We start from the raw sequence: 70,136 nt of genomic DNA on the forward strand, positions 1-70,136 counted from the left end.
GTGGATGAACCAGTGTTGTGCATACACATAACAGTAAGCAAATAATCCATTTGAAAATGTATCTTTGGGTAATTTGTTACCAACAACCTGTCAACAAAACATAATTGGTTCCCATTTCTTGCCAAAGATAAAACAGTTTGAAAAAAAAAAAAATACTATTTTCTGACCATCAAGGCGATTCCCAAAAAACTATTAGCTAAAAATGTCACATCTTGGCAGGGTGTGTGTTATGTTCTTTTAAAAAAAAATTGGAAACTGGACAAGTAGAGGACAAAAGAAGTGTCAGGCCTAAAAAGCAAACTACAGCAGATTGCACATGGTCCTTCATTTGATCCATCTACTGTTCGCTGAATCTTCATCACAAATGGTCTTGGTGGAAGGGTGACTGATGTGAATTCCTTCTTAAGAAAGGAAAATAGGGAGAAAAGACTGAGGTATGCCAAAGTAGAAAAGAACTTGACCAGACACACCAGGAAAAAATAAATAAAAAATAAAAATCAGGAAAAAAATAAATCATTGCCCCCATTTGAGATTTTTCTAGCAAAACATTAGGAAATATGAGGTGGCTCAACATTTTTGCACAAATTTAAAATCTAAAAAGCAACATGCACATCCTCTAAATGTTATGCATCTTTGACCTCATTACTCAACTGTTGTAAATTACTAACTTCCAAACATTTCTACCCAAAACCATAAGAGAGCCTCTTTAGGCTGTTTATCTCTCTAGAAACTGGATTCGCTTTGACTGCAGTACTAAGGATTACTATACCTTTAAAAGCAAATTTAAAGAACTTTATTTTTATGGTAGACTTGTTACAAATCCACCCACAAATTATCTTTTATACTGATTTATACTGATTTATTTAACCATGAAAGACATACGAGCTGTAGAAGTATTCAGCAAATTGCATCTCTGTTTATAAAATGAATGGAGATTTTTCCTTTTAGAACCAGGGGTGCCTGAAATAACTCCTTCTCCTTTGAACCTCTGCGCTTGGTTGCATTTCATTGTTATTCACTCATTTGTACATGACAGAGCCCTTTTGGCCAAAGGGTAAAGCAACATCCCAAGTACGTGTCCAGCTGGAGACCTTTGTGGCAAGTCATTCCCAATCTATTTCTGTCACTGGACTAAAAGCATAAAATGCCCTCCAAAAATGATAGTTGCTTGTACATGAAAACGAATGCACTAAGACGGGAAGAGAAGATAAAGATATCGTATATGCATCTGGCTCTGGTGAATGGCGCTTCAAGTCAGGACAAGACTGTGACACTATACGACTACAAAATGTGCTTTTATTTCATGACCAGTTGTACTAAAAAATAAAAACAAATGAAAGTGTTCACCTCAGTGATTTAAAGGAGATCTGTGAAAATATGAAAGAAAGAAAAAAAAGAAAAACTGAAATGACTGTGCTTATCACATTTTCACAGGAAATGGACATGTTTTCACTGTCAGAACCCAATAACACTTGAGTAGCATCCCACTTCCAGTTAGTCATACTGTGTTTGACTCTTATGTATTAGTTTTCCCTCTCTGTGAGCTCTCGGTGAGAGAATTATTACATATTTCTACATGGCTGGCAGTGCAAATTATTAGCATAAGCACCACTGGTAGATGACTTTCTGTAACAAAGCAAATACCAGTCTGAGTGTGTAGAACAAACACTTGGGGCAAACAATAACTTCAGAGAAGCACTGCATTGGGCTCTTGAGGGATATCAAACTGATTCTTGCATAGGTTTACATATTACTGATTCACTGCTGCTGTGTTAAGTTTGCAGGGCTTAAAAGCCAGCATCACAGTGTTTAATGTGTTTGCTTCTGTGCCTGGAGCAGTCAGCCTTACCGATGCCTCAACAGTGCCATCTTTTGATGACAGCCACTAAGAGAGCCCCTTCGTCATGCTCAGACTGAACGGAGCACACACTCCATAATTAAACATCACTTTATTGGCCTTCTGTACATTCTAGCAAGGAAATATCGTTCAGCTGAGTCTTTTCTGCTGGAATCTGGCTTTAAAGTCCGAACACTACTGAACACACTTGAGAGCGTTTCCTGCAGTTTATGAGCAAGGATCCCGTCCCAGTATTTACAAAGAAGAGAACCCTGGGGCTGTAAAATTTTCTCAGCCAAGTCTATCAAAGACAAACACATTGTGATGAGTTTCTCGTGGTCCATCTCTCTGAAACCGCTGGCATTGGGTGCCATGTCGCTCAGGATGACATGAGCCTTGCCGTGGGGAAGAAGCTCCAACAGCTTGGCATGTGTGGCAGGGTCTGTGACATCGCAATTGGACAGGAAGTGAGCACCATCCAGAGGCGGTATGTTCAGCAAATCAATGCCAACAACCATACCACGAGGCAACTCTGGATCTAAGGTAATAGGAAAGATAGTGACTTTAATTTACAAGCTTATTTTTTCTGTTATTTAAGGCTGAGCTACAAGAAAGACAAGTCTGGATATAAAAGCCAGTCTATTTCCTTGCACGATCAACTAGAGAAGCAAGACAACTCATTTGATAATTATAATAACACATAATTATATCAAATTATAATAGCACATGTTCTATATTATCATCAATACACGTTTCTTTTGTGAATTTTCTGCTTTTATTAATGCATCTGCCATAGGCTTCAATAACTTTCAGCTTGGTAATACATCACAGTCTATCACATCTGCTTCTGTTTTTTGCAGAGCACTGCTTTTTGTTTGTGTGGTAAATGTAGTGCAGACTCTTCCCATCAATCTGCATCACTAGGAATAAACGCCGACATGATGGATATTAAGAGCAGCTTCGGTTTCTGAATGCTAATATTCAAACCACACTGCAGATATTTAAAAACGAAATCAATCAATATGACATTTTATGATGCCTATATAATCTTATTAGGAAAATTAGGCATGAGCCACAATACTTTACGCTTGGAAAACTACAGAACCGCTACGCAATAGGGAAAAATCGGACAAAATATTGTAAGGTTGGGCTCAAAGTCGTCCCTGACATACAGTCTTAGCAAAAGCACAAACTCTAGGTTAAACGTCGTAACAATCATATCATGGCGCCCCTCCCACAAACCTGTGTGATCTCACCTGTCCTCTCACCTGTCACACCTGAATTGACCCTCTGGACTGCCACCTGGCTCCAGGCTCCAGGAGCAGCTCCGCAGTCCACCACAGTGTATCCAGGTTGTAAGAGCCTGAACTTGTCATCTATCTCTAGAAGCTTGAAGGCGCTCCTGCATCGAAAGTTTTGGACCTGGGAAGCTTTGACATACGGGTCTTTAAGCTGCCGTCGGAGCCAGCGCTGCTCCGCTGGCGTCTTACCCTTCAGTTTCTTCATCAAACACAACGAGAAGTGCAGATATCTCCTCTGCAAGGAAAACATCCACATTGTTATTACATTGCGCAGTCACGTGTACCGCATGCTGAACTGCGCTTGCGTCGAAATACACGAGCCCCCCCTCCTCATTGGTTAAGGGCAAAATCGTTAGGTGCGTGCCTATATACGTCCCCTTACTGCAAAACATGTACACAACAAGTGTTCCTATCTGGGACAGATTGAAGCTAATGTGCCTAATTTATTTTTCCATTTGTTTTAAGTTTATACAATACTGAGAAATCCTAGGTCACATTTCTTTATTTATTTTTTTACTGTGTACAAAATCTTTTAATGTGTGGAAAACAGGCAGGCTATATTAAGCCAGACTCTTATTACAGTGCTGTAATATGTGCAGAAGGTGTGACACTGTCAAAGACAGACGAGGCCTCCCCTAATGGAATAGATTGCAGCATATGTAAAGCACAAATGCTTTCCAAAACGCTTTGGAGAGTTTGATTGGCGAATAACACATTGGCTCACCAAGGTCACCAATTCGATTCCACTCTCTTTGGGGGTTCTGTCAGGAAGAGCATCTGATGTAAAACTTTACCAAATCAAAACATATGGAGCTACCAGCTGAGGCAAGTACCATGACATCCAAGTACTCCAAGTACAGGAGACGAAGTGGCATTTCTTCATTTCCCCTGCAGTGATTTCACATTATGGAATGTTGTATGCTGTTAAATGTAGATTCAGTTGAGGGCCGGGAGACTGTCAGTAATGATCTTTACATGCAGATAGTTCTCCAGATTCTCTATAGTTCAGCCATTCATCCATTTTCCTTTATTTATTCAGTTGTTTATCTGGTTGGGTTTCTCTATAAACTTGTAATAATAATATGGGCCACAAAGATGATTTGTTGCAATTTTAGATTGGAAAATGTTCTTCAGTTTTTGAATGGTAAACTGAACCTTAAATTTTACAGATTTCAGATGGAATCTTTTTTTGTAAGGCATGACTAAAGTGCATTTAAGTATTATTGCTTTTCTTATTATTACTAATAGTCTATAGACTATTAGTAATAATAAGAAATGAAAGCAAGTAAATACGCTTCTAAGGCCTGGATGACTGAGAACCATCAGAGACATAACGAAGCTTTTAGAAGCAGTTTTTGTTATATTAACAAAATAAAAATAATCAATCAATAAATTACTGATAACCTCCATTTGTTGTTGGGTTATCGTGAGATAACACGTGCTGTAACTGCAGCATTAACCAGCTGCAGTTTCTAGTCGAACACATTTCATGGTAACCACGGTTAACCGATCTAGCAAGAAAGCGATGGACCCGGTGAGCTGAGTTTACGTCAATCGTACTCATCCACGCTCTTACGTATCAGCACATCACGTGACAACCGATCTGCAGCTGCACGCGGGAGTTGTTGAACTCAAAGTATACTGTTTTTATAAGCAGTTTTTCGTCTTTTTTCTTTCGGCCACCGCTGAGAAAAAAATTCCTTTTTTCAATACGCTAGCACAGTTTTACTTAGCAGGTAACCATGTTAGCACACAGCGGAGTGTGCAGCTGATTACGCTTACTGTGCAGCACAGTGGAGATGCATTGCGTTAGTTTAACATCAGATTTCTTTACCTCCACACTCAGGCGAGATGTTGAGCTCCAAGCTGCTGACCCTTGTGCTCATTGTCCAGCCGGGCAGAGTGCTACTGGGTATGAAGAAGAGGGGCTTTGGTGCTGGAAAGTGGAACGGGTTTGGGGGCAAAGTTCAGCCTGGAGAAACCATTGAGGACGCTGCTAGGAGGCAAGTTTAGTTGCGTTCGACATTTTTTATATTAAAAAAATAATAATTATAATAAAAATAGACTCACGATTTAAATGATTTTGAAATGAAGTGGTCTTAAGTGTGACGAAACTAATTGGGAAGCTACGATTCTCATGGGGACCAAAATTGGACAATAGAAGACTGGAAAAATGTCAAATGGTCTGAGTCTCAATTTTGACTGTGACACTCAGATCATGGGGTCAGAATTTGTTGTAAACTACAGGAAAGCATGGACCCATTCTGCCTTGTATCAGGGCAGTATTGGTTTAATGTGTGGGGATATTTTTTTGGCACCTTAGTACCAGCTGAACATCATCTAAATCATAGGTGTCAAACTCTGGCCCGCGGGCCAAATTTGGCCCGCAGCCTAATTACATTTGGCCCGCGAAGCCATACCAAATTACTATTAGAGCTGGCCTACTGGTATTATACAGCTAATATATATATTGGTTAGTATTAAGCTTTGCTTGTTCCACATTCAGTTTTTCAGCAAAACTTGTTTGAGTCCATAAGAAAAGATTCATTCTTATATCTGGAGGAATAAATATATTTCAATAAATATTAACGTTAGCCCGCGACTTTTTTCCAGTTTTGAATTTTGGCCCACTGTGTATTTGAGTTTGACACCCCTGATCTAAATTCTAATCATCTAAATGCTACCAGCCTACCTGAATATTGTTGATGACCATGTCCATCCATTTATGCACCACGGTGTGCTCATGTTCTAATGACTCCGTCCATCAGGATAATATGCTTCATCCCAAAGCTTAAATCATCTCAAACTATTTTCTTGAATCCCCACCACAGCACGTTTGGATGTGCAACTATGTTTTTTGTTTGTTTGTTTGTTTTTCTAGTTGGGTTTTTGTTTTTTTGGGGGGGGGCACAAATTTCTGCAAACACAAAGCATCTTTCAGGGTTTTACAGGTGTAATTTTTATAGCCCTTGTGGTTTTATCTAAAGTAGTTCTAAATCTAGTTTAATCAGTTTCGCAGTCCATATTATCACATCAATATCCACTTTGATATCTGCCAGGGTATCAATACACTTATAGCTTTAACATGAACCATTAAAAACATATGACAAAACATAACACTGGGTTTGGGATTTTAAGACGAAACTCTGTTTGTATGCAACAGCAAAGTACCAATGTTGTGCAAGGGTTAAGAAAACGACTGAAAAAGAGGGAGTTTGATATGTTTTGAGTACTCTGTAAGTGTGTGGGGGGAAACACATTAATGTGAAGTCTGGACAATCTGTGATCAATCATCTGCAGGAAATTTGTTTCAAAGCAAAGGAAGGAAACCCCCAAAAAGCTATCGGGCGAGTTCTCAAGCCGTTTTTCCTTAAACACGTAGTGAGACCAGCTTTGTGTTTAGGATATTTGGATGCAATGGGTAACAAGACTGAGTTAGAAACACTTAGTTCTTCATGTAATGGTCAGGTAAGGGCAATACTGAAAATCATCTTAACCCACTTCTCAATCCTAGCTTCACTCCTTCCATTTAATAAGTCCTGGTCAGTGAATAGGCCAACACCAATCAAAACATTTCTTTTAGTGAAGGGAACTTAAGGTTGTGTTTGGCTTGAGTACTGGGGACTAAAAAGCTAAAATGAGGACCCTTAGATAACGTGCTGTGACTGAGAATATTGCTAGACAAAAGAGCTTCTTTTAAAAAGTGTGATTGATTAAAGAAAAAGAAAAAGAGGAAAACTGCAGTTTGTAATTAATAGTCCTAATCATATAAATTAGTGTCTGTTAATATGTTGAGTGTAATGTATAATATTCTGTGAAAGGAACGTTAAAATTCACTTGCTGCTCTCATCTACCAGCAGCTTTTAATGTGGAGTGTTTTCTTGGATGCTGCTAATGCATAATTTTTGCAGTTGTTGGTTTTTTTTTTTTATGATTGGGATGAATCCCCTGAAAATAAAACAAAAAGAGCTACTGCATCGTTCCAGAAAATCTGAATTTTTTTTCAGTCTTTTAAAAGTCGTCATCCCTGCCCCTAACAGTTCTTATCTCTGAAGCTCTTGTGATGAGTAAGATATGTATCAAGTGTACCTTTACCAAGATTTAACATTCTGTAAATGAATGATGACACACACGGCTGCAGCTTTCCAGCCACCAGCCAAGCACATCATCAAAACAGGAACTGACAGGACCCAGTACAAACTCTTTATGCCGGCGAGGCGTGATTGCGGATGCCGCTCAGGTGCGTCCGCCTCCTCTGCAGCGGCACCGCAGACCACGCCCTGCCACACCTTCATAGAAAGCGACAAAGCTCTTATATTAATTTCTTCTCTGACGACACATTTTTATTAGAAAGCACGTCACATATTAGTGTATTAATGGTAAGTTCATGGTTAGTTACTTTTTAAATAAATATGGGAGAGAATAAAAGTACTACAAATTTGACATTCAGTCAACCTGAACATGCTATTTTGGCATATTTTACTACCCTCTGCAGTTTGCAACAACACTTTGACCCCGATCTCAATGTTCAGCCCACAAGCTCTTATCCAGACCTTTCACTCTCATACTAATTTTTTTTAATAATCTTAAAATGTTTTGTGTAGAGGGTAAAGCAAATGCCACAAATAGATTGTGTCCTAGAACCACCGATATCATTACTTTGCCATTTTTAGTTGCTTTTAGTGCCCGTGTGACGTCTACGGTGAGCTTATTTTTAAGACCCACGTAATTAATCATTTATTTGATGTTTTTTTCCTTTCAGAGAGCTGGAAGAAGAAAGTGGTCTCACGGTGGATGCACTCGACAAGATCGGAAATATCAAATTTGAATTTGTGGGAGAAACGCAGCTACTTGATGTCCATGTTTTCAGAGCCGACACATATAATGGAGAACCGACAGAATCCGATGGTATCACATCCGCTGCACCACACTGAAAAATGAAGAAATCCAGTGGTATCATAGTTTGAAAGTGGTTGAAATGAGAGGAAGGAGAGAGCTTGGGGTGGTGAATTTTAGTTCACTGTTGCCTATACGTTTCAGATAATGGTGTCCTATGAGAGGAGATGCAAAGATTGTTTGTTGCACAGTGCCTAACAGTTTGGCACGAAAATATTTTATATTTTAATATATTTATAATAAATATAATTGAGTCCTAATAACGTGATATAAACCATTTTTTGTAACTTACTGTTAAAGTGATGTTTGACCCAAACTTATATCAACAGTTCGTTTTTCATATCTGTCACATTTCTTATTGAAAATAATATTTTAAAGGTTTTATAAAATCAAATTTGTTGAATATGCAAATCCATCCACTTTGGTGACCCCTTAATAATAAGTGAGCAGCCGAAAGAAGCTTTTTAAATGGAGTTGAGTAGAAATGTTAAGTAGCAAGGAAAACTATAATATAGCTAATAATTGCGCAGTACTGGAGCAGATGTTCATAGTTAAGAGTTCTATGAAGTCTGTGAAAAGCATTTGACCTCCTCCTGACATCTTCAGGGGGCTTTGTTTTGCAGGCTCTTCTAGTTTTATATTTTTCCAGCAAAATTAAAAGTGAAACAAGCAGTCTGAGCAAAGCAATTGAAGCCAAATTCTTCTAATAACTAGAGTCAGGCGTCACTGGGGGGGTTTCATGGCGTTTGCGTTCCATGCAAGGTTTATGATAGCAAGAATAGGAATAGGCGTGATGTGCAAGCACTTTGTGGTTTTTGATTTGCACTACTCGGTCCTCCCTGAGTAGTGCAAATCAAAGGTAAGGTACAATAACTTACAGCAGACAGAAGATTGGAGTGTGTGTTCAAAGCAGAAGGTTACAATAAAGGTTTGATTTTAGTGATGTTTCTTATTTGAAAGAAATGAGTACATGAGGCTAGAGAGCTGAGGTTCAAAATTCAAATGCTGGTCAAAATAACTGCAAAACTCCTCACAGATTATTTGATGTTGCAGGGCTAATGACCGATCTCCTTAAAGAAGCTGTCAGGCCTGAACACATGGGCCTCAGTTTTGAGATACTTAAAGACACTCAGTCGGTAATGACAGTGAAAACTGGTTGATAGGTGTAATAGGAAAGTATAGCTACATATTATCAGATGAGCAGCAGTAAGAAATATGAGATCTCTAAAACATGAAATATGTAATGAAAGCAGAAATGGTACAAGGGTGGAGCTTTGAGAGATGTCACATGGGAAAAGAGAAGATAAAGACAAAGTTATTATGAATTTTGAAGTCTCTGTCAAATAACTATTATTAAATTTGAGAGCAGTGCCAGAAATACCAGATCAATAATATGTTTGTTGGTTTGGTCTGGTCACTGGTATACTTTTTTTAAGTACAATGTCCCTCAACCAGCTGAAAAAGCTGGTAAGCTGGTAAGCAGTAGTTTTGCGAGTTATTTTAGAAATTAGTAGAAGTCTGGAAACGGGTCTGCAATTGTCTAAACCAGTCGTATCCTGTGTTGGATTTTGTTTGACTATTTGACTGTTTTGTGTGAGATACACAGAAGTAGGAGCGTGTGTAGTATATTTGTGAAGTGGAAAGAAAAATCTATAATTGTGCTCTCAGTGGTAAAGATTGTAAATAAACAAAGAAGAGTTGATGCCCTTAGCAGGAAGAACTTGCAAGGATGTCTTTCCAGGCAATTTAGCCAAGGTCAGCAAGGTGAAGTCTGGAGGCGCTCGGCAAACCTCAGCTCCTCGAGCGTTCAGGCATTAGCAGTGAACCAAAGAGTCTGGAGGGTAAAAGAAGTCAAACAGTCAGGAGGTGAAGTAATAAGTAGAGGGAAAAAAGCTTAACTGAAATGTGGTGAAGTTAAGGGAAATTGTGTAATGTGGTTTTAACACTGATTTAACAAGACAGAAATTAAAGTTGGAAAATACTAATAACCAATTGGGGGATTAATTAAGTATGAGGTTTGTTTAGTCAAGAATAGTCTAGTCAAGCCATTAAATTAAAAAAAAAATAAAGATCCAACCATTTCTATCATCTTCTTAAGGTTAAGAAAGAATGAATGAATATGGTGGAGTTTTTTCTCTCTAATCTTTGACTAGAAAAATTCTAAAAAGAGTAATTTTAGTGACAATAATTATTTCAGCACACTTATGAGCATTTTAAGGCACATCAAATAACATTAAGTGTTTGATTTTAACAGCTTATCATATAAAAGTTTTGTTTTGTATAAAACAGATAAGATAAGGCAGGAAATGAGTGCAAGTGTTATCTGCACTACTGTAATACAGATGTCTGTTGTCTACTTAGGATTGAGGTCCTAAAACAACTTGAATTGATTTAATAATAATTCTCTCCATTCTCTGGACAGTAACTAAGAAATGACAGTGAAAAGGCAGATGATATCTGAAGGCAGATGATAAAATGCTATTTCATTCTCCGGAGGTCTAATTATTTTTTCTTTTGTTTTCTAGAAATGAGGCCCCAGTGGTTCGAACGTGACAAAATTCCTTTCAGTCAGATGTGGGCCGATGATATACTGTGGTTCCCTCTGATGCTGCAGAAGAAGAAATTTGTTGGATACTTCAAGTTTCAGGGTCACGATGTGATTCTCAGCCACACGCTGGAAGAAGTGGAGGAGCTCTGAAGGGAAATAATCGAGCTGTTACTGGTGGCATTTACATCAGGGACCAATATAAAACCTGTGAGAAATACCAGGAATAATCCAACGGCTGTTTTGTGTCATTATGCGGAGGAAACGAAGATATCCTGTGGAGGGTTTACATGTTACGCAGCTGTAACACAATTAGAAACCTTTTTATTTCTTTACAGGGATTTTTCCCCATGAAAATCAAAGCAGCACTACACTGAAAGAAAACATCCATACTCTCATTTTATTTTTAGAGTATCTGATTCAACACAATTCAGGAAGCACCTCTTTAGTGGAATATTTACAGTATATACAGTTCTGAATTCATTAGGTTTCATATTCTGTGCAGCACGTTTCCAAAATTAAGGCGATTACTAAAATAATTGTTTCATACTGTATGGGAGTTTCTTCATAAAATACATGTTTAAACCAGTTCATTTGCAATTTGGAACATAGCTTCTTTAACATGAACCCCAAATTGCACCTTTGTTACATATATTTGAGTAAAGTATATTCTCTGTTATATGTGTGTACAAAAAACCAAAAATGTACATAATTTTAGAAAAGTACAAAGTCAGACAGTGAATGAGAAGAAAATCCAGCAAAATTCAGACATTTTTGTCCGGATAATAATACATCTGTTGGCTGATGTGCGCAAAAATCTTCTTAAAAAAATTAAAAGTGATGATTGTTAAATTGGGGTGATGCAGGAGTCCTGCTTTTATGTACAGCAAAGGAGTGTATTTAGGCAGCTTTGTCTTTGGTAGTAAATCAATAGCTTATAGTGTTATTATTGACATTATGTCACTAGTGCCAGACATTATCCTTTCATAGATCTCACCTCTGCCCTTCATATTATCCTACAGTTTAAGGTCAGATGTTTGAAATAGCTTATAAAATAAAAACTGGGACGCTTGCAAATACTTCAGGCAGCGAAAACTCTTGTTGTAAAAAAAACAAAAAGCAGGAAAAGTATGCCAATACACATCCCTACGAACTAACATTTATAAAATAAAATAATATACTGGTTCAATGTTATTAAGCAAGAACATTAAGGTTTTTAATAGTCCCACCCTTTAATAAAGTCAGCCTTTCTGTCCTTTACTACTTATTTCATCTTAGTGTGGAAAATTTAAATATCACATACAGGTGCTTTAACTAAAGCAGAAATTAATGCACCAGCCTTGTATCCGTTGTAAAATAACACTTCATAGGATTTTCCTGACATGTTCAAATAATTATAAAAAGTTAATGGTGAACTGGACTTTACGCAGAAGCAGAGCATAAAGTGTTTTACGAGCCAGCTGTTCCATGCAGGTGATATGGCCAATGATCAGACAAAACAAAACTGAATGAAAAAGCTCTGCTCCCCCCCTTTAGCATTATTTTGTAGTTTGTAATCCTCAGTGGCTGTGTTTTTCCTTTTTCATCTCATGTACATTTAGGTTTCAGATGGAGTGTTTCAGTCCATTGTTACCGCTGAAGAGACACCCAAGCTTTGGCTGCAATTCACTCCACACCTCCCCCATCTAAAAAGAAAGGGAAAACAATAGTGTATTTTACTGCACAGAATATATTGCTCAATAGTTTCCAGCTTTAAAAAAAAAAAGAAGCATTCAAGTACTTGAACCACAGAAACTGAAAACCAGCGATCAGAAGGAAGTATATAACCATTACTGCTTTGCTTGGTTTCTAATCCCAGATGAAAAAGTTCGGTCTGTTCAGCTGTACCATCCATCAGTTTCAGTAGCCAATTTAAAACTTATTTGACCTTCCTGGAGTGGTGTCGCCATAAAGGCGGATCTGTAGAAAAGTTATTTTCAAAAAACTGTCTCACCTCTCGGTGTCCTTGGACCTGGGAGTTAACAAAAGATCCGAGAATGTGCGAGGTAATCGGAAGGTAAGTGAAGATAAGCTGTGTTTCTTGATGAAGGCAGAATAGGGAGAAGTAGTTACGCAGCTCCATGGTCTGGATGGCATTTTCTTGCTGTTATTAGAATAAACATACAGTAAGATGTCTTTACCGTTTATTAAAGGATGGGAATGATTAGAAATAAAACACTTTATATAGAGTAAGCATTGTCTATTTTCATATGTACAAGTGTTGGTACTAAATAAGGAAAAAAAATAAAACATGATGAAGCTCTACTCTCATTGCCAAAACAAGAAGCACACAAATTATTCAATTACATTTAAAAGATTCTATAGGATTTAAAATTTTCCATTTTGTGTTGTCACGTCAACACTGCAATTACCTTTCATCATTCATTTATGACTGTTGTACATAATACATATCTCACATATCAGTCAACTAATAATCTCTGTTTTTAGAGAGCATTATATGCATTGATGGGACACTTTATGTATATTTTGTCTGCATAACCATCTCCAGGGTTTACAGAGAATGGCTTGAAAATGCTTTGTTAATGACAGAGGTCAGAGTGGAATGGCCAGGCTGCTTCGATCTGATAGGAAAGCAACAGAAAAATAAATAAAAAGTAGCAAAAGAGCGTCTCTGAATGCACAACACATCTAACCTTGAAGCAGAAGGGCTACAACAGTCAAAGACCACACTAGATACCATTTCTGTCAGCTAAGAACAAGAAGCCGAGTCTACAAATTCACACAGATTCACCAAAACTGGACAACTGGAAACTGATGAGTCTTGATGTCTGCTGTGAGATTCAGATTGTAAGGTCAGAATTTGGTGTAAACATCATGAAGGCATGGATCCACCCTGTTTCGTTCAGGCTGGTGATAGTGATGTAGAAACACGGGGATATTTTCTTTGCATACTTCAGGTGCTTTAGTACCAGTTAAGTGTTTAAACAGTCTATTGAGGAGTATGCCTGTCCCTTTATGACCACATTGTCCCCATCTTCTGATGGCCATTTTCAGCAGGTTAACATGACAATGTGTTCACTGTACTCGAATGGCCTTCATAGTCAATACATCTCAATCTAATAGAGCACCATTGGGATGTCGTGGAACAGGATAATGTGCAGCTGACAAATTTCTCTCATCCCAACATTTATTTTATTTTTTTTTTAATGGCTCACAAGGCTATAGCTCCATTCATATGCAAACCCACACAATTATACGGTCAGTGTGTGTGTTTTCAGGGCACATGTTACTTTTATATGAACTTCAGTCACTGTAGAATTTTACTTTTAAAGCAATAAAGAAGTTCACACTCTAAAGGCTCACAAAAAGAGAAGATGAAATGATCACCTGAACAATTCGCGATTCCAGCTGCTCCACAGATGCCTGCTCTTTGTGCTGCACAGTGGCACTCATCATCTGCCTCTTCATCACACTGTACTTGTGCAATGCTTTCTGGTGCTCATGGAGGACGCCCTTCTCATGCCGCTCACAGAGATCCTTGAGAAACAAAGTACTTCTTTATTTGACTACAAATTGTAGGGAAACACGCTGTGCTGCACATAGCAACCAGGGGTAATGGAAGAACTTTATGCATGTTGTTTTTTGGTTAATAGATTTGATAGACGCTGTGGAAAATGATTTCTTGTTAACCCACCAGCTGCTTTGCAAAATCAAAAAAATTCCACCCACGAATAAAAACAGCAATTTCAATGGAGTGAGGTTAAAACAGTCCATTACATAATAGTCTGACTTTGGTTACTAAATGCACTTCAATTTAAATTTACAAATATTTATTGTGCTTCTATCAGAAAACAGCAGGCAGAACAAAAGTAACTGCCACACAAAAGGTTGAGGATCCCCTGGAGGTGGAGTGAAAGGCGAGAACCAAAAGTGAAACTCACTCACCCTGTACGACTGCAGCAAATCCAGGAAAAGATTCAATTTTTCCACAACATCATCTTCTTCTCGCTGGCCCTGAGGACATTAACAAAACAACATTTATTACCCAGTGCCAGTTTTGGACAAACACAGCAGAGCAGGTGGTGAAGATGAAAGACTGAGGGCTGTACCTGCTGAGCAGCTTTGTCAGACAGCACAGCAAACTCCACAGAAAGGCTCTTCAGCGACTGGCGCAGGGTCCCCCAGGTGCTTTGTGAAGAGGCCAAGGAGGGAAGAGGCGAGGCATCTGAGCCCAGTGTACTGCAGAAAATACAATATTACAGAGGGAGAAAGTAATATTGTGGTGTGCTAGCTGCCAAACTCATTTCAAGTTAACAACCAGGAACAGAATCACAGATAACACTGAGGATTTGAACCTTATTACCAAAAACTCCAATACCTGCGGATACTACAGAAAGATTAAGTTTATACCCCTAATAATAAAATACCTGAGCTCTTTGCCAAACATGAGGAGATCAGATGCATTGTCCTTAGAGCGCTCCACCATTTTCTCAGCTCTGTCCCGCAGCCTCTGGAAGCTGTTGTGGATATTTCTAATCATCTCTCTGCTTGTCGAAAACTGAGCCTGAATGTCAGCTGGGAGATATTCCTGTAACGCAAGCGAGGCAAAGCTCTTTTGTGCCGTCTGAATCTTTAAAAGCAGGCGATTCTTTATGAGAAAAGTACAACTGGAGTCATCAGCCATGTGCAAACCTTTGCCTGAGTTGCGATTCTGTTAATCATGAACTCGTCACCCGTTTTCTTACAAGTGTCACGCAGCCTAGACTGAACATCCTGTGTGGGAAGAGGAGGGTGAGGAGGTCAGAGTTTTGGGGGGGGGGGGGGACACAGATTAGCTAAAACAGGATGCATTGCACTGTCAGTCATCATGACCATAATGCTTACTGTGCAACAGCCAGCACAAAAGAAACAGGGAGTAAGTTAAAGAAACGACATACAGAGCCACTGAAAGTGAGGAAGGTCTTGACCAGCTCATCCTCTGAGAAGAAAGGATGTCGAGCCACCAAGTTAAGAAATCTGCCGAGGCCACGTCTCCTCCCCTCAATGAACTCCCGCTCGGAGAGCGAGGTCAGGACTGTGGACAGACGCAGCAGAGAGCAAACATGATGAGCAGTTTGACCAGGAGTGTTAGCACTGACAGAGAGGGGTGTTCGGGGTATAAAAGGGGGCAAACTTTAGCTTAAACTTGAAGTCCATGTCAATTTACTCAAAAACCATAAATGGAGAACTCTTCCGATGTTATGCATCAAAAAGCACCAATGGTGGAAAGGTTGATTTGCATATGATGATGCATTTTTTTAAAATATTCTACAGTTGATTAAGACGTAAGGGAGTCTGTGTCTAACCAAGCGTGTTTGTGAGGATTCATCAGTGCATAAGAATCTACATAAAGAGGAAACAGCTGGATTTTTACACATCACTAGTTTCTTTATTCTTATTATTTATTCTTTACCCGCCAAACTGCTTGGCTACGTGTTTGTCAACCATTCTGTCGAGAGTATACACCCAAATAATCTCCAAACAAATCTGAAGTAACAGACATGTTCAGCTAAAAAAAATAAACTGTAAAATGATTCGATGCAGAAACAAAGACCCTGACCTACCTCCTTTTAACATCCTTTTAGGTGGCAAAGCTGGCACGACTCTGTAGGCAAATCTCTGAAGCAAAACCTCGTGGAAGACATCAAAGTCGCTATAACGCCGGTAAACTGATATCTTATAACGCTGAATAAAACAAAAAGACAAGAAAATTTAAGAGAAAGAGTAATAGTGTAGTAGTTCACATAGTGTTCTAGACCATTGTAACACACATATTTAATGTATCAGGTTTTACCTGGCTGGTGACCTGGTACTCCACATGTTTGAGGAACAGGCCTTTCTTCTCAGGAATGAGCTCCACCTGGACCGTGTCTTTCCCCAGAAGCTCGTCCAGCGTCTGCGACAATGTCAGCACGTCGTCCTGAGCCGGCTGCATCCTCAGCGTGCTCAGGTCCCTCGGCTCCCCGAGCTGAGGTTTCGGTAACTCTGACAACCACACAGCAACAACCAAGATCCAATATTTGTTTTCCGTGATTGAATCAATGAATCTAGAGAGAAGTGAATTTCCCAACTGCGAGGAATGCCGATGTTAAAACCAAGACTACGTGTTTCCCTCTGTTTGTCTCCTGCTAGCCCAGTATTGTGTGTAGCATTCATGTGATCTGCTTTTCATTTCTTCTAGGACATTCCAGGAAGAACGTGAATTGAATGTAATGTACTCCCACAAATGCATAAGACTCATTCTGGAGCTGACAAGGAAGTGGCATGCAGCAAGCTGCCACACTGGCCACACCTGAAATAACAGAGAGAGCCTTAAATAATCACAGAAGGTCGGGGATGGATCTAACTCAAGCCAGCATAATGGCTACCTCAATGAAAACCATAAAAACCTCTCCCCCTGTCATCTTCCCTCTGTGGGGCTAGTGAAAGAATGCAACACTTAAATATAGCAAAGTCTTCCCTACCAAAATAAAATAAAACTAAATGAAGCCACGTGAGGCAAGTGAAATGAATATTTTATGCAGTTGGTACTTTTCAGTTTAGAGCTGTCATTTTAAAAAAAAAAACTTCTATTTAAAAGTGAAACCTTACATCTACATGGTCAATAAAAAGAGCGACATTTGTATCTTTGCAAATGATTTATCCTGACAGCAGAGGAAATGCTGGCGTTGCCGTTTTACACACTGAAGACTTTCCAAACTACTCATTAAGTAAAACATTTACTACACTGCTGTCACTGTCCCCTACCTAGTATGCAGTTCTCCAAGAGTTTGGGACTCGGTTGCTTGCCCTGCTGAGCGAGAGCAATCAAAGCGAGTGCTTTATAGAGTGATAATTTGCTCAGGAATCCATCGGAGGAGTCAAGATGCTCAGCAATCTGAAGAGAACAAAAAAAAATTTGGCCTCAGGGTCACAATCTTACAGTCTGACAACCAAATTCAAATGTGGTTTGCATTCCTTTTGCGAAAAGTGCGCAGTATACACAAAGGCAATGATATGCAATGAGGTCAGGGAAGGGGAAATGGGAAACCTGCAGACATTGTAACTTCAGAGGAATTTCATATTGTGGATGTGTTGTACATCTCAGCATTAATGCAAACAAAAACCACGGGGCTACACCGCTATGTATTCAATGCCTACAAGCCAACAATACTTCCTGCTGATAAGATATTCATCCCACTATCATTTGTCTCAACCACTCCTCCAACTCAGGGTGACAGGGGCACTGGAGCCTATCTCACAGTGGCGACCTGATAAAATATTATGTCTTTATCTACTCTGTCTGCATTTGCTAACACTAACTCACAAAGCATCCCTTATCAAAATTAAAGTGAACAGTTGAGCAAAAATGTGGCATAGCAGCCCATTTAATTTATTAAATTGTCTCTTTGACTAAAGGCTTCAATTCACCAGTCTGTAATCCTTTTCTATGCCAGCCTCATGTCACTATAAAACTGTGAGTGCATGTGTCACATTGGTAATATGCAAAAAATAGGGATGAGTCAATGGGATATTCCTCTATTATTTCGGTTCAGTGTGGGCTGTATAGTCCATTACAGTAGGCTGCTTTGGGCCAGTGCCGGTTAATAAGTAAAAGTTACAGTTTTAGATAACAATGCAGTCTCTACCTGTCGCAGCATGAATGCTTTAAATGTGGACCCCGCACCTGGTTTAAGACCACCTTGGAGAGATCGGTCCTTTGGAGCAGCCGCTGAAAAACCTCAACCTGCACTCTCTCATCTGTCCTACAGCGGATGGCCTCATGCACTTCCCTGTAATAGGCAGGAACTGAGCCTAAAAGAGGAACAACACCTACATAGCATCACAACTGCCCAAATATGAGAAATATGCCATCATTATAATGAAGTGGTAACCAGTGCAGGGGTCACGAGAAACTAATTTTATGAAACTACAGGATTTATTTCCTACCTCGTGGTTTTATATTACCCCTCATAGAAATTACAGGCTACTGTGTTGCCTTGAATCTTTTAAGGCATCCAAAAAACAGACAAAAAAACAAACAAACAAGAAAGAAAGAAAAAACATCGGGAATTATTATATTAACAACTTCAGTTTTAGAGCAGTGCGGACTAGATAAGATTAATACAGCTCAGATAAGATCACTACGGGGTTTTTAGGTATTTCAGTGGACAAGGGAAAGTTTTCCAAATGGAAGTAAAACAGCTCCCAAACTAAGTAGCACTGTTCACCGCTTACATAACCTTTACCGGGAAAAATCACCAAGACTGTAGCTTTACTGGTATCAAGAAAGCATCAACTGGTGAGATAAAACGCGCACATGAGGGCTTTTCAAAAGAAGATTGATTCCGATCGTAATGTTGCCTACTCAGAAATTCTCATAGCGATTTTAGTTCGCAGGAATATTCACACTTTAAACTTTTCCGACATCGCAACGTCGAGAAAAATAAATAAATCCAATGTGGAAATCATTTGGCGATACTGTCATAAAAAGGACTTTTAAGAAGTTTTGGCACTCTACCTTCACTGATCTCTCCTGCCATGGTTCAGTCTGTCATGTGAGCACGGGAGCACCTCCATGTGATTTCCTGAAGAAAAGAAAAAAAACATGCAATTTATTTCTTAAAGTTGTAGCGATCGCTGGCGCAAGTCCGAGCCCAGAGATGAATAATCCACATGAATTAAGTGCAGTAATTTACTTACAGCCACAGTTAATCACCAATTGTGCCTTTAAACTGCATTAATCCGAACCAAGAAACGGATCTGGGGTGTGAAGAAGCGATTTATGAAGCTCCCAACTCTGTGAGACCGAGGTTTATCAGACTTGCAATGGGGGAAAATGTCTCGAAGGGGGATATTTATTTCATGGTTTCACTTGGGAGGTTTAATTTTAGTTTATTCTCTGTTCCTCATTCTTTAAACTTGTCTGCATGAGCAATGGTGCCTTCACGTGCTCCTTCTATATTTTAGCTTGAGGGATAACAAGATCCACAGGCAGAGAGTTTAATTGACGTGATCGTTGTTGCTGTACACATAACCGCACTGTTTTTAGCTGTATTATCTTTACGTGTTGTTGTTGTTTTGTCGTAGATATCAACAATAAAGCAGAAAGAGAATAGAAACATGAAACAAAATAAACAGAAAACACTCTCAGATTATCAATACACATTATTTTCAGGAATAATGTGCAAAAGGCTTGAGCCACACTTATTTCATTATATTTTGTTAGAAATATGAAATACAAATTGTAACCGTGCTTGCCGAATACTATAAGCTTGAAAGTCAGTGTTTTTGGCACGACTACCTTCATTATTTAATACAGCCTGAAGTCTCTTATGGTTAGACTTTACTGTAATTTTTTATTGTAAAAGCATTTTTCAAGAATACTTCTCCAGGCTTCTTAAAGGATATTCAAAGCTCTTCTCTGGATGTTGGCTGCCTGTTGTTTCTTTCTTTGTCAGTAATGTTGGATCCAAGCTCTGGGGAGGCTAATCCATGACTAATAGTGTCCCACTGTGGGTTTGGGAGTCTTTTTTCTGTCCAAGTATGCTTTTACTCCCGTGGCATCATGTTTGGGTTCATCGGCATCATGACAATTGAAGCTGTTATCAGTCAGATGATTTTTTTAGATAGCACCACATGCAATCTGGTGGGTGTTGGAGGTTGTTCTGATTTCATAATTCCATCAAGGTTCTGGTGTAATTTTGTGTAATTTGGCATTTTCCCTCTGTTCTCCTTCCTTAATATTTTTTAGATAAGTTTATTGCATTACTTTTACAAGACTTTTAATTTTTCTTCCCGCTGTTCAAAAAAAATAATTAACTATCTTAAACCCCTTAGTGGAGACAATTTTCTTAGCTATGACTCAATAGACAGCTAGTCATACTTTTTCCGACATTACCTGAACCTCCCAATAGCCCTACGCTGCGGCTCCTCTGGGTGGCGCTGTTGGGTCATGTTTTATTTTTTAAAACATATCGACGGTGTTGGGCTACTTTTTGCGGGCCGGGGCTGGGTTGGCTGCCAGCTGGGTGAATGTCGTGAACAGTCGCCGAGTTGGGTTGGCTCCAGCCTCCCGCACGAACGATAACTGGTTGGAGATCTCGCTCGGTAGTTTGAGTCGTTGCGGTGGGATAAGACTGCGAGAGATGAAATGAGGAACTATCAAATGAGCAAGGCAGGATGCAATAAACCGCAGAGGAGAATGCCAAGTGAAACAAAAGAGACTGGTTCTTCTGATTCCTCCTCGACTCTCAGCGGACTCAACTAACTAGCAGCTAAACCGGCTAACGTTAGCAGACTTAACGCTGGCTAACCTACTTTACGGGTATAAGTAGCTCTTAAAAAACGAAGATTTTATGTGATTTTAAATGGACTTCTGTGCTTGAGAGATTACAGCTAACATTAGAGCAAAGTTCCAACTGTCACACAACGCCAGAGATAGTTAAGTTGACAGAAAGTAACTAGCATGACTGAGGTTTACATCGAGTAGTTAAGGTTAGCTAAGTGCTAGCTGCATCAGTGTTTGTGAAGTTAGCGAGCTGTTGTTTTGTCCGGGCTCGTATTAATATGTAATGAAAGCATTTAGGATTTTATATGTAGGTAAAAAATAAATGAATGCAATGTTTATGATTGTCAGAGTGAAGAAAACACTTAAACATTACTGCATGTGTTTTTGTCATCCACCCCGGCTACAGATTGACTGTATGAGGTGGATTCCCCTCCGTGTTTACACTTTGAAGCGTCCCCTCTCTCCAGCCCGTTGTCCGTGGATCTCATTGACATTTGCTCCCCATGGCAGCGGTGGTTAGCTACACTCCACCATGGTGGGTGAACCTGCTGCACAGACTTCCACATTTCAACTTAAGGTTCGAGCAAACGAGCAGTGACTTCAGACCAGAAGACTGGACGTATCAACAGGTAAAATAATACCCTACAAGTTCCTAGACTCACACTTGGGGCTGTGATATTATCAAGTGCTTGTTTCGGTATCAGTTTGATAAAATCCCAAACCTCCATTTCGCAATTGTAGCATGTTTGGGCATGCTGGGCTACAGTCTGTTTTTTTTTTTTTCTTTCCTGTAAGGTTGTCATTTAATATTATTAGTTGTATTGGTGGCAGCTGATCGTTCTCTCCACCTTTTGATCCCTGACACCATCTGTGTGTGTAGCTTTCCAGACACTAACCAGCTGGCAATGTATAGTGTAATCCAGGCCACATAAGATGACCTAAGCAACCACTTCCTTATGTCTTATTTTCCCTGTAATCTTATCATGGTCAGTATTTGTTACACCACATGGGGGGCATTAAGACTCTGGAGTACCCAAAGGAAAAATATATTTATTCCAACAGACTCACATCGGGGAGGTTAAACTGAGAGCAGGGGTTAAGGAGGATTCTGCACAGTCTAATGAGTAGTTTAGACTCTGGGGGGAAGGGAAAGCAGGGTGTTTGTTCATGTGATTAATATTAAATAGAATCTTCTAAATTTAGGTCACATAAAGTGAGTTTTGGAGAGTCTCTGCAACTTGTTATGTTCATTATAGGTACCCAGCTCTAGGTGGTTATTCCCTTCTTCAGACCCATTAGTTCTATTGTCCTTTAATCAATAAATACCTTTGAATTGCCATGAACAATGCATTACTTTCTTTTTGAATTTATGTTCAACAAAGATGGTGTTTATCATCTGTGAAAGCCATGTTGTTAGATCCAGGTAACACTTTGCAGTCCTTAATTGTGTGGAAACTGGTACAGCTAGTCTGATAAGTAATTGTTTTTATTTAGGTTTTAATAAAGAGAGATCTGCAAAAAGGTTTGATAATAATTATAATTATGACGACAGACTTAAATTCCTCTTTTTATCTATGTTCTTTATGCTGTTGGTGTTAGAAAGTGCGTCATTACCAAATCCTGAGTACTTTTGTGGTTTTTAATAAAGCTCTGGGTCCGTGATTACTAAGAGCAGGCAGACTAATGTAGAGGAGCATTTTGAAAACAAGTGTAAAAATCTACAGACATGAGTTAACTTTAAGAGATGCATCAAGATCTAACCCCGTTTCCCTTTTACCAAGGAAGAAGATTCAGAAAATCGAGAAGTGAATCACGATTCCTCTGAAACGAGGAAGGCGTGTTCCAGACATGCGTCTGCAATTCACGGTCATGGTCCAGATCTTATACAGTTAAAAGGATGTTTACACTTTCACTTCTGATTATTTCCCTGTTCGAACTAACATGTTACCTGCTGTCAAATTCCTTTAGTTAAACATTGATTTTAATGGTGCGATTAGATTTTAGTTTGGAGCAAGTGAGCATTTTAAGGAGTATAAAGTTCACAGCTTTTCACAGCAGCTATCCTGGTAGGATATGATGGATATAACAAAAGAATAACAGCTCTCAAAAACCATATTTCACTTCATGCCACAACTTGAGAAAAAAAGAATTCCTTTGGTCCCAGTTTGCGAAATGTTACACCCCTACTGGATAACAGCTGTTCAGGAAGTTCAGTGTGAACAATATCTCTTTAAAAGCAACAGATCCCTGTTGCTTTTAACAAGACTATTAAAAGGGTAATCCAGCTGTTATCTGCTATATGTTCCTTTTCTCAGTTTTCTCATGACAAGTGCTGCACATAAAAGGTGTTATCATTGGGACAGCTTACAAACCATAATTATTGACTGACTTTAATTACAGCCTGCTAATTATTGCCAGTGCAATGCTCCCTCTCAAGCTTCAGGGACATTCTTGACTCATCCAGATGGCTGAGACATTAATGGGGCTCAGGCTGCATCTAGGTGATTCAACTTTTGAGTATGTCATTCTTACATCTTGCCCAGATGGTAAAGATGTGATGCACCAAAATTAATCCTCATTATGATCACAGTCTTTCCTCCTGGTTGAAGTATGCAGAGCAGCATGGATGAGGCATGGCATTATTTGTGTATGTCACTGGGAACACGGGGAGTAGTCAAATGCTGGCTGTGTTCACTCGCTGCTTTGCACAGGTCACTAGGGCGTGTCATTCACTGCGATGCTTTGTTGGGGAAACTGAACGAGTAGAACAACACTGGGTTTTTCACAAAAACAAAAGTGGATGGAAATCTGCCCCAGCAATGAATCCTCAGGAGCATGCAGTGAACACATAGGCCCTCTGTCTGACCTACATACGAAGAGCTACAGTTAGTAGAGAGAGGTTTGACTATCACATTGTACATCATTATACATTCTTGTGGTTTTTGCTGCTCTTTGCAGTTGTGTCTGAGATCAAGTTCTCAGTTAAGTCTTTCAGTTTGCAAATCAGTCAACAGACTATTTTGTCTTCATGTTTCTGTTTAACATTGAAGCACACACCACTGTTTAGACTGGGTGTAAAATAGCACTCAGATAAGATAGCAACATACTTGAAGTCGTGTGCATTTCCATTGTGGGACACTTTAAAAGCATTTTATCCCAGTTGTTGTTGTTGTTGAGGAGAAACCAGTAACAGCTATGACATTTTCCATAACTCCATTCTTCTTTTTACCAGTCAATCCTGTTACTGGGAGGTGTGGCGCTTGCCTGTCTGGCTCTGGACCTCCTCTTCCTGCTCTTCTATTCCATTTGGCTGTGCTGCCGGCGGAAAAAAAACGAGGAGCAGCCCAACGCCGACTGTTGCTGCACAGCTTGGTGTGTCATTATTGCAACGCTTGTCTGTAGGTGAGTATTAACATGGGACTGCAGTGGTGATAAACAGTGTTGGTGATAACATATTACTCTTGAACAATACAGACAGCCTAAACACTGGCAATGGTTCAGTCCATGATGTCAGATCCCCAAACACAGAAGTTGGCAAAGGATGCATCTATTGAAATGACTCCAAAAAAATCCAGAAATGTTTTGGTTTTTCTGATTATGTTATAATGAAATGGATGTTTGATCATTTTGGTGTTTATGAATTTCCTTCTTTGTTTCTAAAGCTTGGAAAACATGGCAAGTGTGACTGTTTATTTAGCGCTTGTAACTCATGGCGCTACTCTTGTTCTTCTTGTTTTGTAATAGTGTTTTGTAAACCAATTTTGGTTGAACAAATTGTTATACGGAGTTATGAGGAGCCCAATGATAAAATGAAATAATTCAGTCAATGATAGCGTTTTCAGATAACACATGGTTTATGATTTGATTTTGTTTTAGAGTATGATTAACAGTATGAAGTGTTATAGAAGTTTGCTTGGAGCAAATCATAATGGAGGTACTGCACTCGGCATTAAGATTTGTCTTTTTGTTGTTTTGGTTTTTTTTGGTACTGGTTGCTTTGCATTTGCATAGCCAGAGATAAAGCCTTTGAAGCATTGGTAAAGGGCAGTAAACCAATCTAAAGCCATTATTAGCTGAATATGCAAATAATGTGGTCAGCTGCTACAGATTCAGAGTGGGTTGAGCCGTGCTGAAACAAGCAGTCCTTTGTGACATAGTTCATAGGGATGAATTCAATAAATACCTAAATTTGTGCAGTTTTATAGTTTATTGGTTCACTGTGGTATTATCATATTAAGTTTGCAAAATTGGATGAAAGTGCTTACGATGTTGGAAAATAACCACATCGAAATAAAGCCCAGACTTTGTATCTGATGGTTATTAATTAGTGGAAATGTCAGGGTCTGTCTGCATAGGTAACTCTCTAATGTATTTACAACCTGATCTAATGTCAATCAGCAGTATCCTTTCCTCAAGTTGATAGTCCCATCAATTGCTTGTCACAGAGTTGATGAAAGTCTAATTACTGGCCTGCCTACTTTGCAGTACTAACAGCTGTTTCGCTTTTGTTGCTACAAGTCACCTAGTTTTCATTCAGTGGTTTCTGTATTGTTGCTAATGTCTTCCTGAACCATCTAAGGCAGTACATCACTCACACCCACACTGAAAGCCTCCACATACCATTGTATACAGAATAATTTAAAAACTGTTGCATTCCTGTGTATGTTGGATTGTTGCCACCACAACTGTGCTGATGGGAATAAACAGTGTGACAGGAATTTGTGAAGAGGAGGATGTACAGTATATGAGCATTATGTACTTTTAGGTTTTACATTATTATTTTTTTAAGTGCATAGTGTAAGAATTGTACCATCTGGACACAGTTTTTGTCCTTGGAAACTGAATTTGTTTCCTGTTTTCCTCCTCCTGTTGATGGGCCGCAAGAGAGCCATCACATTTGATTCACAGTAGCACATAGAGCTTGGGGACCTGATGAGTACAAGAACTGCATTACAATCACCGTATCTGTGTGCGCGCTTTTACCCGCGCATAAATGCTGAGCAGGGGGGAAAAAAAGTTGGAGAGATCTGACATTTCTGTTTTGCTTTGCTTTTGTTCGTTGACAGTGGGTCCACGCTCAGCATCACAGTATCATTGCACAAGAAACTGCATCACTTAAAAATAAAGGGATTATCTTCTCACTTTTTTTTTCTTTTTATGAATAGTATAGAGTTTCCACAGGGTCACATCTCACCAGGGAGTTTAGTTTGTTTTGTACTGTGAAGCTGCTCCTATTTACCTTTATCACACTGCAGAGTGTGAGAGGAAGAGATTAGCAGCACTCCAGGAAAACGGAAAAACTTCTGATCTACTGAGTGCTGTTGGCTGAACACTTTTAACCCACAATGGTTCATTCATAATCATTTCATCTGATACAATCTGTTTATAGGATGAATGTCATAGCATAAGTGCTTCCAAAATGTCCACATCTGCAATGCAGGAACTGATGTCAGAGCTAAATCTTTATTATTGTGCAGAATTGGAGTTGATATTTTATCACTGAAATATTAGAATATATCAAACAGTTTTATTGTAAATATAGTTAATTCTGTATGTTTTCAATGATATTAGGATTTTAATAAATGTGAAACTGTTTTTGCCATCGATGTGCTTTCGGAAACTGTTGCTCATGCATTAGAGAGAGCTGTTTTTCTGCAGCTTGAGGCCTGCCTGTGCTAATGGGAGCAGACCTCCTGCCTCAGTACAGCCTTTGTCAGTCATAGTGTGGGGCTTGGGGCATAGCTGGTCCATTCCTCTGTGTTTCCATGGTTCTGTATGGAGTCTTTCTGCAGAAGCTCAAAGGAGCCTGTTGACTGGGGTCTGAACCGACAGGGTTAATGTAGAGTTCACACGCCTCGCTCCCTGGCTAGCTGTCCCCCTGGCTTGCTCTCTTCTCTGTCTCCTCTCTGTGTCTTTTTTAGCTAATCCCTCCTCCTCACCACCCTGTGTCCCCTCCCTTCCTTTTGTCTCCCTTCAGCGCTGGTATTGCCGTCGGTTTCTATGGGAACGGCGAGACTTGTGATGGAGTGAATCGAATGACGTATTCTCTCCGCCATGCTAACCGCACGATCACTGGAGTGCAGAAGTTGGTAAGACACAGTGCACAAATTATACCAAGAGGTTTAATAATTAATCGCTTTGCTGCCACAAGCAACCCCAGTTTCATTAGAGCTGTGTAGTGAGCCCCGCTTTTCTTGTCTGAACTCTTATCATGGCCTTGTTTGGCCCTGTTTTGGCTCTAGGTCTATGACAGTACTTCCTCACTGAACCAGACAGTTGATGACAATCTGCAACAGCTTGAGGGGCAGTATGCACAGCATGCAGACTACCTGTCCATCATCCAAAAGCTGCAGGGCCAGCTGGATGAGCTGGTCAGACAGATGGTGGAGATTCCCTTCTGGGAAAACTCCAACATCTCCCTGGATGAGTTTGCTGGCAAGATTGAGCTTTTTGACTGGTACAGGTAAGACTGGGACAGTGGAGCCAAAGCACCACTTTTTGCAGTGGTATAACAGCAGGCTAATTCTCTCATGCTACATCTATTTTATTAAAATGATGCAGAAAAAAATTGAACTGTTTTACTGGTGCTTATTACAGCATTTATATTTCATTGAAATTTAGTTAGTTTTTTCCTAGTTAGACAGTGCTGCTGTGTTGGATGTATTTCTGTATTAAAATGTCTTAAGTGATTCAAGTTAGCAGGATGCAATGGTAGGTGCAAGCAAGCAGGAATTTCTTTAAGTTATTCAGCGCATAATTAGGTAGCTGACGTGCTTAAAAATTGCAAGCCTGGACTACATTTCTCTGCTAGAAAATTAAAGCAGTGTTTAATTTTCTCATGCATAAAATATATCTTTGTTTATCACATGGTCAGAAAAGCCAGCTGAATGTACAGATTTCTGTCAAATAAGGTTACAGAGACTCCTTGCCTTTACTATATGTGGATCAGTTATGCTGATATCTGCAGCACCCCCAAAGGACAACTGTGAGTGTGACAGGAAAAATACCCTGGAATTGTGGTGTCAGTTAAATATACCAATTATATCCTTGAAGAATAGGTTCACAGTCTGTTAACAATAAACCCTTTCCCATAATACTTGCTCTTACATGCATTCGAAAGATGTGATTTAATAGTTACAGGGAAGAAAAGGAATGCTACCACCTAGCTACAAGCATATATTTTTGTTTAAATTGTGCTCTTTTAGTATCTTATTTTATCCAAGTTGCAGGGACAGCAGCCTAAAAAGGCTTATTAGCCTCGCTCTTCCCAGCCACATCTTTCAGTTTAAACAGGTGGACACGGTTTCCAATCTTGGGTCTTGCCTGGGGCTTAATCAAATTCCCAAACCACTTCATTTGTGGAGGAGTAGTGGCTCTACTCTGAGTCACACCCAAATGACCAAGCTACTCGCCTTATCTCTAAGGGAGAGCCAAGCCACCCTTTTGTATATGCAAGCAGAAGTCCCGTCCTCAGTCAGCCAATCCACAGGCACTGCTGCAGACCTCTAATCAGTATTGCAGAAAACATTGTGGAAAGCTGTTGTGGACAGCCCCATAATATCCAGAGTTTTAAGAAATGCAGGGCAAACCTCATTCACCTAGCCACCCAGAAGATGTTTAACTACAGTGACCTCCTCTCCTGCGAGAGATGAGTCACCCCCGGACTCTGCTTCTACTATGGAAGGCATGTCAGCGGTATTAAGGAAATCCTCCCCAATCCCCATTGCATTTAGAGCAATGGGCCAATTTAGAGTAGAGCACCACTTCCTCCTATGAGTTGTTCCATAGTCTCATTGAACTCCTTGGACGTGAGCTATTGCTTCAGCTACTGCCAGAGCTGCACTTTGCTTGAGCTACCAATATCTCTCAGCTGTCTCTGGAGTCAAACAGGATAACCAAGTCCAACAGGACTCTTCCAACAGCTCCCTTCAACTCTGATGTCTGTGCCAGCACCACAGCTCAGCTCCTTTCTACACCCAAGTGTCCAAGTTATACGGCTGCATCTGATCATTTGATGATCAAACTTTGAAACACTTAAAAACACTTATGCTTGTAGATGGTGTTCATTGTGCACTAACTGTAGTTGGCACAGAAGTCTAAAAACAGAACACTACACAAGTTCACAGTGGGCAGACCGTTCAAATCCAACCAGGTCGCACTGTCATTTCCCATGTTAGCATTAAAGTTCCCCAGTATCGATGACTCACTCTTTCACCTGAACATGCAGGGAGGTACTGAACGAGGAGATTACAAATATACCCACTCCTGCCCACCACCACTCACCTAGACAACTCCTGAGTGGACCTGATGGAAGTTCATCCCCCACTCCAGGAAACTGGTTTCGTAGCCTGAGCTGTCCATTAAGCTCGGGATATCTAATGCAATTATCCCACTCACCACCTCAGACTCCTTCTCCACCAGAAATGTGACATTCAGTGGTACCAAAAGCCAGTTTTTGAAAGCCAGAGGTGAAACCGCTAGGGCTTCTGCACCTGACTACCATCAAGTCCTTAAGGCTTTGAACCCACAGGCGAGTTGACCCCGGCTGCTCTGCCCAGCCACCAGATGCATGGTGAACTGGTCCCTTGATATTTATTTATTCATTTATTTTGGGGGTCCTCAGAGGGCTTTCCTAATTCGCTCTTCCATCTGGCCCCTAACCCTCCTTTGACATCCTTTTCAGTAAATGAGTATAAATATTCGCTGGTAACTTTAATTCTCACACACCAGGGTTGCCCTCTAGGTTACTTATGACATGTCACTTACAAGTTGCCCCAAGACAAGTATGACTTAACCTCAGTTATTTTCAGGTTCTCATTTCTTTATTTTTTTTAGGTTTCATGTTCAAGTGTAACAAACCTTTCAGGAGGCATACCTATAATACACAGGATAAGCTGAAATCATTGCGACTGATGTTAAGAGAATTACTTCTTTACTGAGAGATGGTTAGCTGTGCTGCTTTGACCATTTGTTGTTAATGACATGTGTCTTCACAGGTGGCTGGGCTACATAACCCTGCTTCTGTTCGATGTCCTCATCTGCCTTCTGGTGCTGTTTGGCCTCATTCGCAACTCCAAAGGAACACTCATAGCGTGAGTCTCACAAGATTCAAGGGGAAACTCTTGTGACCTGGGAAATGATTTAGCTGAGTGGTGGTTACCATACATGAAACCACTTCTTCATTACTGTTCAGTTCATACAAAAAAGTTTGTTTGAAATTTCAGCCCTTTTAAAACTAATTTCACGGGAGCATCACATCATGATCAGATCAGTATTTTTGATAACTACTCTTGACACAAGTGACATTTTTGGCCTGACAGGTTTGCATTTATTTTGTTATGTACTATCTTTGCACATAATAACACAGACTCTCAGTATCACTTCTTGATATTGGATATCCTGTGTTCTTTTTGGATCACTCAATATTGTTCAATATTGTTGTTTAGCTGCATCTGATTTTAGTTGCTTATGTAATCTATCCATGTATGTATGTTGGTGATTTCCTTTGCTTTCCTCTTCTATCCTTCTGCCTTTGCAGCTGATGCTATTCTTTAAGATTGATCTGCACATCTTTGTGTGTTGAATAAATTGTCAAATTTTCTATCTTAAATATCTTTCTTTCTGCAGTGGATTAAGTTGTTTTTGCACATGAAAGCTGCTGCTGGTTAAATATACTTCTCACTTCCTTTCTCTCCCCAGGGTGTGCCTATTTGGTGTAGTGGCTCTGGTAATCAGCTGGGTCTCCCTGGGGCTGGAGTTCGCTGTCTCTGCTGTAAGTTTCTGCATCACTGCATGATCCTGTTGGGAAAACAGTTTTTGTGGGCAGCCTGTGGCTGCAGAGCAGAGTTTTATTTCATTTAACTAGTAGAGTTCATGAGTCAAGATATAAGGAGTAATACACTGAATAGTCATGAAAATAGCAGTGCCTATGAGAAGGACTATGCTACACAGGACCTGTTTATTTCTATTGAAACTGCTTTTACTAAGTTATAACAATTTACAGGTGATTTATTTTTCTAGGTACTTATTACAGAAATCCTTAAGACTAATGATATTGATTAAGATGTGTGATTAGAAGCAAAATAACTGGTTATTATGCACTATGGGGGTAATATTGCAATTTGTGCTCCCAGAAGCAGAAAGTGGTAAAACTGGCTGCTTCACTCAGGTTAAAAAATAAATCCATATATTTTGTTTATATTGTTTTGTATTACATAATTTAAAGAGGCATTTTAAATGAATTTTCCAGGAGGTTGAAAAATGTTGATGAACATTAATCTTTATTTATGCAAATTAAATATCCCTGTGGAGGATTTCCTCCCCTGCAGATGAATCAAGCTGTTCACACCTAAATGTGCTTATTTTTTATTTATTTAATTTATTTAATTTATTTTGTTTGATTGCTCTCAGCAGAGATTGAGGGAGCCAGCGACATGAAGTGTTTATTTTTTGGTTTGTTTATTGTTTTGTTTTTTAAAGCTGCAATCAGTTCATCAAAGATGATGATTCATTTGCAATCATGCCTGTGATGGCGTTTGACTGCATTTGAATGCAAATGTCACCAACTGAGTCCTCTTCATTTATAAGTCTAATTTGTGTTGTTTTTCTAGACCACCAGTGACTTTTGTGCATCTCCTGATACGTATGTCACTGAAGTGACAAAGCAGTATCAAGTCATCAATAAAGGTATGAGCTCCTCTTATAAAGATCATTATGTGGTAAAGATTCAGTAAGTTCTTCAAAATAACGGAATTTTGAAAGGGCAGAGAACAGGATCTGAATGCTTTGTTGTGCTGCACTGAGGTCTCATTGTTCTGAAGGGTCATCCTTGCTCTTCTCCATAGACCATAGCAGGTTCCAAGTACTACTACCACATCTGCATTGGGGGCAGAAGGACAATGGGCTGCTTTTTAAAAAACCACTACAGACAGCTCTCAAACTGTCTGATTTTAGTAATTGCCCTATCTGTCTCATGATGGGACACATGTAAGAGGGAAAATAGTGCCTTGGATTTGCATGAGGAAGATAAGAACCAAGGAGCACAGTATCCAGGGCGCAGTATATTTCCTGCATCCTCCTTCAGTCCTTGGAAGGGGGGAAAAAGATAATGTGTCTCTGAAATAAGACCCATAATCACACGTTATAAGCGCCACCAAGGATTTTGGTGCTCCTATTTCTGCTTAAAATCCCTTATTTGACATCAGCTTAACAAAATATATCTTCTTCTAATCTCTTAAACATGGAGATTGCCATGCTTTGGGCAGAAACCAGGACATTAGCTTTAAATGCTCCGTTGTATGGTTAATCTGAACAATGAGCACTGGCTCACTATGCACTGAACTGTATAATGCTGCAGCTTTAACGCTTTATTTTACCCTAGGGCTAATTTATGCAGTGTGGGGGTTTTCAGTTTTGCTTTTTTTCTCTTAAACACATGCTAACTATTTAGCAGAAAAAAGGAACTCACTTATTATTACTGTGATGAGGCAGTAAGTATATTGCTATTACAGTATTAACACAAAGTGGGGGGAAAAAACTGCTGTAAGTCCAGACTCTGTTCTTGTGTTTGTCTTTTTCTCCCTTACAGCTTTTGCCTTCATGAAATTGGACTAGACAAATCTCTGGATACCACAAAGTGTTATTACAGCACTGGATTTATTGCTTTTCTCCCCTCAGTGGTTGTGGTAGCATCATTTCAACAACACTCAATGTTATTTTTCATGCGTGTGCTTTCTCATTGTGTGGTTGTTAGGCATTTTATCAGAGAGAAATTTAGGCTGCATTTTGTTCTGCTGCAGCCGGTTTTTCTCTATTATTATGATGGTTTGTTTTCAACACAAATGGTGGCAACAGTGACAAAGATGAGCTGCGACTCTGAGCAGGCTTGAACTCCAGAAACTCCATAAATGCTCAAAACGGCTACATTTGTGCGTTTGATCCCTCTGTGTTTGGAGGAAGTTGGTTCCTTGTGAACATTTGCTTATTTAGTCTATATGACATCTGGTTTTCAACACATCCTTGTGTTTGGGAATACTCACAGTGCAACTCATTCATTTGTTCTGACTACTAAAAATCTAACCTAGTGCAGTGACTGGATGCCAAAGCTATCTTGATGGCATGGCTCACTGGCTCTAATCATAATACCGAACAATACGTGTTTGTTGTCCTTTCTTTTGAGGGTTCCTCACAGAGTTATGAGCAAAACAAATTCTTCTACACGGGGAAATGGCATAATACTGTGAAAATTATATAAACCCACTTCCTGTCCGTTATATTTATTTGATCATGAAAGCCATAACTGAGTCATCATTTAACTATGTTCTGATACCAAGTGACACAAAAACTGATCCCAACCCCATGATGAGGCATCCGTAGTTCATCCACAGACTTCAGGAAATCTGCTCCTCCTGATATAAATGTGTGGGTGTAGTTGTGAGAGCTGGACCAACAGAAGCTTGCTGATATGTACTTTTAAATGCCGGAAATTCGCTTCTCATGCTCAGCTGTGTGGGAAAAGGCTCCTGACACAGCAGTGAGTTTGGACGTCACTAACACCATGTGTCAGGTTGGTGGTGTTCTTACTGCCTCTATCCGTGGACGTTTCTGTATTCCACCGCTTCTGAGTCACGCTCTCACGCAAAAGCATTTCTCATCCACTCCTTCTCAGTTCTGTGATTTTTAACCTAACTGAAGTGGCCGGTAATAGCAAGCGAAAGTCTGAAAAATTAATTAGTCTTCTTTGGCTCATCGTGTACTGCAAGCAGTTGCAAGTATGGTCATGTTGTAATTTAACAATGACTCTAGAGGTGTTGTTTTCCTGAAGCTGTTTGCAGTAAAGGCTTAATCCTAAGTCTCTCTTTGGCTGTGTAGTGCTGATTGTTCAAGTGTTGCTGCGTTAGGAGAAAAACACATTTCCATTTAACCTCAAAGCTCATGATTAACTTGTTCATAGTTACAGTAGCCATCAGTGTCTTACAAGGCAGCATTCAATAACTCAAAACTAGACAGTAACATAGTATATTTTGGCCTTGAATCTTAATGTCTGAACCAGTGACTCTGTGAAGACGAAGCACAGTGATGCAAGAATGAGAAATATAGAAAAAAGCCATAGCTGTCTTGTCCTGCAGTAGTTATAATCAGTACTTTTTGACAGTATCTCATGTTTTGAAAGTGGTAACTTGTACTGATAATCATGCAGAGAATCTGATGCCCACTTTTACACAGCCCTCTCTTTTTTCTTTTTCTTTTAGTATTTAACATTGTAGGATCTTTAGGCTTGGTAAAGCCTTGAGGCCATTGTTGCAAATTGAAATTGCATAAATAAAATTTGATTGTTGAACTCTGGGGTTCACAATAAACATTCAGAAACCTGCTGCATTGCCTGGCTAGTGCTAAAAGGCCGACACACAAAGTTAGCAGCTGAATACCTCTGTGTACTTAATGTTCCTGGACTCCGACTTGTACTAGTAGTAAGTTGACTTTTTATGTTAGTAATTTGTTGTTGTTGTTGTTGTATGTTTCCCAATGAAAAAGTAGATTCTCAAACATGGCTATGTTTTTAAGACCGAAGGTCAAATTTGCACAAATAAACTCATGAGTCAAAAGCTCAGGCTTCATGCTGCTCTAATTGTGCTGTTTCTAGCACTTGTCTATTTTCGGCTTGACGTCAAAGGGGAGGGATATCCTTAACATGGTCATTGCAAGCAGTCGGCACAAGTTGTGAGCACAGAAGTTTTACAGATCTGTTGTGCAAGAAAGCTAAACACAAAAAACCTTTAAAGGGGCAGGAGCTTTAATAACTACTTTCACACAATGGATGAACTGAGATAACGCACTAAGGCCCAGTATTGCATAAATGCACATTTGTTTTTGAACTGTAAATCATGCAGAGCTATATTACTAGACTACAAGAATAATATATGGTCCTTGACATTAGCTTACTAGTTCCCCTTTAAGGTCAGCTTATTGTGATGTGCAAGACATTTGGACCATGTTACAAAATCTGACAGTGATATAGCAGTTTTTTAGCTGCTGCTAGAGGATTAATCAGCTACAAATCTATTTGATGGTAGGGTTTTTTTTAAGCGTCTTAATTTGTCTCAACCTATGAAAGCAAGGATTTCCTTTCATAGGTTATGTGCAGGTTGTTTGTGAATATATTTTGCTCTAATTTTTAGTGCATTTTGAGTTAAGTGGAATGTGTTGTCATATCTGTTTTTATAAAAAAGTGTTTATCAAACAGTGAAGCTAACGGTGCCTGTAATTAATTACGTTGCAGGCTAGATATTCATTGTATAAAAGACAAAGAAGAATAATGAATATAACAGTAATGCAATCAGGATAAAAAGAATAATATTAATACATAATAAGCAACATGCATGTCTGTTTTCATACATGAGCAAACTGAACAAGTGCACATGAAAGATTCCTGGTTCAAACGCATATCCCTGGAACAGTTGCGTCAGGAAGGGCATCTGGCCTTAAGGGAGCAGCTGAAAAAGCTGCCACATTTGCCATATGATAAGCTAACAAATGTTGTTAACCTCTTTGCAGTTGAATAGAACAAACATCCTGAGGAAACTTAAAAGTTCACATATTTGGCAGTTAAAACCGCTTTCAAGTTATGTCGTCATAAAGACTAGCCGCAGCCCTACATGTAACTTCTTGTGCCTCTGCCAACATGTTCATATGTGTTCTGTTTTTTCTTGCAGAAACCCTTCAGTACTACCTTAGTTGCAGTTTGGAGCAGAGCAATCCCTTCCAGCAGGTTTGTTACATGTGTTATTAGATCCATCTTTGTGCATGTTAAACCAAACCATTTCAGGCTCATAATGCTAAAATCTCAACAGACATATTTTCTGCATGATGTATGACCTTGTTATTAGGAGGAATGCAAGTAGGCACCATGGGCCACTCGCACTGCCTCAAAGCAATTTTTTTCCATGTATTCCATTCCAATACAATACATTTCATTATGCCAGCAGGAAAGCTGATGCAGAGCAGCACTTCCTGTACGTCCATGGTGATAGTGTGGGGCTGCTTCAAAGGGTGTTGGGCATGAGAGATGTTGTACAGAAGTTACAGTTACTGTGAAACTGCGGTTTTCTTTAATGGAGTCCCTACATTTAATTTCTCAAGCTCCATGAATAAATTAGAAGTTTTGAGTGCAGCTAAAGCTAGGCATCTATTGTTAGTCCTTGTGTATAGAGAACGAAGCGCTATATATACATTATATAAGCCTTGAAGCTCTATAAACTCAGCGTGATTTCACAAGACATCAGCTTGACTACAAAAGGAGACAGCCACTGAAAGCCTCTGGCACTGATTTAAAAAATGGAAATACTTTTGAAATATGCTGGACTGCTACAATATTCAGTCTTTTTTTCTTTTCAGAGGCTTTCCGGGAGCCACAAAGCATTAGTGGAAATGCAGGATGATGTGTTTGAACTGCTTCGATCTGCCACCAGAGAGTATATACAAACCAAGGTATGTTTCCTACACCAATAAATTACCCTTTACTTGTAGTCCCACATTACATGGTATCTCTAACGGTTTGTGATGACACAACATACAAGTGAATGGGGCCTGTGCGGCCTGCAGAGAAGTGAAGTGCACCTGTCCACATAAAGGCCTGCTGACAGCCCACCTGGGACCTGCATTATGTGCATTAGGCTTTCACTGGCCCTTGTCAATACAACACTATGCTATTGTCCAGGGATGGTCCTTACTCTGTGTTGACAGAGGCCTAAAGGAGAGCTGACATAGGGAACAGAGGGAGGCATATTTCACTTCACATACCCACACAGTGAAATTTGCTGAGGTGACGGAAACACTTGTTTTTTTTTATCTGGCAATCAGACATTTTCTGCCAGATCTTAAAAAAAAAAAAAAAAAAAAGAACTAGAGGGAAAAAGGGAACTGTCCATTAAAATGTATCATACATTATAATCTGCTTTTTCAGCTCTGGCTCCTTTGTACTGCTGTATAGTGAAGCGAGACAAATCCCTCATAAATGTGCATTGAATAATCACATTATCTCATTCTCCATTGTCAAGTGTTTAAACTATTAACAGACAGGATGAGGAAACTTACTGTGTAGTGTGTTTTCAGGTAAACAATGAGAACTGCTCTGATTTTTACTTTGTTCCACTTTTTTTTTTGTTTTCTTTTTGTGGTTTCAAGCCATTGAGCCATTTTTCAACAGTGCACATTTTGAGTTTCCCATCGCTAATTTACAGGGACGCTTGGAAGAGATCCAGAGGATACTGAACACCACAGAGATCAGCCTACATCAGCTCACTGCATTGGTGGACTGTCGCAGCCTGCACATGGTGAGTAGAAGAGTTACAAACTGAGACACTGTTAACTGTGGGGTTGCTCGTTGTCTGATTGAAAAAGGGCCAGCGGACTTGATTTGTACTGACATCCTTGTAGTGCAGCTTAGTTGTATAAAGCAGCCCGTCTTTTATGCCTGTGCAGTTGACTACACCTGCCATCATAAATAATGTTTCCTTTCCTGTATGCAAGTTCTTGTCCAACTGATGCTGGCTGTGTACCATTTATGAAGCTGGCTGAATGACAAGTACTCTGTGCTTTGGAAGATTGTCCCTCAGTGGCTTCCAAATTCCAAGTGCACATGTGCAAGTGAAGCACTTTTCTCGGTGCTATCTGCTCTCGTCTCTCTCAAAGAGTTCCTTGGCTAGCAACACAATTATTTTATGTAAAGAGAGAGACTTTAGCAGAATACAATTTTTTTTTTTTTCCTGCAGTGCATATAGTCAAAAATTTTCAGTCACGATGAAAAGATGAAAACCTACTCTGCTCCTCTCTAGTTTGCCAACTGTGATCTCATTTGTTTGACCTAGTTTAAACAAGAAGTCAAAGCAGATGCATGTTAAAGACCCCTTTTTAACTTCTTCCCTTCTATTTTGCCCTTTTCCCCTTATGTTTATCAAAAAATAAATAAACAAAACAGTTTGAACCTATTTAAATCTTCCAAAAACTAAAATGAACACCTGTGCTTGTTACAGGACTACGTCCAGGCCATGACGGGACTTTGTTATGATGGACTTGAGGGTCTCATCTACCTCGTGCTCTTCTCCTTCGTCACTGCTCTCATGTTCAGCTCCATTGTGTGCAGTGTGCCGCACACCTGGAGAGGCAAGCGGTACGACTTTCATTGACCTCATACAGTTTGCACAGTCCTCATCAGAAAGACCTTGTAAAGTGGTGCAAAAGCTTTTAAGCTAGGTTTATATTGAGGACTTTATATACAGTGAGAAATAATTCAAGAGGAAAAGCCCATTAATTAATCATGAATTTGTTGCATGTCTTTGTAGCCACTTGTTTTTACATTACAAAGAAATTACATGGGCAGAGAAACATGATTGTTTTTCTGTAAGACTTGCGTTTGTCTGTGCTTGAAAGACTGGTTTTTGTTCACTGCTGGGACAGGTCCAGGAGGCTCTAGCTGCATCCTCAAATAGATTACTTCCTGTTAAACCCCCATCAAATGTGCTATCTCACTACGTTTTTTGGTCTTTTGCAGGGGTGGGGTGAAATCATTCTGATTTCTCTCTTATTAACAGCAGATATGGTTTGCTAACAGGAATGTGGTTTCTCAGGCTCAGCTCAGCTGCTCCATATAATTAACTTACCATTGGGGGGGCATGTTCATCAGTTTGATCTCAGCTAGAGCTTCCTGTTATAAAGCAAGGGATTACATGCTACCAGTCTGTTTTTCTCAGTTTCCCTGCCAAGCTTGTTTTATTTTATTGCTGTAATAATGCAGCTAATTACTTAACAGCTTGAAATGGCAGGTCATTATCAAGATGTGCTTTTAGTATCGAAGTTTAGCATTTCCAGTGCATTAGTGTTGTCAGTAAGTTATTAGCACAGTTTTCCTGACCATGTAGAATCAAGTGATTGTATTGTGAAGTGCTCTGAATGAGATTCCATGATGTCATGGATTAAAAATGCATGAAATCAGCCTGTGGGAACACTAGAGGGAGACAGGCTCCATGTTGCCAGCGTTATTGTTGCTCTGTTTTGACAGGCCATGTTTAATCAGTTAATGTTATCTCATACACTACTGAGCTTCCATGTTTGAAAAGAACCAAATAGAATCCCATTGTTCTTGCAGAAGTAATTTTTTTTTCTTGGTCTGTTAAAAATCACATGCAAAAGTAGGGCTCTTTGAAGGAGCAGGGCCAATTAATTGAGTCATCTTCTTTGCTTCAAAAAGCAGAGACCTTATCTTATTGTCTCCTCCCGAAGCAGAGATGAAATTGAATCAGAATGTGACTCAGACTAATGAAAAACGTGACCACGTGGCGTCTTTATGTTCTTTTGTTATCAGTGAGATGGGACACGGGGTCCCCCTGGTGGTGGTTTTATATTGTTGTGTGGTGTTTTGCAGGAGCGAGGAGGACAGTGAGGACGAGTCTCTGAGCCATGGAGGGAGGCAGAACCATGATAATTTGTACCGGGTTCACATGCCGAGCCTGTACAGCTGTGGTAGCAGCTATGGTAGCGAGACCTCCATCCCTGCTGCAGCCCACACCGTCAGCAACGCACCCGTCACAGAGTACATGTAAGACATTACTGTTGAAATTTAAAGGGAAAACCACATTAAAGGCAAGAGGGGTGGATGATATATTTTTACAAGACAGCCCAGATTATGCACAGTGAGGCTGACATTAGATTCCTTGTGTATTCAGGAGCAAATTTATCTGTCCCCAGACAGAGCTCTACTCCTATAGCAAGCCATGTTATGTGCAGCAGATGCAGCTGGTGTTCTCCAGCTGTGATGCCTGTGAAAATCAAAGCCGTCTGCCTCCTGAATAATGCACACATTTTGGGAAACTTGAGGAGGGAATGATGATTTTTATCGCTATAATTTACTTGGAGATTTTCATGCTTATAGTGTATGGTTTCAAATCTACAAATCTGTTTGTGAGTACTGACACTGTAGTTGTGTGGTCACTGAGTTTGATCCAATCGTGTTTTTTCCCCTTCAGGGCTCAGAATGCCAACTTCCCTAATTCTCGCTGTGAAAACACACCACTGATAGGACGAGAGTCTCCTCCACCTTCGGTAAGTGTTGTTTTTCCTGTCAAAGCACCTCATAAAAGTATTCAGTCTGCACCTTTACACCAGAGGAAAAACTGAAGAACTAAACTAGAAACTGTTAACTTTATTTTTAAGAGACATGTTGAATGAAGCTAACTAGACAGGTGGTGTCTATATACTGCCGTGTGACTTTGATGCTTCCTTGGAGTTTAATTAATTAATGGTAAGCGGACATAAAAAGGTGGAAGGAGAGACAGAGAACTTCAGAGCATCTGTCTCCACTGCACATGATGCACTGACTGTTTGATGGATGTTTATCTTTGCTTAACGGCATTGGCACCATGAAACTATCGGGAGATTGTTCGCTTTCTCTGCTTAACTCGCTTTCCTTTCTCGTTATCACCCCCTGCCTCTGCTCTTAGGTTGTTTACACACATTTTTCTTTTAATGTATTTGAACAGAGAACCTATTCAAATTTCTTGTTATAAGAAAAAGTACCCATATCTTTAGTTTTACTACATAAAAGCTCTAATCACTTCTTTGTTTTGTGAATCGTTGAAGAAGCTGTGGTTTCCGTGTTAGTCGTGGAAAACCCCAGTAAATTCACCAGAACCCGCCAGATTTAGTTCCTGACTTCCTTAAAAGATTTTTGGAAACTTTATGCTGTGACAGTTGCCGTGCCAAAAAACAAAAGCTCATTTGTTAGTATAAGCCTTATAGAGATGAGTCTCTGGGAACTGTTTTGTTTTTTTGATTTGGGTTTTTGTTTTTTTTTGTTTTTGTTTTTTTAAGGATCCACCCTTCTGAGTCTTAATCAGTCTCTCCCAGCTTTAGCAGTGCTGTGCTGTACTTGATCTTGTTAAAAGAAGGGGCGACAGAACTCTTGCTTTCTCCTTCTTGAAGCTCCAGCTTTCTCCCACAATTTAAAAATCCAAAAGGTGACTTAATAGGGAACTTTAAATTTCCCACAGATGTGGATGTGTGCATGAATGTTTCTCTGCCTCTCTGAAGTTTCGAACCCGTCCAGGGTATAGTTTCTTCATAACCCTTAAAAGAAAAGCTACCACAGCTAATGGAAGTGCCATGCTGTCACCAGTGTTTTCTGTGTGTCACTTGAACAGTTACAGAGAGGAGAAAAATCCTGCATACTGTCCATAGTGCGTTGCTTTTATTGGTGATCAGAAGTTCATTGAGTAAACATAATGTAAACAAATGGCATAACACAATGCTATAAATCCCTGTGCATGTGTTTTGATGCCGAAGAGTTATTAAAATGGTGTTGGTTTGTATCACGAGGCAACCTCGTCTTTCCCTTCTGCGTATACCTGGCCTGAACATCACCAGATTTCCTGCTCTCCCCGGTGTCTGTGTGTCTGTCTGGACCTCGACACTGCTTTGTGTATCTTCTCTATATACTCTCTTCTTGTCGTTTTTGTTTTTGCTTCTGCGGATCCATACAGTTGTATTTGACTGCTGCGGACAGTAACAGCGGTCACTGCTGGCAGTTAAAGCCTTCGGAGAGTTCAAGATCGTTTTGGTAACCTCATCTGCTATGCTAACAGGTACTAAACATGCCCGCTTCCTCCCCCTGCTGGCCTGTTCCTCCCCTGTACCACTTCCCAAGCTCCCAGCTCTACTCACCCTTTATTTAGGACCCACCAGATCTAATGGACCCCTCACCCTCACTCCCCCTCTCTCCCGACTCTTGCTAAATGTCCTACCTGGTGTCTCACCTGATGTTTGTTTCCTGTGGCCCCAGGCTGCATGTCCATTTACCCCCTGCAACTCTGATATATTGGGAGGAAGCTGTAACTCTGCCTTAAGGCACACCATGATCTATGAGTCAACAACAGTCAACATTAAATTAAAAGTCCATTAAACCATTTCAGTGATAATGTGGATGTGCTTTGTCTTGATTCTTGGCTTCGAGGGTGATCTCATGGGAGTTACAAGTAGACATTTTAAAGTATTTTAGGATTGTTTACTGGCGTGTAAAGCAGGGACATATCACTTAAAGGTACTGACTTTGGTATGACCTTTAGTGTCTTTCTATTTTCTAATATTTTCCTCACTGACACTACATTTGATGATAAAAACAAATTCATCCATCATTTCTTTACATTCTCAAGCACCACCATTATCACTACAGTGGTTACTGAGTATGTAAACGAATAGTTAACACCTGTGCTTGTTAGTCTCTGTAAGTATTTATGACAATGTGGATGAGAAAGTAATGACGGTGTTCTGAACTGAATCCAGCATTGCCTGAATTCTTGCATTGAGAAGAAATGCATCGTGGGGGAAAAATATGAAAATACTGATATTTGTTTTTAATTTATTTATTTTTATTTTGTTTCTGGACTCGAAACATTGAGACAAACTAGTAAGAAAAATGCAGGGTGCTGACAATGTTTACAGACAGTTCAGCCTTAATAACTTTCCCCAGCCTAGAAGATTTTAAACTGTTCAGTAAAACTGGAAAGATTAAATTACATTTCATAACTTATTTTTAGAATTCTAATCCTTTTTGCAAAAAAATAAAACAAAAAAACAATGAAATTGTAAACTTAACCTAAATTATTATTGCCATGGTGATTGACACTGTTCCCTAACAGCAAGAAGGTCCTGGGTTTGAATCCCACCATCTGACCTGTCCAGAGTGTATCCTGCCTTTAGCCCTGTTGTAGCTGGGATAGGCTCCATCCCCACCAGCCCCCTGAATTGGATAAGTGGAAGAGAATGGATGGACAGACAATTACAGCCATAGATTGCGTATAAAACCTGCAGATAGCTTTAAAGTCTTAAAAGTGAGCCCAGTGCACAAGTGTTTAAACCCCGCATTCTTTCTAATAGCCAGAAGGGGGCAGTTACTTTACCCGAAAAAAGTCTGGAGCCGAGAGCAAATGTCGGAGTCCAGCAGTATAGAAGTCCTTGGTAAAACTGACCTCGTCTCCTTTTTGATCTGTGACTCATATCCTGATGAATTAATTATCTCAGACACTTTTTAAGTCTTACGTTGTGTAAATTATAATCACCATTATAGGCAAAAGAAAGAATCCAGCATTGCATGTTTCAGGGCGTGGCTACCTATTAATTAATAAATCACTGCTGCATGGGGGTGTAAGGTGTGGTATCTATCAGTTACACAGTCACATCTGTCCCTTTTATCACATCTAGTTTAAAAAAAGAACAGTGAAAATGCTCAGCTAAGCTTTATAGCAGGACTTAAATAACTGATGGCACATCAGTAACGGCACAGCGGCTTTGTCCCTCTTTAACATATAGCCTACGGTTACAGCCCTTCTAATCTTGAATATTTTACTTAAACGTGCATGGTAAGTGTTGATGTTTCAGCCCATATTGTTGGAAATACTTGGCTTTCATATCAGCAGGCTGTCTGGACGGCTCTGAGGGTTGATCTCAAAATCTGACAAAGTGCCAACCAAGTGTTTCGACAGGAGTGTGAAATGCAGCCTTTGTGTTTGCATCACCTGTATTCAAAGAACGCATGGCTGTATCCTAAATCTATATGAATGTTTGGCCCTGCAAGCGAGCACGAAGTCTGGCAGGATAAGAGGGTCAAAATGATCCTAAATTGCGTCCAGCTCTTTCTAGTCTGATGTCTGTGTACTCTGTAGCTGTTGTACATGTATGTATTTTGTATGTCTGTTTGTTTTTCTGCTGCTGCTTACCTTTTCTTTTTATTTATTTCTTTTTTTTGTAAGAGTAAAAATCAGCCTTTTGAATCCTACACAGAATGTGGTTTCAAGTATTTTTGAGGAGTGGTACCTGGAAAAAAGTGAAACCATGATGTGAATTGTCTTTTTCTTTTTTTCTTTGTTTTTCTTCACAGTACACCTCCAGCATGCGGGCAAAGTACCTCGCCAACAGTCAACCAGATCCCAACAACACTCCAGCGCATTAGACCCCGACAGGCTCATCTGGTCTGCAGCACTGATGCCACTGAAGTCACTCAGAAAGCCCCTCCATCATCTTTTTTTTTTTCCCCCCATAGATAATTTTTCTCTCAGTCTCTTGCTTCTTGCTGCCTGACTTGACTTAATATATGAAACCAAATGTGCTTTCACTGGCTGGTTGAAGCAGAGCTTTGGGACATCCATCAAATCTCATCTCATGAGTTATGAGTGCAGGAACTTGTCTACATCTCCTCGGCTTCGTTTACTACTGCACGAATCATCATTGGTGCTGGGAAATTAACTCTGACATGATGGTGCCAGGGCTGACTTTGAATCTTTCTTTTCTTTTTTTGTCTTTATGAATGCACCATGACACGTACCAGTCACATCTAACAAGCATTGCTGTGTCAAGGACTCTGGAAATGCTCATAGACTAACATTGATTACTACTGGTTGTTTTGATTTGTAAAGTACTGTACCATACTCAGAGAGGAATACATTGCACATTCATACAAACTTTTTTTTTTTTAAGTTCATGTATTTTTTTTGTCTCCTCTAAAGCATAACATACAGGAAAAAAGAAAACTTTTTTTTTCTCAGTTCCTCAGCACTGCTTTCTGCTTACTGGCTTAAAAGTACAAGGTATTGTTATTTTTAATGTCTACACGTGACACATGCACCACACACTTGGATTTCTCTGGCACTGGCATGCTGTTGCATTTTTGTCTTAAACCTGATTTCTGGAAACCGCTTTCCTGCAGTATTGCACGTCTTATAGTCCTTTGAAAGAGAACTTTATTTTCTTTTTCCTTTCGAGACCCTGTTATTTCCTGTGGAGTGTGCGTGTTTTATTTTTTGTTTGTTTTCAGACTGTGTTGAGCCCCTGTTACACAGCCAGGACTGTGTGAAGCTGTGATTGTAGCTCATAATTTGGATTGGACAAAGATGAACTGTGTTGTAGGGAAGCAGCACTTAGTGAGATGATTAATTTTTCTTTTATATACTACTGGAAGCAGTAAAAAAGCAGACACTTTTAACTATCTATATATATATATAGAGAGAGAGATGGTGAAGCAGGGGAGTGTGTGAGATTTCTTTTTATATTCCTTTTTATTTTCTTTCCCCTTACACACTTCAGGATAGTATGCATTAACCATGTTCCTGTTAAATAAAATCATGTGCTCCCTTAGCAAAACTGGGACTTGTCCACACACATCTATATCCGATGATACCTTCCCTGCAAAATGAAACCGCTTCCTCCTCCCAGTGACTAACTCTCTTAATCCAAATGTGTATATAAAAAGAAAATATGCATATCTCAACAGAAATTTCAGGAGAAGCTTCATGCATAGGCAGTGCAGTGTTTCTCAAATGTGTTTTAGCATTTATAATCAAAAACTGTTACGGGTGAGTGGATGCTGTGAAGGGATTGCAACAACTGTGCTCTCTGTACAATCTGAAAATTCTTTGCTACGTTTCCTGTTGAAGCATGACAAACTTTGCAACGTGCAGTGAGATGTTTGTACTTCTGCTTCCTCAGCTCGCTTCTTAGATGTGCTTCGTGATCAGTACAAGAGGTGATGTTGAGACTGTGCCAACAAGTTAAGCACAACCCTTACTGTTTTGTTTTGTTTTTTTAATCTCTTTACTTAAAGTCTGTTGAGAAAATGAGCCTGACTGGTTCGAACCACCTATATTCTGTTAAATGTTATTACACTGATGCAGTTTTTCTCCTTTAGATAGTCATACTCTTTGTTGTTTTGTAATGCAATGCTATTATACTGGTTATAAACTATTACAAAATGAAGAAAAAATTGTGAAATTGGCATTTTAATTTCTACATTTTTAAACAACTTTTTTTTTCTATTGGGTTTGCTAGTTTATTGTTTTTAGTTTAGATTTGTAGAAGCACCGTGTGTTACTTCATTAATGTGAATATGGTAAATAGACTTAAATTTTTCATTAAAATTTTTGTGGAGGAAAAAAAAATCACTGTAGATGTAACTTTTTTGTAAACACTGTGGTCGTCTTGAGCTTGAATGCTGTGTTTCAAAATTAAAGAAACCTTAAATCTAGTGCAGTAGGTCATCGCACTTCTTTGTGCTGTTGAGACAGAAAATCCCTCCTGACATCCAGTAGGTAGCAGCAAAACTTCACTGTAGTTCTTATAGACAACTGTTCAACTGCTCAAATATTTAATCAGCCAGTTACATGGCAGCGACTCAATGCATTTAGGCACGCAGATACGGTCAAGACGATCTGCTGAAGTACAAACCAAGCTTCAGAATGGGGAAGAACGGTGACTTAACAGACTGTTGCATGGTCTGATAATCTTATAGATTAACATACAAGATTTTCTCACACGACCATCTCTAACGTTTAGAGAGAATAGTTTGAAACTGAGAAAATATCCAGGGAACAGCAGTTCACCAAATTCCTTCTTGATGCCAGAGATCAGAGAAGAAAAGTCAGACTACTTAAAGCTGATAGGAGGCAACAGTAACTTATTACAACTAAGGTTGAGAGTGCAACTGAGTTATGCACTCTCTGAACACTCAACATATGTAACCTTGAAGCAGAAGATTACAGCAGCAGAGGATCACACCAGGTAGGAAACTGAGCCTACAATTTGCACAAGCTCACCAAACTTGAACAATAAAAGACTGGAAAATATTGCTGGTCTGATGAGTCTTTTATTTCTTCTGTGACATTTGGATGGCAGGGTCAGAAATTGGAGTAAACAACAAAGTATGGATCCATCCAGCCTTGTATCAACAGTTCAGGCTGGTGGTGGTGTAATGATTTGGGTGATACTTCTTTGTGTACTTTGGGCTCCTTAACATCAGTTGAGAACTGCTTAACCTGAGTATTGTTGCTGGTCGTGACTATGCCTGCATCACGACAGTGCACCCATCTTCCAGTAGGATATCACGCCATACCTCAAGCTCAAAGTCTCTTGGCCGTCCCTTGTACAAGACTAAAGACTAGGAAGGACAGAGCCTTTCGGTCTGTGCCACTAAGGCTATGGAAAAGCTGACCACTCCAGCTCCATTTAGCTGACTCTGCAGAGTCTCCTGCTACTTTGTTATGTTATGTTTTAATGTGTGTGTGTGGGTGGGTTTGTTTTATTTGTTTGTTTGTTTTTTTGACAAGTTTGATGGACTAACAGTCACCAGATCCTGATCCAATAGAGCACCTTTAGAATATGGTGGAATAGAGGTTTGAAATTATGGATGTGGAGCCAACCAATCCACAGCGACTGTGTGATGTCATCACGTCAATATGACCTAAAGTGTTCGAGGAATGTTTCCAGCACCTTGCTGAGTCTATACTGTGATGAATGAAGTTAGTTTTGAAGGAAGGAGTCCAACTCTGTACAAGCAAAGCGTACCTAATAGAGTGGCTGGTGAGAGCATACATCTAAATTGATGCTGTTTAGAAATTATGTTTTATGTTCACTTTGGTCTGTTTTTGTTTTGTTTTTTTGGTAATTCTCTTTAAGCATCAAGTGCTCTCCGATGTCACTACATTTAATGTAAACATACAGCACAAACAAAACAGGATATGAGCTTGACTATTTTAAACAGCTAAGTTTCTCAGAAAATGTCAAGGCGATACTTTCATTTTCAGCCCCCACATGCTGCTGTTTTCAGAGACAGAGCTCTAAAATTACAGTACGCTGTTGGTGAACTTCGTGCAGCATTTAGCAGCTAAAATGGCGGGAATCCTTTGCAGTCACTGATGCAAAAATGACTCCAAATAACTGAAAATGTTTAAAATGTTTCACGCTCTTTAAAATGTGCTGATAAATCAGCTGGTTTAAGAGCTTTTTGGACCCTGAGGGGACATTTGTGAGAGCTCAAACTCCAGAAATTCATTTTAAAATGTGCTCCTCAAACTTCAAGTCTTCAAATCGACTGAAGTCAGCATTGAAGAGGAAGTGTCCTACTCAAAGAAATCTTTGGCAGGCAAAGTAAAACTCATGCAAACATGGATTCACCTCTGTTTGCACCATTTTGTTATGAGCTGTTGCATCTGTGGATGCCAAAAAGAAAGTCTTCATAGCAGTGACTGGATACTGACCTGATGCTAACTGTCTCCTGCATGTACCACATGTAGTATAGATAAAGCTATAGAATTTAAATTTACCAAGCCAATTATCAAAACTGGTAATAGTTCCATGAACCTTTGAGCAAGGCATATTACATGGTAGATACTATTGGAAACACTTCGAAAAAGCATAAACGGCACAAATAGAGTGGAAATCATCCAGAACAAAGGTTTTTTAACAAGGCTGTAAACATGTTTATTTCTGCTGCTGAGTTGTTGTAATTTGACATTTTAATTACTTTTGAGACAAACAAGATAAAAGATAAATCTTTGCACTTTAGATATTTTGGTAATGTCATTTTTATGGGTAATGTGTTATAACAGTCTGATTCACTCACTGACTAACTCTGTCTCCTAAAAATCATCAATTCAGTTCAATTCAACAGTATTTACATACAAATGAGCTGGACTGAACTGAATTAAAGGGGGGAAACCCCCAACAATCCCTTACGAGGAAGCACTTGGTGACAGTGGTGAGGAAAAACTCCCTTTGAAAAGGAAACCTCCAGCAAAACCAGGTCCAGGGAGGGGCATCTGCCTCTGGATTGGGGGGTAACGCTGGCCTCATTTTCTTCTTTTTCTTGCAGATTCTCCTGGAGTGTCTCATTTTGGGTCTGAGAATGATCTGGTTTGGAAATGTTGGACTCAAAGGCTGCCGCAGTACAATCTTCTCTTCTTCTGTTTGCTGGAGTTTGTTTTTGATGTTTGTGTTGTCCTGGTTTTACTTCTCTGCAATTTCCAGGTAGAAAATTTTTTTCCAGTTCTTGTTTTAAGTTTTGTGCCTTCAAATAATTTTTTTCACTAAGGGTCTCAATAGTGCAGAGTTTGACTCTGAGCTCTGTGATCTCACAGCGGACTTCCTCTTCCTGTTCTCTGCGTTTTGCAATTTTCTCTTCAAGATTTTTGAAGAGCTGATCGCAGAGTCGATTTCATCCTGCTGTTTCTTACATCGGATCTCCAACTCAGCTTCTCTTCTGCATTTTCTCTACTCCACTTTAGCTGCAGGCAAATCCAGTCATTCTGGGATTTGTTCTTGGTACCTTTGTGGTTTCCAGCTACCAATTTGTAGTGATTTGTTTGCTGCCCGTGCAGATAAACCTTCAGTTGGAATCTCAGCACAGGAATCTCATCTCTTATATTACATGGAGGTCTGTCATCATTGGGTAGAAAGTGAGCATTGGGCCAATGTTTGTGTTTCGTTGCATACTTTTCACGTGCCTCATCTTTATTCTAAAAGCTCACTGTAAGTCTGAAAGGGAAGGTTTACTAGATAGTAGTGAGGCATCCTATGAAGTACAGTTGGGAGATAGTAGCACTGATAAAAAGACAAGAGGTCAAGCTGAAGATCCCAGAATCAACAAGAAGATGATGGTAATTCACATCTTTCTGGTTTGCATTATAAATTTTAATTTCCAGAGTTATTTCAGTTACTGTAGAGAAAACATATGAGCAGGTTTGCCTCCTCCGAGGAATTTACAAAAATTATATTAAAAGGAATTGGCAGGAAAAATTTGTATTACCATTTAAAAAAAAGGCTGAGAGGGGTTTCCAGTTGCCTCATAAGTTACGGTGTAGATTTCCCTCAAAGCATAATTCAAGCATAAAAGCATCTGTTTCTTCAGCTAAAACGGGGGCGGCATGTCCAGCTAATGTGTAAAAATTACATGTGCCAACATTTTGAATGAAATGTAGAGGAGAAAATTTGAAGGTTTTGGGGTCATTGTTGCCTTCCTTTTGCAGAAGAGTCTGATTTTTTTTTTTTTTTTTTTGTCTCAGGTTTATTTCTGTCGCTATGCAGTAACATACGACAGTGTGGTTGTAGTTCAATGTGAGCTGAGGAGAATAGGCAGCCTTGTGTTTGTGACATCTCTGGGCAGACAGCAGGCGAGAGGTCAGTGTCAGCACCGGGCCACTAGTCTGGTTTTGTCAACTTCCTTCATACCGCCAACCAGCTGCTGTTACCCCGTTTGATACTGCAACTGATCATTCAAGAACAGACAAACAGACTTTTGTATTTTAAAAATACCCCTTTTTTATCTTAAAACTAGCTACTTTATTTTAATTCTTTAACTATGTGTCACATTTGTCTATCAAAAATGTCTCTTCTTAGTTTAGCCTACTGAAAAACAGTTGTAATATTCAGATTCACTTTTTCCCCGAATGATAAATGCCAAGATTACATCATCTCCCGGGCTCCTGCTGTTTTTTGTGCGGGCTGAGCAGTAAACAAACAAAGCACGATGGAGGCAGGGAGGTTTTCACAGCCCGTCTAACACAGAGACGCAATTGAAATTTCACACAGCCTCACTGTCGAGGAAATTGAATTACACTGCTTGTTGCTGGACTGGAGGAATGCATTACTAATGCTTTGAGGTGACGAGCTGAATGGAGAAGGGGAAGGAGGAGGGAGCAGTTGGGGAGGGTGAGACTGCACCCTCTGACCCCGCCCCCCCAAAACCCTCAGACAGACACTTCCTGAGTCTGCTTGGGCTCTCTTCCAGATGGTCGGACCATGGCTTTCCTTCTTCTCTGCCTTCTCAGTGCCAAGCAGCTGCATGACTGACGGCCAGGAGACACACAAGAGTTGAACCTCACAAGGCAATTAAGACCTCCATTTAAAAGTGCACCAGTGTAATCAGCCTAAACCTCAGGGCTGATATTGCCCCTCTGAAATCTTTCTGGCGCATCCTAATTCAGCTCTTATATCAAACAGCAGGCATTGAAAAAAAAAAAAAGAGGATAAGCAATTTTAGCAAAAAAACCCCAAAAAAACCCCAAACAGAACTTTATTTGAATTTATTTTTTCTTGACTTTCTGGAAGCATCAAGTTTCCATTTGGCAAGTGAAGTTGATGATAGTTACACACAAAATACCTCTATCAGGGTCAAGTTGGGCTCCGTCTGTCGGCTTTAAATGTTGACCGCCATTCACTCTCTTACATACACCATAAAAAAGAAGGTCCACCCTCTTTCAATTCAAAGGTTTTATGCATTAAGATATAAACTTTTAGAAATGCAATGTTACAAAGTTTCTTAAGTTCATTGAGGCTTGCAGGCATTAATTTATGCACAGATTTCTTAAGACCCTGCTAGCATTGTGGTACATTGAGGTCTGGCCATTGCTACACTCTGTTATACATTTGCTGTTGTGCTTGGGATCATTGTCCTGTTGCATGAGCCCGTTTGAGCCAAGCTTACCTTGAATACGTTGGTATACCAAAAAGTTCACGATCGACTCAGGTGCCCCGCTCCCGTGGCTGCAATCATCACTGCTACATCTTATTGTCTGACAGTATGATTTGTTTGTGCTGTGTTTGGTGTTCTGTAAATGTGGTGCTGTGCATTATGGACAAACATCTCCACTTTGTTCTCGTTTCTCCAAACGCCGTGATTCCAGAAGTCTCGTTGTTTAATTAGAAGCTACAAGTCAAGTTTCAAGTCAAGGTTTTGAACTCAGAACAGCTGCTTTTATTCAAAGTAATGCAATAAGAGCAGTGAGAGTGAAGCAAGAATAAAAAAATATGTGTGCTGACTAACTAAATGAGGAGCAACTGCTTACTAAGTTCAGTAAAATAAAGGCCTCCTCACGTTTGTCACAGCAATACAGTCATGTCACTTTTGTGGGTTGTTTTCTGTGATTGACTCAAGGAATGAATCTCAAGGAAGCTGACTTTTTGTGATGAAAGACACTCATCGGAGTAGAAAGTTGAAAAATGTTGTTGGTATATTTGAATATTTGAAAAATACACACAACGGGGTTAATGATCATCATTGTTGATATGCAGGCTAAATAAAATAAAATAGTAGAATCTTTTCAGAAGGTTTGAGAGATGATTAATGAAAGACTAAAGTTCCACACACTTTTCTATTACCTGTGATTTTAGTGAAATCACTTTTATTTTACAATTAGATGGCGTCAATTATGCTGCCTTTGTGGTCACAAACCTAAAAGATGATGACCCACTGGTGTTATTTTAAAATGTGTTGTACATCCTAAGATTATCATAGCTTTTGTATTTAAACTACAGCTGTTAGTGGCATAAAATGGAAAAGTTCCATGTAATTATGAATGGTTCTCACGCTTTGCCATTTCTCATCTTGTCATCACAGTATAGTTGAGGCAAAATCTACACGTGAGCACCGCCGTGTCCTGTCACTGCTTTGTTGCTCAGCGGGAGTGGAGGAAACCGGGCGCCTGGCTTGTCCCTTTTGTGGCAAAGCTCCGAGGGAGGCTGCTGCGTCCTGAGAGTCAGCACTCACATCATTCACACCTCACCTCCTCCTTTGTGCACATCACCCCAAGCAGTCAGTGGGAGCACGTAGCCGAAGAAAGATTTATGGAGCAGGCCATTTATCCATGTCCTTGCTTTTTCCCCCCCTTTTTTCTGAGCCCTGCTCACTGAGATGCTTCACGACTTTCTCAAAGTTTCCTTCCTGTTCTTCTGTGTGAAGAATTTGTCATGATCCAGTGGTTCACCACCAACTCCAAAGAAAAAGCCCACATAAGACATTTAACCACATGATCTCATCTAGCAGCCAGGACATTAAAGTTTTCTTATTACCAAGGTTACGAGAAACATTCAAAAACACCGTCTAAATGAGGAGAGAGTCACAGTTTTTGCATTCAGACACATCTAAAAGGTCTTTTAGTGGCTTTGGTCAAATATTATGAGCATAATGTAAAACCTTTGGTTGCTTGGTGAGAGTGTTCCACCAGCTGTCCTCCACATAAAAGTCTGGTGCATATCAAACCAAAAATATCCTTAACAGTTGGTTACCAGAGTGTTGCATTGTTATGTGGAGATGAGTTATCAGTGCCTGAGGTCATACACCAGCGTTTGCACCCTCATTTGCATTTATGCAAAACCTCTTTAACCTTTCATGCAAATGACCTTCAAACAATGAATTTACATAGCAGTACCAAATAATTAAAAACCCAGCTCGCCCGTGATAGACTCGAGACCTGTCCAGGGCTTACTCTGCCTTTCGCCCTCTGACAGCTGGGATAGGCTCCAGCCTCCCTGCGGCCCTGAACTGGACAAATGGTTGAGACAATGAATGTGTAGATGGATGGATTAAATCACCATGCAGAAATGTAATGTTAGCCATGTTATTTTAATGCAGAGTTACTGAAATCAGTCTTTTAAGCCATGTATATACACGTTGGGTCACTGTGTGAAATGTAAATTTAAAGACAATGAGTGGTACTAAAAAAGAAACAGGAGGAGGAACATTTTAGAGTAAACTGACAACAGGTCATAACATAACATGGAAATCATTGCATAGGTTTAGGAACACTTCCAGAAAGCTTACCGTGCCATCAACAAATGCATGTTTAAGCTAAAGAACAAGCTATGTGTGAACATGGTACAGAAACGCTGCAGTCTTCTCTGGGCCAAAGCTCATTTAAAACAGAATGAGACAAGGTGGGAAACTTTTCTGCGGTCAGACGAATGAAAGTTTCAGATTCATTTTGGAAAACATGGACACCGCATCCTCCGGGCTAAAAAGGAGCGAGACCACCATGCTTGTTAACGGGACTCGGTTCAAAAGCCTGCAATTCTGATTGGATGGGGTGTGTTAGTGCCTGTGGAATTGAAAGCTTGGACATCTGGAAAGTCAGTGCTAAAAGGTATATACATATTTAATGTTCCTGATGTTTATGAACTGTTGCTTAAAAAAAGAAAAAGAGAGAGAGGATGCTAAACAGTGGTAAATCAAATTCAAACAAGCTTGTGTTTTTCTTGATATGATAATAAAATATGGTATACGCAAATCCTCACATTCTGTTTTTATTTCCATTTTTCTAAAAATTCCAACATTTTGGGAATTTGAGTAGTATGTAAATCCAGTATCTTTTTAGATGTCATCATCTTATCCATGTTTGTAAAGCTGATAACTCCTGATCAGCTGTGCAGCCGAATGAGAAAATGAGCATGGCACTTACAAACCATCTGTTGAACATTTCCAAAACATCATTACACTGATGCAGTTTTCTTGTTTGGGGGAGCTGTCATATTCTCGTTGCTATGTGTTACCCAAGGCATATACAAAGTGATGGGTTTTAACCTCGTCATTTTGTATTTTTAATCTTATTAAAGTCAGTCTTTCTAACACTTTTAGTACTTTAAAAATCATCATGTTGAAAAATGTGACCTTTTTCTCCCACGAGCAGCACAGTAACACGGAGAATATACTCATTTTAATTGTTCATTATGACTGTTTTACTTGTCTGTCTAACTTTTATAAACTATTTACATGTCTCATGCAGTATAATCTAACTGTATTGATTACTGCATGTCAAACACTTTAGCTGCTTCAATAAAGGATCAGAAACTAAATCCTGCGCAAACAACCAGGGGGCCACAAGCCAGTGTACTCCTAGTGCTGGTCCCAAGCCCAGAATAATGGGGAGGAGGGTTGTATCAGATCTTAGCCAAATCAAATATGAAGAAATGAGCGTTCCATACTGGATCGGTTGATGCCTGAGCTAACAACAACCAGCACTGGTGTTGGTGCTGATCAGCAGGCTCCCATTGGAAACGGTTCTATTGTTGGACGGAGTTTGGACTGTGACTTGTATAGGAGAGAGCTGGCTGATATGATGAAGACCGGGAATGTAGATGTATAAATTATACGTACAGAAGACCAGGTGGAAGAGAACGAAAGGCTAGAAGCATCCAAACGGTTCGACCATGATGGAAGTAGGGGTGTGGACAGGATTAGGAAAGAGGATGTCAGAGGGACACTTCAGGTTGAGTGGATTAGACATGGAGGAGGGAGAGTGGACACAGTAGACAAAGGATGCTGAAGATTTAGCTGCTGAGTAAGAGCACCACAGAGGAGGTTTATGGATGTAGAGAAGAAGCACATGCAGAGAGTTGGTGTGACTGAAGAGAATAAAACAGAGGCACTATGGTGACCTCTAAAGGAAACAAATGAAAGAAGAAGATGGCAGAGTACAGTAGAGTATAAAGCCCAGATACTGATGACAAAATTCCAACTAAAATAAAGAAATATAATTACAATTTTGTAAAAATGTCAATGCTTAAATTAAACAAGATTTCTGTTGGAAATCAATCAGGACGATTATGTGACTTTTTTAAACATGAGAGCTGAGATAAGATTTCTCTACAAGCTGGTTTTCCTCAACATTCCTCAAGCCCTCCACTCGAGTGCTGCTTAGTAAGTTCAAGTCGTTCCATTGCCAGGATATGTGATACCTGGATTATGGTAAACTCCCAATTTAGGATGGCCTATAGAGCACATGCAGAGCAGGATTAAGTTCTGTGCCAGTTGTTGTGAGATCTCTCCGCGGGCCCTGTCCCGCCGCTCCTAATCCTGCAGACAATGCAGGCTGTTAATTGGAGACTGACTGATATAGCAGAGGAGAGTCACGAAGACAATGTGCGAGTGGCCTGCGTCGCTGTAATCCTCTACACTCTGAGGAATGTCCCTCTGTGGCAAGCATCCATACCTCACCAGATCTACTCCCAGCACCCCTTTTCCATACACACACACAAGGGGTTTTCCATTCTACTGACAGTTACAGTGTTGTTAATGAGTGAAACACGAGGAGGGGAGCACCTTTGCAGAGTTGTGAAATTTCACATTTTCCTCTCAAAACGCTGATAGGAGGTGTAAAAAAACACACGGGGGTGTTTGTGTTTTAAACAGACTGTTAACAGGCTAATTCAAGTGTTTCCGTCATTCCAGACCTGTGACACTTTTAGATCTGAAATATACTGACATCTCTTCATCAAAAACCGAATCTAAATACTAATGTGTATTAAACAAACCTTAATTAAATAAACTATCAATGCTGTCGCACAATGACAAAGAGTAGAAAGATCCCCAGGCTTTAGCTAACTTTACATTTCTTTTATTCCTATTTTAGATATTTTGTGTCTCTTAAGTCATTTTGAATTTTGTTATATTTCTCTTTGCGGCTTCTTTTTAAGTCTTTCTGGTTGTTTTGCATCAGCTTGTCTCGATTCTTGCTTTGTCGCTGTTGTTATTGTCTCTGTGGTGGTTTTGAAAGTCTTCATGGTCACAGTTTCGATCATTGTGTGGTTCCAATGTGTGTCGTTGTGGTTGTGGTTTTGCCTCTTTGTGTTGATCTGTGTGTTTTGTGTGACTTTTTGTGGGTTGTCAGTAATTTAATGTCTGTTTATTTTTTCTCCTGTGATGATTTTGCATTACTTTAATTGTTTAGGCTCTTTGCGGTTGAGTGTTTGACATTTAGCATTTCACTTCATACTGAGGTTCTGACCCTGGCTCCATACCTGGTAGGGTAGGGTAAACACTGTGGATGGCCATCTAAATACCAGGTGGACTAGTTCTTTATCATTTTGAACTGAGTGAAAAGCTTTCCCAGTAGTCATAAAACACTTAAAACCGCTCTCAGTCTGTTGGGTCATTACATGGGTGACAGACAAGACTCTCCGTGTTTTTATATTCAGTTTCTCCCCCTCGGTGAAAACATGTGGGTGGGCAGAGAAGCTGCATTTCTCCTAAACCATGACTCAAACTGAGACAAACACAAGTCATGTTGGCTTTTTTATGTTTTGTCAACAGAACGCGACAGACATTTTGGATACTGGATTCTTTATTAGTGAACAAACCCAGAGAAACAGCCCCCGGGTAACATTTCACCACGGTTCACCGACGGGCAGGTGCTCCGCCTGAGGTGCCTGTTTGCGGTGACAGGTGAAATCGTTCACCTGTCACCGCATCATACATATGCAAAACACTTGAAATCATTCCACCTCTTTCAACCAGTCATTCTAAACTTTCCATCAACATTTCCTACGAGCCTTTCAGTGACATGCAAAGTACCTGATTCAGTTTTTACTGGACTAATTACTCAGGTAGTAAGCACACTCTTTTCATGTTTTGCAAAAACAAAAGTATTTATAGCTGTTAAATATTGCAGTTTCTTTTTTCTTTTTTTTTTCTCTTTTTTTTCTTTTTTTTGTGTCCCGTTTGGATCTTTAGCCATCAGAATTGTTGTCTTAAGGCCAAGAAAGATGCCAAGCGGATTTATTTTACCAAGTGGATCATCATGGCCTTGCCATATTGGTCCATTTGATTGACCTTTATTATAATTATGAATTTATTTTATTTTCAGTTGCTACAAACGGGACAGACATGACTGGGGGATAGGACAGGGAGAAAGAATGAAAGAAAGAGTTTCTAAGAGTCTGATTGCTGCTACATTTTGTGTCCAACACGCTCTCTTCTTTAACAAAGCTCTGTTCAATCAGTCTCCCTGTGTGAGGGTGAAGACTTGGCCTAAGCTCTGGGTGGAAATTGAAATGCTAATAGCATACACTTAAAGCCTCAGCCTGGCTGTGTTATCCTGCATTTGCTAGCTGGTAACGGATATAATTAGAATAGCAAGGAAGGCAAATATTGGAAAACCACCAAAAGAAAAATATGTAACAGTGATAATTGTTTCAGAGTTGCTCAGAGATCTGAATTACACGTAACCTCCAGGAATTGGTGTTTTCCAATCCTCTCTTGGCAAATTTGTAAAAGCATCCAAACTTCTTTTTTTATTGACTTGTACTTTTAATGATTTACAACTGGGAAAACTCTGTAAAACTGCAACCGACTCTGAGTTTTCCTCCAAGGTTAAAAAGATTAAAGACAGATTAGACCGAGATTCTAATGATTTGTTGTTTATATAAAAACCTTTCCCTCTTGCAGGAAAAGATCAAACTGCTGCTGATCCAATTACTGTTTGCACATTCACAGTTTAATAATACAAGAGTTTTGCACTTAAGCCACATTGTCTTTTTCCCATGGGTGCAGTGCCAGGGAACAGATCTTTCTCTTCCTCTTAGCAAGACGAAGAAGCAGAATAAATGTCTACGAATCAAAGTGCCTCTATTGCTCACTTTAGTTATATGTGTGAAACCCGTGTGCAGATTAATTGGAAATGTTTTGTGAGTTAAAACAGAAGAGAAGCGGGGAAATTTAGGTTGCAGAGGGCTCTTGCTGTGTTTGAACATGAGCTTTAGACACATGAAAGACTCAAGCTTTTCCCACTATACATCCATGGAAGACAAAGCTGTGATTATGGTTTGTGGTGAGGATGTTTGCTGTGAGTGATTTGTCTCCCATGCAAGGCTTTGGTGATGGATCTTCAGTTCAGTGTCTCCCAGAGTTCAGCCGGGATGTGCTTCGTTTCAAGTAAACTATTTATTTTAGGATAAAAAAAAGAAAAAAGAAAAGTTGTTTTAATTAATATTTCATTCTTCACAGTGCAGAAAATAAAGTGTGGCAGATTTCTGCCTTCTTTAAAAAGTTCCCGTGTTAGTAGTAATTTGGGGGGCTTTTTGTTCCTTTGACATGTTAAATCCCTTGTGGGAAGACACTGAATTGCCGTCCGTCATAACAAGTGGTGGAAAATAAAAACTAGATAAAAATAGCAACACTTCAGTGTAAAAAGAGTCCATTACAGACAAAGCTGATATTGTTGATACATAAAAACATTATTAAATATAGGGCGGAAAGTGTGACCCACCAGTAATTTTTTATTTTGAGCCCAGCATGAAAAAGTCCACTCCTGTACATTTAATCTATCACATCTTGTTATAGCAGCACACAAAAACATATCATTTCCCTTAAATGACAACTCTTCTGGTCTACCTGTCAATCTAACAGTGAATCTAACAGCCACCTCCACTGATAAATAAACATTTAAACTGGCACAACAATCAAGAATTTGTTGTGTGTGCGGTTTTAAATTTCTTTGGACTCTTTTTTTTAATATTAACCAGGGTGGCTGTAGCACAGAAGGTGGAGTGGCTTGTTAAAAGGTCAGCGGTTTAATATCTGACACTTCTAGTCTGCGTATCAAAGTATCCTTGGGCAAAACACTGAACCCTAAGTTGCCCATGATGAATCCATCAGAGTGTGTGAATGAGGTTTGTGTGAGTGTTCAAATGGAATAGAAAATCATTCTATGAGTGCTTTAATTACGTGGTTTCTGTTTGGTCTTGTTGTTCTTAGATTTGATGATGGTTAGGCTCTGATTCCTGTTTTGATGTTCATTATCATTCCTGTGATAACTGGAATGACTGCGCATTGGTTATTCTTGGATTTATAGAGTTTAGTGTTAGTTTTGTTTTATTTTAGCTGTTATTTGTGTTTCATTTAGTGCGCGGGACGCTCCTGTGTCTAGTTTGCACATTCTCCTCATGCCTGTGTAGATTCTCACTTGGTACTCTGGCGTCTTCCCACAGTCTAAGAACATGTGGTTTTAGGTTAGTTGGGGGATCTAAATTGTTTGTAGATGCCAATGGTTGTCTTTATGTATGGCAGCCAGTCTAAGAAGTACCCTTCCTCTTACCCTATAACAGCACGGATAAGTGCAGGGAGGGCTGAGAACACCCGGGCCTCCGGCTGCTTCTTTCATCATAGTAATATCTGTTGAATATTGGATTATGAAAAGCCATCTCTGAATGTAGAGGGGATGTGTATCATGAGCACAACCACTACAATTCATGCTGAAAGGGTCATTTTCTTTCATTGTAAAGTCATGTGTACTACAGCTATCAAATCCACACAGAGGAATTAAAAATAAGCCTCAGCTATAAAGTAAAACTGAAATACTCATATAGACCAGTCTTTAGCATAGTCACAGGTCTTTAACCTGCCAGGCTGTTTGTACAAAGTCTGATATCTAAATGCAGCAACGTGAAAATCATCATCATCCTGTGTCTTGCAGATTCTACTAAGGCCGCTTCCACACCTAAATCAAACTATTTCCTGTACTGATATGTCATCTGAAACAGGCTGTCTTTTGTGGTCTGTTACTCCCGAGAAAGGACAAGTGTGGAAAAAAAACCTTGAATCTCCCAGTGTCGTCCAGAGTTCACGAGTGACAGTTTTGTTACAAGATTTAATGTGTGATTTAAGTTCAAGTGTCCATAAAGGACCAAGTACTACAAATAGGATTAATGTGAGCATTAAGTGTAACATCTTAAGCTTGCAAGACAGTCAAATAAAAACATTACCAAAAAATGGAAAGTTTCTCAGTGGTTATACATTTTTATTCAGCGTTTTAGGTCCCACCGTGGGTCCCATGGTAGTTAATACCAGGATCAGCTCATAATCCCTGAGGAGCCAGTTATTGGGAATGAACTGGTCAAACCCTCCAGATACTGGAGAATAAAACACCACAGTCATTTAGCACAGTTTAAAGCAGTCCCACAAAAAAAAAAAAAAAAAAAAAAAAAAATACAGGTCATTAAGTGTATGTAAACCACAAAGGGGGAAATTACATTCTAAGCATAGACAATCCCTACTCATTTAAACAAAGGCACAGTACACAATACTGTAATCAAGATGTATAGCGTAACCCAATATGGGTGAGAAATGACACAGAGGGAACACAGACACCTCCATGAGGAAACGCTGATGTCGCTTTCACCTCGCAGGCCTCAACAGTAACCAGCTGATGTTATGTGTAAATAAGGAACATTCATATTGACAACAACACAGAGGCTCAACAGTCTTTTGTGCAAACTATTATAGACTGCGGCTCAGTTTACCCATCTGGTTCTCCTTTTCTGTGCTACTGATTCAAACTGCTCTTGCTTTTCTTCTTCGAATGGGAATCATCCAAACTAAAAAGACAGTAATTCTTCTCTGTTGTACCTTTCAGAGGTGAGGAGCAAACATCAGCCCATTTGAAACACAGCTGTGCAATATTAAAAAATAAAAAAATAAAAAAAAAGACTTGTCAAAGCAAAGCAAAGGTGACTATAACCCCAAAGCAAAATCTCTACCACTCATTACTTTTCCTTGATTGTAACTAATGCAAGGAGTGTTATTAAATACATCAAAAGGAGCAAATGTTGAGATTTTGAGGGGTTATTTTTGTTTTTTTTTGTTAGTTTGGGACAAATCTGAAGTATATCATTAGAGGACGTAAACTAGGTAAGTTCGTGAAATAAAAACAAAACTATGAGGAAGGGAAAAGTGCTTTGTCCTGATACACATCAGATTGGATCGCCAAAGGATGCATTTGAAAATCTGCCAACTGCCAGCTCAGGTTATGGGGAATATAACACTGTTAACTTAAAAGCACAACAACATCTTCATATTAGAGCAAATGTCCGGAGTCATCTGATACAAAAGAAATACCCAAAAAAGCCAATTAAATGAGAAAAAAGCCCAAAGCCTACAAACATAGACTTGAAGGGCTCTGCATTTTAAAAAGCAAAAAAAAAAGTGTTAATGTAAAGCTGGCAAAAGGCTCAAATATAAGACAATACATTCTATGAGAATAGCAGATACATTTACAAGCAACATGTACATCACAAAGCTCAACTGATTGCCTGCAAAGCTTAACGATGAAAGCTACTTCCTGCAGAGCTGAAGTCCTCCGACCGTACCCCATAATACGGGATGAGGCTCTGGCTCCAGAGAGGAAGGAAGAGTCCCGAGGCGGGCCGCACAGCAGCCCAGTAAAACTATTAAAAACCATGCACCACTGCAGCAAGAATACAGCAGCCACATGGTCTAATACCAAACACTGGTCTCCACGAGCCTTTCAGATACCGAGGCAAGACGGAGACGAGGATGAGAAAGGAGCGGTCGCCCTAATAGGGAACCTGGGGAGGACACCACGGGGTGTCTGGGTACAGGAGACAGTGCACAGACTTGAACCTGGAAGACAAGAAAAAGACTTAGATCTATGTTGAAAATGTGCTTAAATTAATACGTCTTATAATTAAGTAAAACAGCCCCTCACCTTGATGGATCCTCCTCTACTGGAAACGCTCCTTTCAAATTGATGATATTGCTCTTGTTTTCAAACATCCCATAACTTAGAGTGATCTGAAAAAAAGAGCAAAAACGTGAACACCACATTCACTCGGATTTGCCCTTTTCTCGAGGATGCAGAATGTCCTATAAGCCTCTCACCTGCTTGTGAATCTCAGATCTGGACACCTGTTGCAGGTTTTCCAGGTGGGAGTGGAACAGGTTGCTGCGGGTCAGGGGGACCCCCAGAACCGACTCGATGATGTAGCCGATGGTGCAGTCGTCCGGAAGACGGATCTTCTCGGCTGTGTTCATGAAGTGACCGCCACTAAAAAATAAGAAGTCACCTGGTCAGTGCCAGTGTACTCTGCTCTACTGTACGAATCCTTTCTACTGACAGGAAGTCACTTTGAAATTGTAACATGCCTCTGAAACACCTAAAGCCTTGCACCTACTTTCTTATAATGGCAGTTCTAGAGTCTCTGGGTGTTGCAAGCTGGTTACAGATCCAAGTAAAGACACGCCCAAGGTTGGCATTGTGATGTGGGTGGGGATTTGGGGCACTACTTCTTGCCTTTATTTTTATTGGGCTTTAGCTTAGAAATTTACTATTCCAAATGTAGTAATCCATTGGATCGACTATTGAGGACGTTTGGGGGTTTTTGTAGTTTATGTGTTCACTACAAGGCAAATGCAATCTTAGTGCAGCATAATTACAAATATCTTACCTGGCCCATGGACTCATCTTCAGCGCCAGACCCCGACTCACACAGAAACCTGCTCCTCCTGTTGCAAACCAGAAATTCACTGGTTTCTATAAAAGGAGAACGAAAAGGTTATTAATGCTACCATCTGGCGAGTCACCATTAAAATATATACTGCGATATCAACAACAATCTTCAGCATACCATCTTATTGTCGCCCAGCCTCTCTGTGGCCTCTATTGGCCGGTCCAGACTGGGTTTGCCGAGGTACATGTCCTGGGTGTGGGGGTACTGGGACAGGTGCTTCACCAGGGCCCGAACATTCACGTAATTGTCATCATCTACGTGACAGAACCACCTGCAAAACAGAATAGTTATTAGATCAAAGCCATTCTCGGCTAATGCACAAGTGAGCGTTTTCTAAAGCGATGCTTACTTTTTCCCCGACTCGATGAACTTGTCATATTCCACCGCCATCTTGCAAGACAGAGCTTGTCGGCTGTGTGCCGCAGAGCAGTTGGTGTTAATTGCATGACTCCCTGTGGCGGTCATGAAAGAGACAGAGTTATGGCTTAAAACATAAGGCATGGCATCATCAAAGAAGCATCTGTGTATTTCAAAGTCATCTTTCACAGAGGCAAAAAGCTCAGAGCAAAATTTTTATGGCATTTAAAATGGGATTCGGTTTCTCATTGATGGTGCCTTTCTCAAACAAAATGATCTTTGTTGGCAACTTGAAAGCTCCCTCATAAAACTTACCAATTTTCTTCTTCAGCTCATCATCTTCTCCATCTGTGAAGATGTACGTCTGTAAACAAACAAGGGAAGTCACAGATAAGGAGACTTGGCCTTCAGAACCACAAAATTATAGCTACTCTGGCTGATCATGTGAAGTGGCCACACGGTCTTATTCAACAGTGTGTTCAAAGTCTCTCTCCGTCACATCCAGCTGGTGTGATTAGCATCAATCAGCATTGCTTTTATGCAGTGGAAAACGCATTGAGTTAAACAGCCTCCTGCTCTAATAAAGGCCTTTTGTCCTGCATTTTACTCTCACCATGGCAACTATGCAGCCGCCCCGAAGCATCCCAGACAAACAACAAAGGAGGAGGCAGACTGTCCGCCTCCCACACACACACCCCGTTCATGTATCACATCCCGTGGCTGAGCCTCGTCGCTCTGCTGGACCTGCTGCCGAGCTTCAAAATGATTAATGCTGATAAAAACAGCAGCATGGAAAAAAATGTCTGTCTCTTTGTCTTCGCATCTGTGTGACTGACAGATTCAAAAACGTTAGAAGAATTAAAACCACCAGACTGCAGGCACTTGTTAAATGTAGCAATTAGTCATAAAAGGAGTAAAGAACAAAGGGCACCTTACAGGAACACACTTAAAAGAAGCGGGAAGAGATTAGACTTCTCTTTATGACAACTCACACAGAGCAGGTGCGAGCTGCTGAATAGCGGTGATGAAAAGGCGGCCGGCCCCAGGCTTTGTAACCGCCAGTAGTCTGTTTACTCTTCACCTCAGGTGAGGCAGCACCTGCCGAACACCACGCTATCCTATCTACGCCACGTGTCTCTACATGCCAGGTCATGCTCCCTTAACCCTCACTTACAGATAGAGCTCTAATGCCTGCACGTTCACCACCATCGCCCTGCTGCTGAGCAACTGCAATCTGTGATGTGCATCTATAAGCAGGCCGCTGACTTTACTTGAATTAAATGAAACATCGGTTGCTCCAGTTTAGTTTTTGTTTTTCCCCCCAACACAAAGCGAGGCTGCTCAAGCAGTTTGTGGAACAAATTCTGAGCAGATGTTGCTCAACGCTAAAGCCATGAGCCTGTATTTGTTTAGGGAACAGTGGTGGTTTCGCTGGTGAAGGGATCAGAGGCTGGCGCTGTTTGCTTTAAAGCTCGTTCAATAGACAGCCTAATCACTGAGGCAGCTGCCAGAGCTGCCTGGCTACTGACAGAAAGAGGAGGAGGGTGGATGGAGGAGCGGTGGTGGGATTCTCACTGCTGATTAGTAAATCAAAAACCGTGTGTGGCCAGTCACCTCCTTTTCACCCCGTCATCTCCCCCCCACACACAGCCAGAGCCTCTTGAATAGAACAATGCTGTGAGTTTTCATGCTGGGTAAAGTCTCCACTGGGTAAACGCTTGCCAGCATTTGCATACAGCTGCAGGAGTTAACTAAAGAGAAATCTCCCAGTGAAGTTTTTTCCTTAGTCATTGTTCCTTCACTGAAAACTTAAAAGAGCTACTTTCATGGAATACTAATTCAAACAAAAAGAATGCACGAGAGAGAAAAGAGATGGTCCTGTGTGGAGCAGAGATAAGAGGCGAGAGGGCAAGAGGTGAGGAGAAGAGCGGTGCTGCGCTCCTGATCACAGGAAGGTCTGGCACGGCCCTGTCTGAGCTGAACGTGGTGCCTGGCTGGCTGCCTCCAGCTCCACAGGAAGGAAGGGCACTGGGCTCCCTTCTTTTCCATCATCCACCTCCACCCCGATTCCTTCCCCTTTTTGTCCCAGCTTTTCAAAGCATTTCAGCACTTTTTGTGCAGACTAATAATTTGGCAGACATCACACAGGATTAGAATTGTTTCATCAGGGATGCAGTAAAAGATAAGTTGATGGCATAAAACACATGCATTTGTTGATTTCCAAATCAGAAGTTGCAGATTAACAGCAGGATTTCCTCCTTAATGACATCCACCCACTTTCTGACCGCTTGTATTTTATTTCTTTACACTGAAGCCATTTGAATAACTGAACTGCAGCTCCAAGTGGGTTTTTTTTTCCTAAATGCTAAAAGATCTCATTGTTGGACGGCTGGCTAATTATCAGACTCTTAAGAGAGGAATGCATGGCACACCACCGTGAAGACGTCAGTGCCAGCTGTCCAGACACTTGAAATAATTTTGCACACTGGAGGAAAAAAAAAAACGCTCATATGTGCCAGATTTCCAAATGAACTCTGGAAAGAGAGAAAGTAAAGAGGATGGTTAGGAATTAAACTTTAAACGTAAAGTCCCAGCTACTGAATGTTTTTTTTCCAAAAGCATTTATTAACAATGTGCATAAAGACCCAAACAAGCTGGATTTACAAAAGTGTTATTTATGCTATGTATGCGCTCAAAGATTAAGAAGGCCACAAGCACTATTGTGTCAACAAACCTATCACAGAGATAATCTACCTTCCCTGTTCTCACAGAAACACCACCAGATCACATACTGAGCAGATGTGAGAAGCAAGCAAGTGTAAAAGCCTGCAGAAACATACTTGCTTATACAGAAATAATACTTTTTGTCCCTTGTGTCTGATACTCCAACATTGATGCAAACTCCACAGATGTCCATCAGCTGAGCGTGAGAATCAAATCTGATCACAGAGGATGACCATATGTACATGGTGGGAACTCATGAACATCATATGGCTGGCATTAAGGCCTTCCATTGTGCTGTCTCCCCTGACCACCTGGCACCCCTTCTCCAGGAACTCCTTCATGCATTGTGGTGCTCAGTCTGTCCTTTTTGTCCATGCAGCCACCTACCAGCTGCCTGCCTCTCAGCCCTGCTGATAATTCTGTTTTAAATGGGTTAACTAACATCATCCACTGCAGTAATTGCAAACAATTAGCAGAAGCTGTTCGCATGTAAGCAGCTGTTGCAGATCATGGTTTGATCTACTCCATCTAATCATTACTCCTTTTCACACAGTGATTGTGACAGTCTATTATTATTTGAAACCCTGGCATCAAACAGATCCCCTTCAACTTTATTGCTGCTTGGAATAAAAAGAAAGCCTTTATGTGACTGTAGCCGAAACAAATTACAACGACTTCTGCAAAAGCGCATGTGAGGTGTAGGATAAAATCACTTTGACTAGCTACCGTTTCCTCAGCCTTGTCTTTGTGCACCCTCTAAAGGAGCTTGGTTTTCAAGGACATTTTCATACTCAGCGTGCTCATTCCCAGCATAAGCAAGCCTATAGATGCACCCTTTTGTCCCAGGCATCCCCTAAACGAAGCCCCCACGTTCCCATCCCTCCACTAAGCTTGACCCAGACTCAGCTCCCACGTTCCCATGGAGAGAGGGGAGACAAGGGGCTGGGAAAGCTTTTCTTCCCCCTTCAGAAAGAAGCTTTGTTAGCCCTGGAAGGGGGACAGCGTTGGAGTCGGTGGCTGTGAAGCATCCATTGCACCGGGGACATTCACAGGGACACCTCAAAAGAGGGGGGATAATAGAGAGAGGGGAGAGAGGGGGGTTGAGAAAAGGGGAGAAGAGGGAGTTCTGAAACTGCTCCCTCCGTTCTCAGGGACATCACTCAGGGGAAAATAAAAAGTGACAGAGCAGAGGGAATTCAGCATGGTGAACAGTGTGGCCGTTTCAGTATGTCATCTAGTGACAAGGGGAACAATAAAGCACCGTGAACAGCGATGAAACATCATCATCACCTGCATGCGTACACTGGATTATTGTTACAACTATGCAGTGCGGGCTTAATAACAATGACATAATCTACAAAGTAAATCACTGAAATCTTTACTTTTCGGATTGTGCACGCGCAGTGTTTTGATAACGAGCTGAATGTTCCATGCTACATTTTTCCCATTTACCTGTTGCACGTTTCTGGAGATCCATGTCTCCAGAAGCAGACTCAGCCGGGACTGGTGGAACTTCTTGGTGGTCTTCACTGCGATGAAGATGTCATCCGCGCTGATGTTCTCAGCTGGAGGGGGGTCCGCGAACGAGCGTGCGGGCTTCTCCACCTCCCTCCGTCCCCGGGTCAGTTTGGTGAAGTAAGCCGAGAATCCTTTCTTATCCCGTGCGCTCTCGGGCGGTGCGCTCTCCCCTTCCCCCGGCGTGGCATCTTGGAGCAGAGAGCGCGTACCGATGTCCCGTTCGCTCGTCACCTCGCTCACCTGCACCCGGTGATGCTGCACAGCAACCAGGAGCAGCAGCAGCAGGCAGAGACATGCTGTGCAGGCTACTGAGATTGCGGTCTTCTTTCCATTATTTTTCAACATGATTAAACCTAAATACGACTAAAACCTATAAAGCGCCTAAACGAACTCCCAATGCAAAGTCCATATGGTATTTTTTTTCCTCAATGAAACTCAAAAGGACAAACACCAATTCAGTAGCGCCGCATAGCTGTATAATACAGGAGCGAACGTTCACGAGGAACATATATAAGCTTCGACACTTGGCCACGCCTCGTGGGAGGTCCGTGAAGCCAGCGTTCAGCCTGTGATGCAGCAACGGGGCGTGCGTGCGTGAGTGCAGCTTGTCCTTTCACAGATCATGAAAGTGAACGTTTGACCCAAGTAAAACAAAAATTGCAGCTGGTCACGAAGAAAGGTGTGTTTCAGAGACTGCGCCTGGAGAAAAAGTGCATCATCCCCACAATGCTGTGACTCATCAGCTAATAAAAGGATTCTGTTCACCACACTGAAATCACGCTTATTTTTCCCCTCTTTAAATTTCTTTCTTTTTCAAAGTGAAGCTATTTGAATTCGCCCGAGTGTGAACCGGGTGTTCACCAGACAAACAGCCTCCATTGTTCTCCATTGACCTTGAGAGGCCACTAAACAGTTGGCCATTCCTGAACACTTGTTATTCAGATTTTGGCTCTGGCAATGGAGTGCTGGGATGCTGACCAAAAGAGATTCATTTAGACCAACATTCAGCTGGTGGAGTCTCAATAACCCGCAGCAACCGTCAGGTTTAGGCAGTCTGGTCAATCACATGGGCAGTGTTGGTCAAGTTATCAAGTAATCAGTAACTAATTACTGATTATTTCCCCAAAAAGGTAATCCCGTTACTTTACTGATTACTTATTTTCAAAAGTAATTAATTAGTTAGTTACTTTGTTACTTTTTAAAAACACGATTTACAACCTGAATAGCTGATAAAGCGATAGATCTTTCAGCCCAATTCTACTTTTTCTACATAATCCATCATACAAAATGTAATCAAATGGAAAAGTCTCTTTTTAAAACTTGTTTTATTAGTTTTAATCTTTTAACTTTATGCATCAAGCAAAAATGTAATTATATGCAACATTCACTGACTGTAAGAAATTTGTTTAACATTTAAACCTATTTTCTGCACATTCCAGCACATAAAATAAAATATTTTTTTGTGTTTACACTCAGTCTTTCAAATAGATGCAAGTAAAACACGGCAGAAAATAAATAAAATCAAAGACTAGCGGTCCTGTTGCTCTATTTTCACCTGTAAAGCAGGAGTAGGGTAGGCGGAGGTTTGCCCAGGTGCAGGTGAGCCGCAGCGGTCAATTGAAGAATCCGCGAGTTTCTCCATGAATTTCCCATTACGTGGTAGCGTGGTGCTTGCTCAGAAGTTTAGGGGTTTTTTCGCTGTAAAAATAAGTTTTCTTCCCACGCGCAAGGGACACTAATGTTTTTGTCACTTTTTATGGAATCAAACTCAAAGTAAGGTCAGTACTTCCACGCTTTAAATGCTGCACGCTCATACTCTCTCCCGCACTCTATATATTATCCATTGTTGATCTGCACACAGCTGTTGTCACGAACGTGGCACTCGCTTACGTCATTGTCATGAGACATTCTCGCAAAAAAATCACGTTTTTAGTAACGCAGTGTGCAATAGTAATCCCTTACTTTACTCGTTACTTGAAAAAAGTAATCGGATTACAGTAACGCGTTGCACATGGGTTTATTATTATCACAGTGTTCTCCTAAGATGATCAACAGTATCCAAATTAGGATGAAAAACTGCACAGACCATAATGATTGTAATACCAGCAAACTAACAGTGTCCCAAAGACTAGGCGTATCAGGGGCATCAGGAAAAGATCAACAGTCACACTTGTCCAAGTCTGAAGTCTGTGTTCCTGTTTGACTCTCTAAGTCTTTGCAGCAGTTGCAGTTCAAGAAATGAAATCAGTCTTTTTAAAGAATATGCACAAGAACAGCATATTCTCCGCTGCAGGTGTTTCATTCTGTCTAATTCTGAGACACGCAAGACAGAAGTTACTTCTCCGCTCTGTTGCTCCAGACAAGGCTCTTTGTCCACCTTTTAACAGTGAGCACAGAAAGGCGTCTAAAAGAAAGCATGAGAAACCAGGCAGAAGGGGCTGTCTCTGTGGCCTTCATTAATCTTCAGTCAAACACCTCTTTCTGCTGGGTTTGCATGGATTTCTTCCTAGCAAGGAAACTGTGTTTTGGCTCTTTAGATTTGTGAAACAATGTCAGCTGTTAAAATGGCAAGTCAAAACTCTCTCCAGTCTTAGAAGCCTCTGCTCCCTTTCCCGCCTCCCTCTCGGTTCACTTGATTTCAGCCATTTGAAACGCTTTCAGATGCCTTTCCTCTACCTCCTCTTTGACCTCTCCATCTAACATTACTGCTGAATACCAGCGGTATTAAACCTAGTTTCTTCAGACGAGGCCACTTCCTCACCACATTGACCACAAACCCACAAATAAACACACAGTGTGCTTGATTTTTCCCTTTGAAGGCATCAGTCTGTCAGGGGATCTGAGCCCAGATGATAAAATTAAAGGGTTGCTATATATAGCTCTTCTATTTCCAAAGGAGGCTGCATGTGAAACACATACAGCAGGTAAAGAAACCCAGGATGAAGTGGGACAGCGTGATCACCCAAGCCCACAAAAAAATCC

The 70,136-nt window shown here is 40.3% G+C and overlaps 5 protein-coding genes across 9 annotated transcripts; 2 read left to right on the forward strand and 3 right to left on the reverse strand.

The window, feature by feature from the left end:
* Positions 1–1,276: 1,276 nt before the first annotated feature.
* On the reverse strand, positions 1,277–5,088 carry mrm2 (mitochondrial rRNA methyltransferase 2). Of its 3 annotated transcripts, XM_076883341.1 has the most exons (3): positions 4,973–5,088; positions 3,094–3,373; positions 1,277–2,375 (listed from the first exon to the last, which is right to left on the reverse strand). In XM_076883341.1, the coding sequence occupies exons 2-3, from the start codon at positions 3,341–3,343 to the stop codon at positions 1,945–1,947; spliced, it is 681 nt and encodes a 226-aa protein (XP_076739456.1). In that variant the 5' UTR covers positions 3,344–3,373; positions 4,973–5,088; the 3' UTR covers positions 1,277–1,944. The 3 variants fall into 3 exon arrangements, with proteins under 3 accessions (XP_076739456.1, XP_004552288.1, XP_004552289.1); XM_004552231.2 differs by lacking the exon at positions 4,973–5,088 and having other exon boundaries at positions 3,094–3,478; XM_004552232.2 differs by lacking the exon at positions 4,973–5,088 and having other exon boundaries at positions 3,106–3,477.
* Positions 4,626–10,869, forward strand: nudt1 (nudix (nucleoside diphosphate linked moiety X)-type motif 1). Its single transcript, XM_076883342.1, has 4 exons — positions 4,626–4,874; positions 4,985–5,145; positions 7,905–8,046; positions 10,560–10,869. The coding sequence occupies exons 2-4, from the start codon at positions 4,990–4,992 to the stop codon at positions 10,730–10,732; spliced, it is 471 nt and encodes a 156-aa protein (XP_076739457.1). The 5' UTR covers positions 4,626–4,874; positions 4,985–4,989; the 3' UTR covers positions 10,733–10,869.
* A 91-nt stretch (positions 10,870–10,960) lies between these two features.
* Positions 10,961–19,417, reverse strand: snx8a (sorting nexin 8a). 2 transcript variants are annotated; one of them, XM_004552235.2, is made up of 14 exons: positions 19,301–19,417; positions 19,119–19,185; positions 18,285–18,412; positions 17,366–17,495; positions 16,413–16,603; positions 16,183–16,303; positions 15,517–15,653; positions 15,272–15,352; positions 15,007–15,167; positions 14,689–14,818; positions 14,525–14,593; positions 13,967–14,116; positions 12,573–12,722; positions 10,961–12,264 (listed from the first exon to the last, which is right to left on the reverse strand). In XM_004552235.2, the coding sequence occupies exons 2-14, from the start codon at positions 19,138–19,140 to the stop codon at positions 12,184–12,186; spliced, it is 1,551 nt and encodes a 516-aa protein (XP_004552292.2). In that variant the 5' UTR covers positions 19,141–19,185; positions 19,301–19,417; the 3' UTR covers positions 10,961–12,183. The 2 variants fall into 2 exon arrangements, with proteins under 2 accessions (XP_004552292.2, XP_076739455.1); XM_076883340.1 differs by lacking the exons at positions 19,119–19,185; positions 19,301–19,417 and having other exon boundaries at positions 18,247–18,369.
* A 1,163-nt stretch (positions 19,418–20,580) lies between these two features.
* On the forward strand, positions 20,581–45,951 carry ttyh3a (tweety family member 3a). Of its 2 annotated transcripts, XM_004552236.2 has the most exons (16): positions 20,581–20,924; positions 21,295–21,517; positions 24,121–24,290; positions 26,866–26,977; positions 27,131–27,351; positions 29,885–29,980; positions 30,588–30,660; positions 31,499–31,574; positions 35,600–35,655; positions 36,282–36,374; positions 37,127–37,219; positions 37,919–38,055; positions 39,307–39,480; positions 39,908–39,983; positions 41,420–41,521; positions 43,813–45,951. In XM_004552236.2, exons 2-15 carry the CDS (start codon positions 21,392–21,394, stop codon positions 41,498–41,500), a joined length of 1,584 nt encoding a protein of 527 aa, XP_004552293.1. In that variant the 5' UTR covers positions 20,581–20,924; positions 21,295–21,391; the 3' UTR covers positions 41,501–41,521; positions 43,813–45,951. The 2 variants fall into 2 exon arrangements, with proteins under 2 accessions (XP_004552293.1, XP_004552294.2); XM_004552237.2 differs by lacking the exon at positions 41,420–41,521.
* A 14,069-nt stretch (positions 45,952–60,020) lies between these two features.
* On the reverse strand, positions 60,021–67,627 carry lfng (LFNG O-fucosylpeptide 3-beta-N-acetylglucosaminyltransferase). The gene is made up of 8 exons (XM_004552238.6): positions 67,089–67,627; positions 63,228–63,276; positions 62,905–63,007; positions 62,673–62,826; positions 62,493–62,578; positions 61,927–62,092; positions 61,754–61,839; positions 60,021–61,668 (listed from the first exon to the last, which is right to left on the reverse strand). The coding sequence occupies exons 1-8, from the start codon at positions 67,497–67,499 to the stop codon at positions 61,602–61,604; spliced, it is 1,122 nt and encodes a 373-aa protein (XP_004552295.2). The 5' UTR covers positions 67,500–67,627; the 3' UTR covers positions 60,021–61,601.
* Positions 67,628–70,136: the final 2,509 nt, after the last annotated feature.

The sequence above is a fragment of the Maylandia zebra genome, linkage group LG4, assembly GCF_041146795.1.
Source record: "Maylandia zebra isolate NMK-2024a linkage group LG4, Mzebra_GT3a, whole genome shotgun sequence".
In the NCBI taxonomy this organism is placed as follows: domain Eukaryota; kingdom Metazoa; phylum Chordata; class Actinopteri; order Cichliformes; family Cichlidae; genus Maylandia; species Maylandia zebra.

Bases quoted from the DNA above. Each gene is read 5' to 3' on its own strand.
- mrm2 (XM_004552231.2), bottom strand. From the start codon at position 3,394: ATGTGGATGTTTTCCTTGCAGAGGAGATATCTGCACTTCTCGTTGTGT. The intron at 2,376-3,093 runs GTGAGATCACAC...CTATTACCTTAG, and splicing joins TGTGACAGGTGAGAGGACAG to ATCCAGAGTTGCCTCGTGGT.
- nudt1 (XM_076883342.1), top strand. From the start codon at position 4,990: ATGTTGAGCTCCAAGCTGCTGACCCTTGTGCTCATTGTCCAGCCGGGC. The intron at 5,146-7,904 runs GTTTAGTTGCGT...CCTTTCAGAGAG, and splicing joins AGGACGCTGCTAGGAGGCAA to CTGGAAGAAGAAAGTGGTCT. The intron at 8,047-10,559 runs GTATCACATCCG...TTTGTTTTCTAG, and splicing joins AGAACCGACAGAATCCGATG to AAATGAGGCCCCAGTGGTTC.
- snx8a (XM_004552235.2), bottom strand. From the start codon at position 19,140: ATGGCAGGAGAGATCAGTGAAG. The intron at 17,496-18,284 runs GTGCGGGGTCCA...TGTTCTCTTCAG, and splicing joins CCAAGGTGGTCTTAAACCAG to ATTGCTGAGCATCTTGACTC. The intron at 14,819-15,006 runs GTATTTTATTAT...TATTTTCTGCAG, and splicing joins ATGTTTGGCAAAGAGCTCAG to TACACTGGGCTCAGATGCCT.
- ttyh3a (XM_004552236.2), top strand. From the start codon at position 21,392: ATGGCAGCGGTGGTTAGCTACACTCCACCATGGTGGGTGAACCTGCTG. The intron at 29,981-30,587 runs GTGAGTCTCACA...TTCTCTCCCCAG, and splicing joins TCCAAAGGAACACTCATAGC to GGTGTGCCTATTTGGTGTAG. The intron at 30,661-31,498 runs GTAAGTTTCTGC...TTGTTTTTCTAG, and splicing joins TGGAGTTCGCTGTCTCTGCT to ACCACCAGTGACTTTTGTGC.
- lfng (XM_004552238.6), bottom strand. From the start codon at position 67,499: ATGTTGAAAAATAATGGAAAGAAGACCGCAATCTCAGTAGCCTGCACA. The intron at 62,093-62,492 runs GTAAGATATTTG...CTTATTTTTTAG, and splicing joins AAGATGAGTCCATGGGCCAG to TGGCGGTCACTTCATGAACA. The intron at 61,840-61,926 runs GTGAGAGGCTTA...TCTTTTTTTCAG, and splicing joins GATCTGAGATTCACAAGCAG to ATCACTCTAAGTTATGGGAT.